The sequence below is a fragment of the Oncorhynchus tshawytscha genome, linkage group LG02 (assembly GCF_018296145.1).
Source record: "Oncorhynchus tshawytscha isolate Ot180627B linkage group LG02, Otsh_v2.0, whole genome shotgun sequence".
NCBI lineage: Eukaryota > Metazoa > Chordata > Actinopteri > Salmoniformes > Salmonidae > Oncorhynchus > Oncorhynchus tshawytscha.
This window is the reverse complement of record NC_056430.1, coordinates 34,991,792-35,063,880: the sequence shown is the minus strand read 5'-3', so window position 1 is coordinate 35,063,880 and position 72,089 is coordinate 34,991,792. Positions and strand designations below refer to the sequence as shown.

Below are 72,089 nucleotides of genomic sequence, written 5' to 3'. Positions count from 1 at the left end.
TTCAACTCATTAAAGGATTGATGATTAGTTGACAAGTTGAATCAAGTGTGCTTGTCCAGGGTTACAATAGAAATGTGTACTGTTGGGGGTACTCGAGGACCAGGGTTGGAAACACTGTCTTAGTCTATTCAATCCATCTACAGTATGGCTGATCAATCAGAATCTGTCAACAATCCAATGGCTTTTAGTTTGGTTGAAAAGAGAGAATAGAGTGTACTGTGTTTCTTATGTTCTCTCTGTTATTTCATTTTGCCTCCAAAGTCAGTGAAGTGAGAAACGTCTTTACCCCATGACGATGCCTCATACCAAATGTTGCCTGCTGGGATACGACTGCTGGGTGACTAACACTAACTGACATTGTGACCAACATCACTCCCATCCACTCAAAAATAAACATGACTGGAGTTGTTTTCCTGACCATGAGCTTCCTTGTGGTATGTTACCTCACTATTTAATTAATCAGACAAGTCAGTTAAGAACAAATTCTTATTTTCAATAACAGCCTAGGAACATTGGGTTAACTGCCTGTTCAGGGGCAGAACAACAGATTTGTACCTTGTCAGCTTGGGGATTTGAACTTGCAGCCTTACGGTTACTAGTCCAATGCTCTAACCACTAGGCTACCCTGCTGCCTATGTCACACAATGTCACTATGACATTGTGACTGATAGCAGAGGTGGTCTGACATAAACTACATCTGAAATGAGAGCCAGAAGCGCAACCCCGGCCCAGCAAAGATCAGGGCCTTGTAAGCCGTTCCTCTGGTGTGAAATATGAGAGCCCCAAATAACCCCCCCAGTACAAACACACTCCTAACCTCACACCACAGTCAATAGTGGATAGCCAACAGCCAACCGTCGACCAAGAACCAGCTGTATCGGAAGTAATGGTCAGGGAAATCACAATACTTCTGGGAAGGATGATTATCCTCCCATGCACACACACACACACACACACACACACACACACACACACACACACACACACACACACACACACACACACACACACACACACACACACACACACACACTTCTTCGTTAGGTCTGAATCCAATAACCGGTTTCTTGTCATCCTCTACATTACCTGAGAGGTGATGGAGAGCAATCTTACCTTGGTTACATGGACACTGCAGCATCACATTGGTCCCCATCTCAGTTCAGTTGAGGTGAGAGCAAGGAGATCAGTCAGCCAATCGGGAATCTCTAAATTAGTCCGAAAAATGTAAACAAAATTCAGTAATCATAATTCATTTTTGTTTTTCCACATCAATGAACAACACATAGCAATTATTGCTATGATGATTATGTTTTTGACTGGTTAATTTTCATAACCATTTATTTCTATTTAAGAAACCTTGATTTCCTATCATTAAACGTGAGTGAACGTGAAATCTCCATCAGTTGTTCCCAGTGCGTTTCTCTCTGTTGCCTGTCAGTTTGCTGTGAGTGTGACATTGACAACCCACTGGTGGTGAGTCAGACTCTGTATTCTGTGACTTTAGAAGGGTGTCCAGTCTTCCACTCTCCATCAGGACCACAGTGCCCTTGGCTCAGCCAGGAGTTTCCGGTCTCCCCAGCCCTCTCAGGCCCACTCTCTGTCCATTAGCCAGCATTACAGCCCTTCATTGCTCTGGCATCTCCCTCCCAGCTCCCAGCCTGTCCTTGCATCAGCTTTGGCTCCAAGGTCAACCCGCACTTCATTGATTTTCTATTTTTTATTGCACTGGATGGATTCTAAATTTTGAACGCAGCAGCGCATTTTCAGCAGTGCAGAAACAGGATCAGTCATCAGTTGTAACCTGGTTTCCACGGGACGGCTTGTCGGCTGGTTGACTTTCTAGGTGTAACTAGACAATAAAATGTCCCTCTCGTGCAGATCCATATTGTCTGGACAATGAAGCAGGATGTTTAAACAAGTGCTAGGAACAGGGGCTGAATCATGTGTGCTTTCATCTTATCTCTATAGGTCCTAGTCTTACACATGAGTAGTGTTTGGTTGATGGTAAGATTTAGGACAGGAGATGAGACCTTTATTGCAGGGGTCTGTTTAGGCTCAGTTCTAGATATTTTATACTGTAAGGATGCATTTTCAATCTCAAATATATATATTTTCTTCTTAAGAATAAAAGTATACATATTTTTTAAAGGGGCAGTCTGCAGTTGCTGCAGCCACTTTTGGACATTTAAGTGTTTGATATGTATCCATTCATTCTTGGAGAATATAACTTATAAATGTCTCATGGGCTGTGTTCAACTGTCATACCACATCAGAAACCAAAATATACACTTTTTTTAACAAAGTAAATGTAAACAAACAATGTATAGCGTAAAAACATGGTTTCAGCTATAATGTTGATATCATGGGATGGTCAGTCTTGCATCCATAGCTCTGTATGAATTTGAGAGTGGTTACTTTTCTCAAGCCCCATCCCTGAGCTTTTTACTGAAACAGTGGTGGGTACAGTCTGTGTTATTTTTTTCAACTGTGGATTGCCCCTTTAAATATAATATAACAAAGTTAGTAAAATACCTATAAAGAAGCTGAAGCACTGCTGCAAGAAGAAAGGGACTGGCCTACATGTACTGTTTCTTGTTGAATATTATTGAAACGAGAACAGGCATGCTTCTGTGTATTCTCTGGTCACACTAATGGGGGGCAGAAAAAAACAATCGTTAGATTTGTGAATTCAGTTTTTTTATTTATTCTGGTCTGACTTTGTCTCGACTTATAATGAAAAGTGGATGATAATAACACATCTTTAATCACTGTGTTTTAACTGCTTCCAATCTTTACTCTTCCTAAAAAATGGAGAAGCATGCATGACTCATCCACCTATTATGATAATGGTTTGTTTTCATCAAGAAGACAGACAAAAGGTGAATTACCAGTTGTTCAGTTAACACTGGATCCAACTACAGTACAGCAGCACTCTTTGTTGTATTGTGTTCTGAACAGGACATATCCTTTTGAATGAGAGACGGATATTGTTGGACATACTTTGTTTCATTTTCTTCTGAGGACTTACCAGGGTTGACCACCCTTGCCCAAGCCGTGACCCTCAGACTGGGCTAGCCCAAATAAACACCTCTGCCAGAGGCACCGCACAGACACTGTGGGAGGCCCAATCCTGCTATTGTTTAGGAGAGAGAGGGCTGGGGTCCTGACTTTACAAACAGACTGAGTCATGAGGAAGCTCTGGGAAAGGAGCCTGGTCAGAGTGGGATACTCTCTGAAAGGACCAGCTAAACCTCTGCAGGATGGGAGGTCAGGCAGGTCAGTAGCCACTAAGCCTTAGTTCTGCTATCCAGGTGTCTGGATGTTACATGTCCCAACAACCCGCCCTAGACACTTGTAATTTATAGCTCTTTGAGGCCTGGGTGGGATATGTCCCGGACTGATGTGACTGTTACTTCACTTCGCTTGCTAACCCACTCCTAAATCAGTGGGCTGGCAGACCTCTGACACCCACAGCCTTCATCAGAGAATCAACTGATACCAGCCCTTACTTTGAGCTAAATGGGCTGGTTGGTTTGTGCCCAAGGCCAAATGCATGTAGCTGCATAAATAATTGGGGAAACGGAAGGTGTCCCAGTGTGGTTCAAAAGGGTAGAGTCACAGTACACTCCCTGTTAGAGAGTGTAATCTGTGTCTAATGGCCATGTGCCTCATATTACCCCAGCTGCCTCCACTAGAACAGAGTGGAGGAGGAGAAGAGAATAGTCTGAGCCTCAGGGTGTGCTTATGCAACCGGTGATCCTTTTGTCTGTGATTTGTCATATACTTCGTAAACAACAGGTGTAGACTAACAGTGAAACCATTACTTATGGTTCGTTTTCAACAATGCAGAATTAAAGATAAACAATTAAATAATAATTGAAATACTGAGATGAGGAATAAATACACAGTGAATAATGAATAACAATAACAAAAACGAGTAAAATATAACATAACTATATACAGGGAGTGCCAGTACCAAGTCAATGTGCAGAGCTCCGAGGTAATTGAGATAGCTATGTACAGTGCATTTGGAAAGTATTCAGACGCCTTCACTTTTTCCATATTTTGTTATGTTACAGCCTTATTCTAAAATGTATTAAATTGTTTTTATCCCACATCAATCTACACACAATACCCCATAATGACAAAGAACAAACCGTTTTTTAGACATTTTTGCAAATGTATATAAAAAACAACAACTGAAATATCACATTTACATCAGCATTCAGACCATTTACTCAGTACTTTGTTGAAGCCCCTTTGGCAGCGATAACAGCCTTGAGTCTTCTTGGGTATGACGCTACAAGCTTGGCACACCTGTATTTGGAGAGTTTCTCCCAATCTTCTCTGCAGATCCACTCAAGCTCTGTCAGGTTGGATGGGGAGTGTTGCTGCACAGGTATTTTCAGGTCTCTCCAGAGATGTTCTATCTGGTTCAATCCCGGGCTCTGGCTGGGACACAAGGACATTAAGAGACGTGTCACGAGCCACTCCTGCGTTGTCTTGGCTGTGTAGTTAGGGTTGTTGTCCTGTTGGAAGGTGAACCTTCGCCCCAGTCTGATGTCCTGAGCTCTCTGGAGCAGGTTTTCAGCAAGGATGTCTCTGTACTTTTCTCCGTTCATTTTTCCCTCGATCCTGTAACTAGTCTCCCAGTCCCTGCCACTGAAAAACATCCCCACAGCATGATGCTGCCACCACCATGCTTCACCGTATGGATGGTGCCAGGTTTCCTTCAGACGTGACACTTGGCATTCAGGTCAAAGAGTTCAATCTTGGTTTCATCAGACCAGAGAATCTTGTTTCTCATGGTCTGAGAGTCCTTTAGGTGGCTTTTGGCAAACTCCAAGCGGGCTGTCATGTGCCTTTTACTGATGAGTGACTTTCGTCTGGCCACTCTACCATAAATGCGTGATTGGTGGAGTGCTGCAGAGATGGTTGTCCTATTGGAAAGTTCTCCCATCTCCACAGAGGAACTCTGGAGTGCTGTCAGAGTGACTATCGGGTTCTTGGTCACCACCCTGACCAAGGCCCTTCAACCCCTATTGCTCAGTTTGGCCAGGCGGCCAGCTCTAAGAAGAGTCTTGGTGGTTACAAACTTCTTACATTTAAGAATGATGGAGGCCACTGTGTTCTTGGGAACCTTCAATGCTGCCGAAATGTTTTGGTACCCTTCCTCAGATCTGTGCCTCGACACAATTCTGTCTCGGAGCTCTACGGACAATTCCTTTGACCTCATGGCTTGGTTTTTGCTCAGACATGCACTGTCACCTGTGGGACCTTATATAGCCAGGTATCTGCATTTCCAAATCATGTCCAATCAATTGATTTTACGCCAGTTGAACTCCAATCAAGTTGTAAAAACATTTCAAGGATGATCAATGGAAACAGAATGCATCTGAGCTCAATTTCGAGCCTCATAGCAAAGGGTCTGAATACTTATGTAAATAAGGTATTTCTGTTTTTTTATGTTTAATAAATTCGCAAAACATTCTAAAAATCTGTTTTTGCTTTGCCATTATGAGGTGTTGTGTAGAGAATCATGAGGAAAAAATGAATGTAATCCATTTCAGAATAAGGCTGTACCATAACAAAATATGGAAAAGGTGAAGTGGTCTGAATACTTTCCGAATGCACTGTACATATAGCCTATAGATACATATATCACTATCCTCATCATCAGGGCCAGTGGGAATTCCACAGCCCCTGGAATCTGTGGGAGAATGGAGAAGTGACTGGAGTGAGGATCAGCTTTGGATGGGTTAGGGGGATGTGGGATGTAGATGTTGGGAGTGATTTACAGTGCCTTCAGAAAGTAGTCCACATTTTGATGTGTTGCAAATTGGAATTAAAATGGATTTAATTGTAATTTTTTTGTCAGCGATTTACACAAAATACTCTGTTATGTCAAAGGAAAAGAAAAATGCTATTTTTTTTATTAATGGAAAAAACTATCATCTTGATTAGTTAATACATGTTAGAATCACCTTTGGCAGCGATGCGATTATAGCTGTGAGTCTTTCAGGGTAAGTCTCTAAAAGCTTTGCACACCTGGATTGTACAATATTTGCACATTATTCTTAAAAAATATATTAAATTGGTTGTTAATCATTGCTAGTCTTGTCATAGATTTTCAAGCAGATTTAATTCAATACTGTAACTAGGCAATCAGGAACATTCAATGTCTTCTTGGTAAGCAACTCCAGTGTTAAATTAGGCCTTGTGTTTTAGGTAATTCTCCTGCTGAAAGGTGCATTTATCTCCCACTGTCTGTTGAAAAGCAGACTGAAACACGTTTTCCTCTAGGATTTTGCCTGTGCTTAGCTCTATTCTGTTTCTGTTTATCCTAAAATCTCCCCAGTCCTTGCCGATGACAAGCATACCCATAACATGTGCACCCATCAACGTTCTTGAAAATATGAAGAGTGGTACTCAGTGACGTGCTGTGTTGGATTTACTTCGCAAACCATGTTTGTTTTTTACCCAACTACCAATAACTGCCCATCTTTGTGAACCATTGGAAAAACTCCCTGGTCTTTGTGGTTGAATCTGTGCTTGAAATGTATTGCTCGACTGAGGGACCTTACAGATAATTGTATGTGTGGGGTACAGAGGTGTGGTAGTAATTTAAAAATAGTGTTAAACACTATTATTACAGAGTGAGTCCATGCAAGTTATTATGTGACTTATTAAGCACATTTTTACTCCTGAACTTAATTAGGCTTGCCATAACAAAAGGGTTGAATACTTATCAACTCAAGACATTTCAGCTTTTCATTTTTTATGTATTCCACTTTGGCATTATAGGGTATTGTGTGTAAATCAGTGACACAAAATCTAAAATACATTTTAAATGCAGGTTGTAACACAAGAAAATGTGGAAAAAGGGAAGGGGTGTGAATACTTTCTGAAGGCACTGTATGTCACAGTCAAGTGTTCTTGAAGTCAACCTTCTGACGCCTGGAGACTCAATGAGGATTCTACAGTGGGGTGTGAGGTCTGGAGATCCAAGTAGAGGGTTTATGTAAGGTCCACCATAATTCATTACCACTATACTATTATTACTATAATAAACATTTGTACATTTACATTTTAGTCATTTAGCAGATGCTCTTATCCAGAGCTACTTACAGGAGCAATTAGGGTTAAGTGCCTTGCTCAAGGACACATTGACAGATTTGTGATTCGAACGAGCAACCTTTTGGTTACTGGTCCAACGCTCTAAACCGGTAGGTTAAGAATCTTAAAAAATGTGAGCTATATGTAGTTAATAAAAAAATGTATGTTTGAGGGGGTGGAAAACATGATTACTTTACAGAAAAATAATTGTTTTAAGAGTCAACTTAAATGTGGGAACTATTAAACTATTAATTGTCTATTTAGGAAAACAAGCCCTTGAACCTTTGACATGTTTCAAACTGACGTGAGTGACATAAAATGCAAAACTTGTTGTCTTTCAGAATTCAGACGTCAGTCCTCCAGTCCGGGTGACTCGGATTCAGACGGGCCCATTCCGTTGAGTGGCTGACCCTTCATGTACACTAGCACGAGGTGCCGCGCAGTGAAACACCGCTTCCCATTCATTTTCAATGGAAGGAAAGCGATGAGAACTGGAGTGGGCGGGAGAGCGTTGGGCGGTGCAAACGTGGCTTGGGAGGCGGTGAAAAAATTAAGCGTTTTCCAACTTTATACAAATCACCAGCGGCGACCGCTGGGCGATGACCAATCATATCGAGTGGTTCCCATGACGAATTTGACACTATCCTACCCAACGCTGGAGACATTCTTCAGCCAAGATGGTTGACAAAAATACTAGGATGGAAGCAAATGTAAGAAATGATAAAGTCAGAACGAATCATGCAAAACAAATGTACAGTTGAGAGGAATATGTTAGTTAATGTAGAGGCAAGCGATTATGCATAGTTTTGTCATCATGTACATTTACGAAAATTGCTATTTAGCAAGCTAGCTTTATGAGTGTTGTGACATGAGTATGAAATTGTAATGTGTGTTGTTTAATGTCGTCGTGTGAAATAGTGCATGTACAGAATCTAGCTAGCTAAAGCATTTACTGCAAAATTCATGTACAATTTTGTAAGCGTGCCTTGCTGATATTTGCCACGCAATGCAGCTGAAGTAATGTAGCTAGCTAACTATATTTTTGCTTATTGTGTAGTGGAGGATAAAAATACCTGTATGCCTATGGATGTTTACCTAGCTATGTAGCCAATATGTGTTTGGACCCTAAAACGTTTGATATAAATATTTTTTTATTAAGTCATTTTTTTAAGGGTTGGATCAGCTTTAATATTGCAGAAAGATTGTTTTTTTTCAATCAATGTAATTGCATAATTTCCAATCCCCCATATATTAAATATATATGTACATACATACATGCGCGAACATACCCATTTATATATATATGCATACATAAACATTCATACATATATATACATGTACATACTTTTTAGAATATACCTTTATTATTCCCCGCAAACCCTACCACCCTTCCCCCAATTGGAGTAAACTAATAAACAATAACACTTAGGCTTCTACCTTCAGTTTATACATATTATACACATTTTACAGACACAATCTATTTTACAATAGTTGTTTGTTTTTAGTCCTTCCTCTATCTCCGATGTGCATCCAGTTTGATTTAAATTTGTAACTGCTATTTCACAACATTTCTGAACCTATATACATTTTACAGACCCCGTATGTTTTACATTGGTTATCTTGGTATTAGTCCCACCCTTCAGCTCCATTCAACCACTCCCATCTATCTCTTAAAACCACCCATTTTGGATTTATATTTGCTATATATTTTTCAACTGTGCTGTGATGCTTCACAAAAGTACTGAACCTTTATATTCTCATAGCTTCTACAGATTGTAAATTAAAGATAAATATTTTTGCTAAAATAATTATATTACTGATTGATTATCACTTTTCAAATCACCCAGTTTTGCTGTCTGCAGCGTTAGTTCGAGGCAAATGTTGCAATTCTTCAGCCATTCCTGGACCTGTGACCAAAAACATTCAGAAGCTAGCTATGATTTTTTTATTCATATATTCAGAAACAGAATTTTTAAACAGTACACTACACTTCCTATGAATCACGTAAATACTCTAAAACCTGTTCATCTCAATATCTAACACAGATCTGAGGACCCAGGATACGTATAGTATTTCATCAAGTGAGAGACAATTTCAACCAGTAGAGAATGTGAAACACTTTATTGAAAAGTTTCATTATCCAAGTGTTATAAATACATAATACAATACATGCATTATATTATAATTCTAATATTATAAACACAAGTTCAATCTGTACTTCAATGCACATCTGGTATGCATTATAAAACACAGTGAGGAAGAAAGGTGTGAGAGTAAGGGAGAGAAACAGAAATAGGTAAGAGGAGCAGGAAAGACAGCTACTCTAATATTCTCTCAGTTCATCACAATTACATAATAGTGTATCTAGCGGTGTCTCCTAACCAGCCTTGGGCCCCCAGTTGGCCCGAAGGTTATCTTAAGAGCGGGTGAGGTGGCGATGACGGGACTGGACGTTGGCTTCCTCTCTCATCAAAACATACCTGCAGACGAGACACAGATGGATAGAAAGATAGAATTAAAAAAAACACAAGGCTTAATCATGCGAACACGGTCAGTCATCATAATCAGCATGTGAAATACAAAACTGACCTTGGATCATTAACTCTGGGACTACTACATCTCTATCTGTACTTCAATGTAAAGCATATCTTTAATAATACTTCCTGTTGACCCGACCAAGTCTCACCTCTGATCATGCTGTGCCCACTATGTAAACAGTTCAGATGCGGGAGGGGTTTACCGACACAGCTGATATAACCTAGAGGATTTAGGGAGAAGAAGTCTGTGAAGTGAAGGAGACTGATATTGAGAAAAGGTAATTAAAAAGACAGTGTTCAACAGGAATCTGTGTGTCCTGGTGTCCACACTATGTGGCAGCAGAGTTATTTATACTTAAAAACACGCAGACACATGAGGACAAACTATAACATAGAGTAGTTATATAAATAATGAAGTGTCTTACTATTCTCCATGGTTGGTCCTCTTTCCTATTCTTTGAAGATGGAAGGAGACAGAAAATATAAAAAACTAATCGGCCTATATCGAATCTTCCATTCCTCTCAAAATTTTTAGAAAAGGCTGTTGCGCAGCAACTCACTGCCTTCCTGAAGACAAACAATGTATACGAAATGCTTCAGTCTGGTTTTAGACCCCATCATAGCACTGAGACGGCACTTGTGAAGGTGGTAAATTACATTTTAATGGCATCGGACGGAGGCTCTGCATCTGTCCTCGTGCTCTTAGACCTTAGTGCTGCTTTTGATACCATCGATCACCACATTCTTTTGGAGAGATTGGAAACCCAAATTGGTCTACACGGACAAGTTCTGGCCTGGTTTAGATCTTATCTGTCGGAAAGATATCAGTTTGTCTCTGTGAATGGTTTGTCCTCTGACAAATCAACTGTAGATTTCGGTGTTCCTCAAGGTTCCGTTTTGGGACCACTATTGTTTTACCTATATATTTTACCTCTTGGGGATGTTATTCGAAAACATAATGTTAACTTTCACTGCTATGCGGATGACACACAGCTGTACATTTCAATGAAACATGGTGAAGCCCCAAAATTGCCCTTGCTAGAAGACATAAGGAAGTGGATGGCTGCAAACGTTCTATTTTTAAACTCGGACAAAACAGAGGTGCTTGTTCTAGGTCCCAAGAAACAAAGAGATCTTCTGTTGAATCTGACAATTAATCTTAATGGTTGTACAGTCTCAAATAAAACTGTGAAGGACCTCGGCGTTACTCTGGACCCTGATCTCTCTTTTGAAGAACATATCAAGACCATTTGAAGGACAGCTTTTTTCCATCTACGTAACATTGCAAAAACCAGAAACTTTCTGTCCAAAAATGATGCAGAAAAATTAATCCATGCTTTTGTCACTTCTAGGTTAGACTACTGCAATGCTCTACTTTCCGGCTACCCGGATAAAGCACTAAATAAACTTCAGTTAGTGCTAAATACGGCTGCTAGAATCTTGACTAGAACCAAAACATTTGATCATATTACTCCAGTGCTAGCCTCTCTACACTGGCTTCCTGTCAAAGCAAGGGCTGATTTCAAGGTTTTACTGCTAACCTACAAAGCATTACATGGGCTTGCTCCTACCCATCTCTCTGATTTGGTCCTGCCGTACATACCTACACGTACGCTACGGTCACAAGATGCAGGCCTCCTAATTGTCCCTAGAATTTCTAAGCAAACAGCTGGAGGCAGGGCTTTCTCCTATAGAGCTCCATTTTTATGGAACGGTCTGCCTACCCATGTCAGAGACGCAAACTCGGTCTCAACCTTTAAGTCTTTACTGAAGACTCATCTCTTCAGTGGGTCATATGATTGAGTGTAGTCTGGCCCAGGAGTGGGAAGGTGAACGGAAAGGCTCTGGAGCAACGAACCGCCCTTGCTGTCTCTGCCTGGCCGGTTTCCCTCTTTCCACTGGGATTCTCTGCCTCTAATCCTATTACAGGGGCTGAGTCACTGGCTTACTGGGGCTCTCTCATGCCGTCCCTGGAAGGGGTGCGTCACCTGAGTGGGTTGATTCACTGTTGTGGTCATCCTGTCTGGGTTGGCGCCCCCCCCTTGGGTTGTGCCATGGCGGAGAACTTTGTGGGCTATACTCAGCCTTGTCTCAGGATGGTAAGTTGGTGGTTGAAGATATCCCTCTAGTGGTGTGGGGGCTGTGCTTTGGCAAAGTGGGTGGGGTTATATCCTTCCTGTTTGGCCCTGTCCGGGGGTGTCCTCGGATGGGGCCACAGTGTCTCCTGACCCCTCCTGTCTCAGCCTCCAGTATTTATGCTGCAGTAGTTTATGTGTCGGGGGCTAGGGTCAGTTTGTTATATCTGGAGTACTTCTCCTGTCCTATTCGGTGTCCTGTGTGAATCTAAGTGTGCATTCTCTAATTCTCTCCTTCTCTCTTTCTTTCTCTCTCTCGGAGGACCTGAGCCCTAGGACCATGCCCCAGGACTACCTGACATGATGACTCCTTGCTGTCCCCAGTCCACCTGGCCGTGCTGCTGCTCCAGTTTCAACTGTTCTGCCTTATTATTATTCGACCATGCTGGTCATTTATGAACATTTGAACATCTAGGCCATGTTCTGTTATAATCTCCACCCGGCACAGCCAGAAGGGGACTGGCCACCCCACATATGCTCTCTCTAATTCTCTCTTTCTTTCTCTCTCTCTCTCGGAGGACCTGAGTCCTAGGACCATGCCCCAGGACTACCTGACATGATGACTCCTTGCTGTCCCCAGTCCACCTGGCCGTGCTGCTGCTCCAGTTTCAACTGTTCTGCCTTATTATTATTCGACCATGCTGGTCATTTATGAACATTTGAACATCTTGGCCATGTTGTTATAATCTCCACCCGGCACAGCCAGAAGAGGACTGGCCACCCCACATAGCCTGGTTCCTCTCTAGGTTTCTTCCTAGGTTTTGGCCTTTCTAGGGAGTTTTTCCTAGCCACCGTGCTTCTACACCTGCATTGCTTGCTGTTTGGGGTTTTAGGCTGGGTTTCTGTACAGCACTTTGAGATATCAGCTGATGTACGAGGGGCTATGTAAATAAATTTGATTTGAGCCACAGTTATACACCTGAGCCTGCTTGCTGCATAACACAATCCATAAATCAGATTGATACACGAGTGTGTAGGTGTGGGTTGTAGGGTGTCTAATTTTTTTTTTTTTTTAAATCAATGGGTGACTCTTAAAAGATCCTATTTTGATTTTGTACAGACAAACAGCCCTTACCTGAGAAGTAGAAATCAAAGGGAGATAAACTGGGAATTGAATAACTGCAGTAGACATAGCTAAGTAAATGGAAGAATACTCTTATATCAATGTGGATGGCTCTTAAAAGAGCCTTTGGTTGTGCATAGTGTAGTCTATGGTGTTGCCAGGGAACAGCACCCTCTTCAAAGAAGTAGGAGATGAAGATCTCCCCGCACATGGATTACCTCCCGTGATGCGTTGTTGGCCTCCATCCTTGAAACAATCTGCAGAGAGCAGACCTCTCCTCTGGCACACGGCGACGAGCTGCAGATCCCCTCCTGGTCCTCGTGTCCATCCTCATGAAGTTATGCAGGAAACAGGTAGCCTTCACATGCTAAATTCCCCTAGGAGGCAGTCCCAGATGGCCCTGGTCACCCAACCTTACATGGCAACTGTAGGGTAGTTATATACATTTGTTTTGAAGGAATCTTCAATTGCAAGGTATCTGTAGGAATATGGAAGATGGTATTTTTAGACACCAGGTAATTGTGGATTACTAAAGTATAATTAAGCAATAAGGCCTGAGGGGGTGTGGTATATGGCCAATATACTACGGCTAAGGGCTGTTCTTAGGCACAACGCAACATATGGTGTCTGGATATAGGCCTTTAGCTGTGGTATGTTGGCCATATACCACAAATCCCCAAGATGCTTTATTGCTATTATAAACTGGTTACCAACGTAATTAGAGCAGTAAAAACAAATGTTTTGTCATACCCGTGGTATACGGTCTGATAATCTATGGCTGTCAGCCAATCAGCATTGAGGGCTCGATCCACAGTTTATAATATCTCTAATAACAAATCATGATAACATAGATGCATATGCACAAACATGTGCACGTGTAGCATGTGACAACAGCAGGATCATAACATGGATAGCATCACAAATGAATACATAAATACCACTTGAAGCTTGATGACGAGTTGGTCATTTGAATCAGCTGTGTACAATACTGCCCTACCAAGCAAAAAGGCAGTAACTGCTAATTTGGTCTAAAATGTGTTAATGTCGTTTTTACTACATTAAATACATGCTTAATCATGTGGACAAGTATCCTGCCTCTATTGTATTGTGTTTTGGTGAAAATGGGGGTCATGTTAGCAGTAACTGCATAAAATTACTGTGAAACCAAGGTAAATAAAAACAGTTTCTCAGTTCCACAGTTACTGCCTTTTTGCTTGGTAGGGCAGAATAGTGCTAAGGATAAAACAAAAATGTGCACCCCTTTGAGTCCCCAGGACCAGGACTGAGAACCACTGCTCTTCATTGGGACCTCTTCATCTGCAGACAGGCCTTAGCAGCTCTCTGTATCTGAGGACAGAAAACATCACAAGAAACAGACTTCATTATACTCAAAATAGACAGCACTGAATGGTTAGACTTTAGGCCTTCATCTATTAGAGTGCGCACATGGACACCTAGTGGAAATAATGTGGAAATCAATTTCTCATGCATAATCTTGGCCAGGGATATACAAGTGGTATAAATATCATGATGCTGGCCAATCCGATCCCTACTAGTGAGGGAGGCTGGATGCTTCACTTTCAGGTCTCACTGCGTTTAGTTCCAGTACTCAATTTACAAGACGGTAAAGCAGATGCACATGTAAGTAGGCCTAGATTTACATTCGGAAAACCCATCATGCTATTACTTGTAGGCAATGTTAAAATATTATTTAGATGGCTGGAGACTATCCATAGACCATGTGCTGCTGAATTTTTAGTTAGTTTCAATAGTTTCTTAAATTATAGGTTGTGGTTCTGTTTATGTTTTTCATTCAAAGGGGCAATCTGCCGTTCAAACAATAAAAATTATCAGAAAAAATCTGGTTTTAACCGTTTTGAGACTATACAATGTTTACAATTACATTGTTTACAAACAATTGACTAAAATAAGCTTATCTTTTGGGTTCTGATGGGGTATGAGGCATTTACTGTAGAATGTATATTCTTCTAAAATCAATGGTTAGGTCTATATATAATTAATTTTAAATTAAATACAATTTAATCGCAGATTTCCCATTTAATGTAGTATTATATAATTTAATTGTTTTTAATTTAAACAAGACGTTGATGTGTTTTCTATATTTCCTGCTCACCAGTGTCTGGTCCTATTTGGCTATGAATAAGAAATAAAGCTTCAGCGCAACATTGGGATTCCGTTTTCCCATCGTGTGTAAATGGTAACAACCCAGCTCCACACACGGATGCTTTGTCTTGTCTTGACACCTGTTAGATGAAGAGCCAAAGAAGACGTTTAAAACAACTGTCCAATGTAGGGTGGCTGAACGTTGCTGCTATTGCATGATTTTTCGTCGCGGTTGGACTGAGAGAGAATACGGTCAACACAATGGAAAGTAGTACACTAAATGAGCAGAACTTTTGGCCATTTAACGAATCATTGGGGAACTCAACCCTTGGCAACGGGACCATCGGGGGAAATCAAACAAACCCCCTGAAACGGAATGAGGAGGTGGCTAAAGTGGAGGTGACTGTGCTCGCCCTGGTCCTGCTCCTGGCGCTGGCGGGGAATCTGTGCGTCCTGGTGGCCATTCACACCACCAAGCACACACAGTCCCGAATGTACTACTTCATGAAACACCTCAGCATCGCGGATCTCGTTGTGGCTATATTTCAGGTCTTGCCACAACTTATCTGGGACATTACTTTCCGTTTCTATGGACCCGATATCCTGTGCAGGTTGGTGAAATACTTCCAGATCGTCGGGATGTTCGCATCTACCTATATGCTTGTTTTGATGTCTATAGACAGGTGCTTGGCGATTTGTCAGCCGCTTCGGTCTCTGCACAAGCGAAAAGACCGTTTCTACGTGATTATCTCCTGGGTCCTCAGCCTAGTGTTCAGCAGCCCACAAATGTACATTTTTTCCCTGAAGGACGTTGGCTCTGGAGTGTATGATTGTTGGGGTGACTTCGTGGAGCCCTGGGGTGCCAAAGCGTATATAACTTGGATTAGCCTTACCATCTACATCATACCAGTGGCCATCCTGAGCCTATGCTATGGACTAATTAGCTTTAAGATCTGGCAAAACTTTAGAATGAAAACCAAGAGGGAGCAGTGTATAAGCCTCACCCCGAAGACTTCGAAAGGTCTTGCGCTCGCCCGGGTGAGCAGTGTAAAGCTCATCTCCAAAGCGAAGATAACTACAGTTAAAATGACATTTGTCATAGTTCTGGCGTATATCGTTTGCTGGACTCCTTTCTTCACCGTGCAGATGTGGACGGCTTGGGATCCAACGGCGCCTCGAGAAGGTAAGTTCAAACTCCATCTCGAAAATAACCATGCAAATGATTTCTTCAGTTTGAGATTCCGTGCGTAATATGAAATACTTTAACCAGGTGGCTTCGCAATTCTAGACTGTTGCCATTAATATATCCATCTTGAAATTAAATGTCCATGTTTACTTTAAAACGCTCGGAAGGTATTCTGCCTCGGGACTTATAATGCGGTGTGCGTAATGTTAGGTGCATTTTCACCAAATAGCCATGATAATACAAATATATTTCAACAGCCTTTATCATTGACAGTCAATTGAAATTCGCACAGGTTGGACATTGCACTTTTACGCATTACATTTTGGCCAACCTGAGGAACATCAAAGGATGTATACCATTGTACCGGAAAATTAGACGCATCATATAAAGTCATATCCTACCCACATGCAGTGGATGAAATGACAAAACAAACTTAAATAAATCCGCAGCCCTTCATAGGCTATGGTGTGCCTCCAGCCAACAAAAATACTATGATGCAAATGAAGCTCTGCCCACCTATAGAATGTTATGGTGACTTGTGGAAATACGGGTGGAGCGATCCGAACAAATATGTATGAAAAATATTATCTCGTTATATTCGTTTCATATAGGTCTATATAGGGCATACGCCGTCAAAATATCCTTAATTTTAGAAGTGGCCTGAATATTACAATGGTTGTCCAGAATTGTTACAGACTTTTTATGAATACTAAAAACACCACCTCCACCTCCATTTGACTCACTCGCCATAACGAACAGCAATAACATTGAGAGGGTCGTTTAATTGCAATACCCCTCCACTGAAGCGAAGCAAAGTAGGCATAGGCTACCGCCGCAAATGTCCATGCAACTAAAATTAGCTTAAGTCACTGAAAGCAGTCTTTCCGGACTGTAACCTCCATGGTTTGTGCACACCTCTGCATGGATGTGTTTTTGAGGCCCAACCATCTGAGCCTTCCTGCAGTGAATCATTAATCAGATTATGCGTGTGGGCTGCATGCTGAGCTCTTCTGTTGTTACCTGGGAGGCACGTCGGAGTGTAAGAGTGACAGGTAATATTGGGGCCACGCGTGTCATCTCCTCAGTCAAGCCCACGAGGGTACCACGTGCTTCAATGGAGCAGACAGCCCACCTGTGCAAATCATTTCTTAATGACCCGCTTTATGACCACACCCTATATAGTATGGCCAGGGTTCGATACCCAGTCAATCACACTTTACAGCCAGGCCTATTTAAATTAGGCTATATACTGGCTTGGACTGGAGGGGGATTGAGCAATCTATGCTAAACCAAATACAGTAGATGGCCTTCTGGTTGGGGTTGGCATTTTGTTTATGTTCTATCCTTTGAAGAAGATTCATATATTACTGAAGCTGTAAACAGATTAAATGAGAGTGGTAAATCAAAATGAGACTATCCATACATTTGAAAGACACCAGAGTTACACCACAGCACTATGTATCCTGAGTGGTGCAGTGGTCTATAAGGCACAGCATCTCAGTGCTAGAGGTAAGCACTACAGACCCTGGTTTGATCCCAGGCTGTATCACAACCGGCTGTGATTGGGAGTCCCATAGGGCAGCGCACAATTGGCCCAGCGTCGTCCAGGTTAGGGGAGGGTTTGGCCGGAGTAGGCCGTCATTGAATATAAGAATTTGTTCTTACCTAGTTAAACGCAACTGTTCTGTGCTGTCCCCTCCTGATCCCCACAGCAGCTCTATCACATATGAGTTATATTTCCCAACATCCCAAGACAAACACCAGGAAATTGAACAAGTTGGTAAACAGTCATTATATTCCCCAAACAATTTTGCATTACACGTGTATGGAAAAATATGGAAAATAATATTCTCAGCCAAAGTTCCCATGAAGTTTGCAGGATGATCCAAGATGAGTAACTATACTTATTAAGCAATAAGGCATGAGGAGGTGTGGTATATGGCTAATATACCATGGCTAAGGGCTGTTCTTACGTACGATGCAACGCGGAGTGCCTGGATACAGCACTTAGCCGTGGTATATTGGCCATATACCATGAACCCCCAAGGTGCCTTATTGCTATTATAAACTGGTTACCAACTAAATTAGAGCAGTAAAAATACATATTTTGTCATACCTGTGGTATACGGTCTGATATACCATGGCTGTCAGCCAATCAGCATTCAGGGCTCGAACCACGCAGTTTATAATGTAGGCTTTGTCCCTGTAAGCCTGTTGGGGTGTGCCAGGTTCAAGCAGGCAGGCTGTTGTTCCCTGCTAGAAAATTGTGTTTATTTACAGTGCTTTTATTATCATCCTTGAACAGACATACACAGCCTGTGATCTCCCAAAGACAACCTCTTAGGGGTGCAGCATCCACTGGAGACTTTTTAACCCTTCTGAGGACAACACACAATCAGTGGATTTGCCCAATTAAACAGCTTTTTTTTACTACATAGGTGTTGCTTTTGTCCAGGTGGGAAAGGCGGCCCATCTATAAACTGTGTCCATACCCTTGTCCATTCCTGAGTGCACTGCCTCCATTTTCCCTATGCTGACTCACCCTCTGCTCTGTGTGACGCTGACTGGCATTGACTATATTAATTGGCAGTCTGCCCAGTCCCCATGGAATCCTTTTGTCTATGGCCACTGTATGTTCTTCTCTGCATTTGACAGGATGTTTATTAAACAGACACCAAACCTCATTGTTGTTACAGTGATTTTAAAGTACAGCATTATACATAATGATAGATGCATCTTTTATTAAAACAGGGAAGCCCTTTTCAGCTGTGCCGACTCAAACAACACACGTGATCAGAGAGCTAAAAGAGAGCTATTGTACCAGCTTCCATTGAAATAATAGTATGGAGCATCTGATAGCCAGGTCAGTGGTTGGCTGAGAGCCAAAATAAAATGTGAGAGAAGCAAGGCCCTTCTCTTGTACAGTCTTCTTTAGGAATTCTACTACTCAGCTGCTTTGGCATAGTAAATCCTCTGAAATAGTGTTGATATTAAACTCAGATGATCGTGCCAGTCAGGCTGTGGTCATTAGTCAGTACAGAACCTGATAGTTGAGCAGATTTACCAATGAGGGGAAGCATTTTCTGCATTCAAATTTGTGAGTTTGTGTGATTTATCATCTCCTGTGAACGACACCATGAGCCAATTGTTATTTTGATCATAATTCCTTCCTTCAAATCACATATTGGCCCCATTCTCACCCACGCTCCTTCCTTTTACAAAGCCATAAGAATGTTTAATAGTCATGATATGTGATCTGGCTATGCTGTCTGAAGACATTTAGCATATGTATTGAATGCACCGTAGCCTACACAGAACATTAATTGACATTTTGACTTCCGTTTGATGGAACCATTATTTGCTGGTGAATAATATCCAAACAAGGAAGCTCTGCATGGCACTGCCTAACAGAGTTAGATCAAATACATTTTGTGTCAGTGTTAGTCTGTGTATGTCCGTTTGACTGCTGCTTAGTACCCCTTGTGGTTTGTTAAGATCTCACTAACCACCTTTCATGCCTCAGTGAAAAGATAAATGATCTAATGCCAATCTGCATTAATTCAAATTCCTCCCTCCCTCACAAGAGCAAGGTTATACATTTTACAGAGGAAACTTATTGAGTTATTCATTCATCTATCATACTGCCTTGTGATCCTTTGAGATTGAAGTTGTGTAACTTTGTGGCTGAATGTTATAAAGCAATGGTATTACAGTGTAACTACTTTATAGCTGCAGGACATCCATCATGACTTGTCATATGGTGGAGTTCACTCTTTTCTATGTTACATTTTCATTTGAGTTGTCTAGTAGATCAATTCCGCTTTACTTTTGCATCACTGCAAGCTCCCCCCCACATTAATTAGAGTTAGGAAACTGTGTAGGCCCTAGGCCTATCCCCAGTCCAGACTAAGCATGTGTCCTCCCTGCTCTGACAGCCTGTTGGGGTGTGCCAGGCTCTGTAAAAGCCAGACAATAGAATGATTTACATTGTTCACATCCGGACACTTGTGCACCTATAACTCACAGCCTTAATGACTGATGAATCAATTAGCTCCAAATTACTTGGCGCGGCTGCTGTAACATTCCGCCGATTGTTCCCAGTGATTTCAATTTGAGCAACCTTCATATCAGAGCTGGAGGGCCAGCCATTAAAGATGATGCAAGCGGAACACGGGGTGGAGAGAGACGAAGGGAGAGAGATTAGCAATCAGAATAGGTTAATTGAATACAGGACATGGGCCCATTCCATTAATCTCAAACTAATTTACCATATGTCAATTCGCCGGTGTACATACAGATGGAGGATCTTCATTTGATCACCCTGTTTCAGGAGAACTCTACTGCAATGCAGGAATTTAATTTACAGTGTGTTTGAGGCTTAAAAAGGCTTATGAAGTGTGTAATTTCCATTTTGAAATTTCAGATTTGATTTTCCCTTATGAAAAATGTATCAACCCCTACAAAAATGTCCATTAATTATAATCCACATAATAATCCACATTTCCTGTTGCTGCAGGATTATTTTCCTGCTGTAGCCAACTGGCTCAAATTAAGATCCTACACCTGTGGCATAAATGTCAACCTACGCATCACTGCTGTCTGTCTCCCCCGGTAGCTTTATTACCATTTCGGTTGTGAATGCTATCTGGGTGTGCCTATTGTGTTGGTGTGTAGGTGTTTGTGTGTGTGTGTATTTGTGTTTGTGTCAAGAACAATCCAATCAGGGATGTCATTAATGAGTAGTAGAGAGAACGGGGTAATTAATTAGGATGAAAGTGGTTTCCTCATGTTGGTCCTCAGAAGATCCATAGGATAAGAACATATTGAGACAGGCTGGCATTTCACCACAACCATGTTTATACGACTTTATACTATGTGAATGAGCTCAACAGAAATCAAACCATTCCATCAGATGTCATCTTAAAAAATTACCTTTATATCTTCAAACAAATGAATGTCTACCACAAAAAGGGTTGCAAACGGTGGGTACTGGAAACTTCGTAAGTTTACCAATAAACTACCAGAATTTTGGTAACTTTCAAGGATTTTATGTGGCCCTTTTGGGTACTTCAGATTATCACAGGTGTCTGTAATTATCTCTGGCCCTCTGTTTGGCATCACCACATGTAAAATATATAACAATCAAGATGATTTAGTAAAATAAATAGAATGACAAAGCTGTAAAACAATATCCTAAATATACAGTGCTTTCAGAAAGTATTCAGACCCGTGGACTTTTTCCACATCTTGTTATGTTAAAGCCTTATTCTAAAATTGATTAAATAAAAATCCTCATCAATCTACACACAATACTGTAACGGTTTTCTTTAGGTGAAGGAGAGGCAGACCAAAACACAGCGTGGTGGTTATTCATGTTTTTTAATAAAGACACTAGACATGAATAAACTAACAAAAACAATAAACGTGGAAAACCAAAAACAGCCCTATCTGGTGCAAAACACAGAGACAGGAACAATCACCCACAAACACAGTGAAACCCAGGCTACCTAAATATGGTTCCCAATCAGAGACAATTGACTAACACCTGCCTTTGATTGAGAACCATATCAGGCCAGACATAGAAATAGACAAACAAGACATCCAACATAGAATGCCCACTCAGATCACACCCTGACCAACCAAAGCATAGAAACATACAAAGCAAACTATGGTCAGGGTGTGACAGTACCCCCCCCCAAGGTGCGGACTCCGGACGCAAAACCTGAACCTATTGGGGAGGGTCTGGGTGGGCATCTGTCCGTGGTGGTGGCTCTGGTGCTGGACGTGGCCCCCACTTCACCGTAGTCTTAGTCCCCCATCTTGTCCGCTTCCGTGGCCTCCTAGCCACGGCGACCCTACTTAAATGACCCCACTGGACTGAGGGGCTCTGGCGCCTCTGGGCAGAGGGGCTCTGGCGCCTCTGGCAGCAGCGCCGGACAGGCGGGAGACTCCGGCAGCAGCGCCGGACAGGCGGGAGACTCCGGCAGCAGCGCCGGACAGGCGGGAGACTCCGGCAGCAGCGCCGGACAGGCGGGAGACTCCGGCAGCAGCGCCGGACAGGCGGGAGACTCCGGCAGCAGCGCCGGACAGGAGGGAGACTCCGGCAGCAGCGCCGGACAGGAGGGAGACTCCGGCAGCAGCGCCGGACAGGAGGGAGACTCCGGCAGCAGCGCCGGACAGGAGGGAGACTCCGGCAGCAGCGCCGGACAGGAGGGAGACTCCGGCAGCAGCGCCGGACAGGAGGGAGACTCCGACAGCAGCACCGGACAGGAGGAAGGCTCTGGCAGCGCTGGACAGGCGGGAGCCCCTGTAAGGATGAGCCGGAGAGACAGCCTGTTGCGGGGGGCTACCACCGGAGGGCTGGTGCGTGGAGGTGGTGACGGATAGACCGGACAGTGCAGGCGCACTGGAGCTCTTGAGCACCGAGCCTGCCCAACCTTACCCGGTTGAATGGTCCCGGTCGCCCTGCCAGTGCGGCGAGGTGGAATAGCCCTCACTGGGTTATGCAGGCGAACCGAGGACACCGTGCGCAAGGCTGGTGCCATGTAAGCCGGCCCAAGGAGACGCACTGGAGACCAGATGCGTAGAGCCGGCTTCATGGCACTTGGCTCGATGCCCACTCTAGCCCGGACGATACGCGGAGCTGGAATGTACCGCACTGAACTATGCACCCGCACTGGGGACACCGTGCGCTTCACAGCATAACACGGTGCCTGCCCAGTCTCTCCAGCCCCCGGTAAACACAGGAAGTTGGCGCAGGTCTCCTACCTGGCTTCGCCACAATTCCTGTGTGCCCCCCCCAAGACATTTTTGGGGCTGCCTCTCGGGCTTCCTTGCCAGCCGTGTTCCCTCATATCGCCGGCTCCTCTCTCCGGCTGCCTCTGCTCTCCTAGCTGCCTCCACCTGTTCCCATGGAAGGCGATCCTTTCCCGCCAGGATCTCCTCCCAGGTGTAGCAACCCTTGCCGTCCAATACATCGTCCCATGTCCATTCCTCTTTGCGCCGCTGTTGCTGTTGCCCGTTACCACGCCGCTTGGTCCTGTTGTGGTGGGTGATTCTGTAACGGTTTTCTTTAGGTGAAGGAGAGGCGGACCAAAACGCAGCGTGGTGGTTATTCATGTTTTTTTTAATAAAGACACTAGACATGAATAAACTAACAAAAACAATAAACATGGAAAACCAAAAACAGCCCTATCTGGTGCAAAACACAGAGAGAGGAACAATCACCCACAAACACACAGTGAAACCCAGGCTACCTAAATATGGTTCCCAATCAGAGACAATGACTAACACCTGCCTCTGATTGAGAACCATATCAGGCCAGACATAGAAATAGACAAACAAGACATCCAACATAGAATGCCCACTCAGATCACACCCTGACCAACCAAAACATAGAAACATACAAAGCAAACTATGGTCCGGGTGTGACAAATACCCCATAATGAAAAAGCAAAGTCAGGTTTTTAGGAATGTTTGCAAATGTATTCGAAATAAAAAACAGAAAAACCTTATTTACATAAGTATTCAGAACCTTGGTGTGACGATCGTCGTTGGTGGAATTAGACCAAGATGCAGCGTGGAGTAGGTTAATCATATTCTTTAATGATAACCCGCAAAACAAGAAAGAGAGAACCAACAGCCTTGTAGGGCTCAACAACAACAATACAAGGACAAGATCCCACAACATAAATCAAATCAAATCAAATCAAATTTTATTTGTCACATACACATGGTTAGCAGATGTTAATGCGAGTGTAGCGAAATGCTTGTGCTTCTAGTTCCGACAATGCAGTAATAACGAGCAAGTAATCTAACTAACAATTCCAAAAAAAACTACTGTCTTATACACAGTGTAAGGGGATAAAGAATATGTACATAAGGATATATGAATGAGTGATGGTACAGAGCAGCATAGGCAAGATACAGTAGATGATATCGAGTACAGTATATACATATGAGATAAGTATGTAAACCAAGTGGCATAGTTAAAGTGGCTAGTGATACATGTATTACATAAGGATGCAGTCGATGATATAGAGTACAGTATCAACGTATGCATATGAGATGAACAATGTAGGGTAAGTAACATTATATAAGGTAGCATTGTTTAAAGTGGCTAGTGATATATTTACATCATTTCCCATCAATTCCCATGATTAAAGTGGCTGGAGTAGAGTCAGTGTCATTGACAGTGTGTTGGCAGTAGCCACTCAATGTTAGTGGTGGCTGTTTAACAGTCTGATGGCCTTGAGATAGAAGCTGTTTTTCAGTCTCTCGGTCCCAGCTTTGATGCACCTGTACTGACCTCGCCTTCTGGATGACAGCGGGGTGAACAGGCAGTGGCTCGGGTGGTTGATGTCCTTGATGATCTTTATGGCCTTCCTGTAGCATCGGGTGGTGTAGGTGTCCTGGAGGGCAGGTAGTTTGCCCCCGGTGATGCGTTGTGCAGACCTCACTACCCTCTGGAGAGCCTTACGGTTGAGGGCGGTGCAGTTGCCATACCAGGCGGTGATACAGCCCGCCAGGATGCTCTCGATTGTGCATCTGTAGAAGTTTGTGAGTGCTTTTGGTGACAAGCCGAATTTCTTCAGCCTCCTGAGGTTGAAGAGGCGCTGCTGCGCCTTCCTCACGATGCTGTCTGTGTGAGTGGACCAATTCAGTTTGTCTGTGATGTGTATGCCGAGGAACTTAAAACTTGCTACCCTCTCCACTACTGTTCCATCGATGTGGATGGGGGTGTTCCCTCTGCTGTTTCCTGAAGTCCACAATCATCTCCTTAGTTTTGTTGACGTTGAGTGTGAGGTTATTTTCCTGACACCACACTCCGAGGGCCCTCACCTCCTCCCTGTAGGCCGTCTCGTCGTTGTTGGTAATCAAGCCTACCACTGTTGTGTCGTCCGCAAACTTGATGATTGAGTTGGAGGCGTGCATGGCCACGCAGTCGTGGGTGAACAGGGAGTACAGGAGAGGGCTCAGAACGCACCCTTGTGGGGCCCCAGTGTTGAGGATCAGCGGGGAGGAGATGTTGTTGCCTACCCTCACCACCTGGGGGCGGCCCGTCAGGAAGTCCAGTACCCAGTTGCACAGGGCGGGGTCGAGACCCAGGGTCTCGAGCTTGATGACGAGCTTGGAGGGTACTATGGTGTTGAATGCCGAGCTGTAGTCGATGAACAGCATTCTCACATAGGTATTCCTCTTGTCCAGATGGGTTAGGGCAGTGTGCAGTGTGGTTGAGATTGCATCGTCTGTGGACCTATTTGGGCGGTAAGCAAATTGGAGTGGGTCAAGGGTGTCAGGTAGGGTGGAGGTGATATGGTCCTTGACTAGTCTCTCAAAGCACTTCATGATGACGGATGTGAGTGCTACGGGCGGTAGTCGTTTAGCTCAGTTACCTTAGCTTTCTTGGGAACAGGAACAATGGTGGCCCTCTTGAAGCATGTGGGAACAGCAGACTGGTATAGGGATTGATTGAATATGTCCGTAAACACACCGGCCAGCTGGTCTGCGCATGCTCTGAGGGCGCGGCTGGGGATGCCGTCTGGGCCTGCAGCCTTGCGAGGGTTAACACGTTTAAATGTCTTACTCACTTCGGCTGCAGTGAAGGAGAGACCGCATGTTTCCGTTGCAGGCCGTGTCAGTGGCACTGTATTGTCCTCAAAGCGGGCAAAAAAGTTATTTAGTCTGCCTGGGAGCAAGACATCCTGGTCCGTGACTGGGCTGGGTTTCTTCCTGTAGTCCGTGATTGACTGTAGACGCTGCCACATACCTCTTGTGTCTGAGCCGTTGAATTGAGATACTACTTTGTCTCTGTACTGGCGCTTAGCTTGTTTGATAGCCTTGCGGAGGGAATAGCTGCACTGTTTGTATTCAGTCATGTTACCAGACACCTTGCCCTGATTAAAAGCAGTGGTTCGTGCCTTCAGTTTCACACGAATCATCAATCTACTTCAAGCCATCAATCCACGGTTTCTGGTTAGGGAATGTTTTAATCGTTGCTATGGGAACGACATCTTCAACGCACGTTCTAATGAACTCGCACACCGTATCAGCGTATTCGTCAATGTTGTTGTCTGATGCAATACGAAACATCTCCCAGTCCACGTGATGGAAGCAGTCTTGGAGTGTGGAGTCAGCTTGGTCGGACCAGCGTTGGACAGACCTCAGCGTGGGAGCTTCTTGTTTTAGTTTCTGTCTGTAGGCAGGGATCAACAAAATGGAGTCGTGGTCAGCTTTTCCGAAAGGGGGCGGGGCAGGGCCTTATATGCGTCGCGGAAGTTAGAGTAACAATGATCCAGGGTCTTTCCACCCCTGGTTGCGCAATCGATATGCTGATAAAATTTAGGGAGTCTTGTTTTCAGATTAGCCTTGTTAAAATCCCCAGCTACAATGAATGCAGCCTCCGGATAAATCGTTTCCAGTTTGCAGAGAGTTAAATAAAGTTCGTTCAGAGCCATCGATGTGTCTGCTTGGGGGGATATATACGGCTGTGATTATAATCGAAGAGAATTCTCTTGGTAGGTAATGCGGTCTACATTTGATTGTGAGGAATTCTAAATCAGGTGAACAGAAGGATTTGAGTTCCTGTATGTTTCTTTCATCACACCAAGTCACGTTGGCCATAAGGCATACGCCCCCGCCCGTCTTCTTACCAGAAAGATGTTTGTTTCTGTCGGCGCGATGCGTGGAGAAACCCGCTGGCTGCACCGCTTCGGATTGCGTCTCTCCAGTTAGCCATGTTTCCGTGAAGCAGAGAACGTTACAGTCTCTGATGGGTGGGAAAACAAAGAAATACAACACATAGAATGCCCACCCAAATCACACCCTGACCAAACCAAATAGAGACATAAAAAGGCTCTCTAAGCTCAGGACATGAAACTTGGCTATGAGACTCGAGCTCAGGTGCATCCTGTTTCAGTTCATCATCCTTGAGATATTTCTACAACTTGATTGGAGTCCACCCGTGGTAAATTCAGTTGACTGGACAGGATTTGGAAAGGCACACAACTGTCTATAAAAGGTCCCACAGGGGGACCAAAACATTTCTCCAGAATTGAAGTTCCCCAAGAACACATTGGCCTACATCATTCTTAAATGGAAGAAGTTTGGAACAACAAAGACTCTTCCTAGCGCTGGCCACGATCGAACATCTCTGGAGAGACCTTAAAATAGCTGTGCAGTGACACTCCCCATCCAATTTGACAGAGCTTGAGAGGATCTACAGAGATGAATGGGAGAAACTCCCCATATAGGTGTGCCAAGCTTATAGCGTCATACCCAAGAAGACTCAATGCTGTAATCGGTGCTTCAACAAAGTAATAAATGTGCAAAAAAACAACAACATTTAAACCTGTTTTTGCTTTGTCATTATGGGGTATTGTATGTCGATTGATGAGGGAAAAACACACTTTTAACCATTTTAGTATAAGGCTGTATTGTAACAAAATGTGAAAAAGTGAAACGGTTCTAAATACTTTCCAAATGCACTGTAACCCTGGATCCACAATATGGCAGAGGTTGAAAAGCACTGTAACCCTGGATCCACAATATGGCAGAGGTTGAAAAGCACTGTAACCCTGGATCCACAATATGGCAGAGGTTGAAAAGCACTGTAACCCTGGATCCACAATATGGCAGAGGTTGAAAAGCACTGTAACCCTGGATCCACAATATGGCAGAGGTTGAAAAGCACTATAACCCTGGATCCACAATATGGCAGAGGTTGAAAAGCACTATAACCCTGGATCCACAATATGGCAGAGGTTGAAAAGCACTGTAACCCTGGATCCACAATATGGCAGAGGTTGAAAAGCACTGTAACCCTGGATCCACAATATGGCAGAGGTTGAAAAGCACTATAACCCTGGATCCACAATATGGCAGAGGTTGAAAAGCACTGTAACCCTGGATCCACAATATGGCAGAGGTTGAAAAGCACTGTAACCCTGGATCCACAATATGGCAGAGGTTGAAAAGCACTGTAACCCTGGATCCACAATATGGCAGAGGTTGAAAAGCACTATAACCCTGGATCCACAATATGGCAGAGGTTGAAAAGCACTGTAACCCTGGATCCACAATATGGCAGAGGTTGAAAAGCACTGTAACCCTGGATCCACAATATGGCAGAGGTTGAAAAGCACTATAACCCTGGATCCACAATATGGCAGAGGTTGAAAAGCACTGTAACCCTGGATCCACAATATGGCAGAGGTTGAAAAGCACTGTAACCCTGGATCCACAATATGGCAGAGGTTGAAAAGCACTATAACCCTGGATCCACAATATGGCAGAGGTTGAAAAGCACTGTAACCCTGGATCCACAATATGGCAGAGGTTGAAAAGCACTGTAACCCTGGATCCACAATATGGCAGAGGTTGAAAAGCACTGTAACCCTGGATCCACAATATGGCAGAGGTTGAAAAGCCATAACACATACGTTTCCTTAACAGCAGGTTATGGTCAATAATGTCAACAGCTGCACTGAAATCCAGCAGTATAGCTCCCACAATCTTCTTATTATCAATTTCTCCAGACATTTGTGTCAGTGCAGTACATGTTGAGTGCCCTTATGTATAAGCATGCTGAAAGTCTGTTGTTAATTTGTTGACAGAGAAATAGCATTGTATTTGGGCTTTTTCCCAACAGTTTGCTAAGAGCTGGTAGCAAGCTGATAGGTCTGACACTTTACCACTCTTAGGTAGTGGAATTACTTTGGCTTCCCTCCAGGCCTGAGGACAAGGACTTTCCTCTTGGCTCAGATTAAATATACCATCCATCTTGTTATTGCCATGAGGTTTGTTATTATTCATCGATAACAATAACTTTACAGAATTCAAACTTGCAATGCTTTTCTTTCGCTATTAGTTTATTTTATGCATGAGTACGACGCTTCACTATTTTAGGCCCAGTTTTCGGAAACTTTGGCTTTCCTGGATATAGCCACAATATTGTGATCACTGCATCCAATGGGTTCAGATACAGCTTCAGAACAAAGTTCTACAGTAATAGTAAAAATGTGATCAATACATGTGGATGTTCTTGTTCCTGTAGTGTTTGTAAACACCCTGGTAGGTTGATTAATAACCTGAACCAGATTACAGGCACTGGTTACAGTGAGAAGCTTCCTCTTGAGTCGACAGCTTAATGAAAACCAGTTGACAATCAGATCCCCAAGAAAGTAGAACTCTCTGTTAACATCACATACACTATCAAGCATTTCACACATATTAGTTAGGTACTAACCATTAGCACTTGGTGGCCTATAGCAACACCCCAAAAGAAAAGGCTTTAGATGTGCAAAGTGAACACACAACCACAACACTTCAATAACACTTCAATAACCTTCAATAACCTTCAATAACCTTCAATAACCCTCAATAACTTCAATAGTCATCAAAGTAGTTGTCAGTGAATCTCAGAAATGGCTAATATATTAATATTATCTAATGATAGCAAGTTATTTATTTCATTAACCTTTTTTATCTTTTTTTCCTTTTTTATGTCTCTATTTTGGTTTGGTCAGGGGGTGGGCATTCTATGTTTTGTTCTGTGTGTTGTATTTCTATTGGTTTGGCCTGGTATGGTTCCCAATCAGAGGCAGCTGTCAATCATTGTCTTTGATTGAGAACCATACTTAGGTAGCCTGTTCCCACCTGGTGTTTGTGGGTAGTTATTTTCTGTTTAGTGTGTGTTGCACCTGACGGAGCTGTTTCGGTTGTTTCTTTGTTGTTTGCATTTTTAGTGTTCAGTTTCTAATAAACATGACGGACACGTACCATGCTGCGCTTTGGTCCTCACCTTCTTCCACCAACGGACGTTACACTACATAGATTCATATGGGCTATTTTCAGCCCTTTCCTGGATAGACTATCAGAGATAGACATAATATGGAAAACAAGCTAAATAAAACAATATATAGTACGTTCCTCTCAACCTCAGGCTCTTTCCAGAACAGCTACCTTGTCCTTGAACCTCAGGAACTTGACCTCAGTCTTCATGTGGTCCATCCTCAGTTTCTCCGAGATCATTTCCCTCAACATTGTATTCAGACTCCGTCCAGGTCTCATGTGGAGATTCTGTAGTTCCGTCCACAACCATGTTGTTCCGCCTTGATTGTCCCTCGATAATCTGATTTCAAACCAAATGTTATTTGTCGCATACACATATTTACCAGATGCTTTTGCAGGTGTAGCAAAATGCCTGTGTTCCTAGCTCCAACAGTGCAGTAGTATCTGACAATTCAAAACAATACACCCAAATCTAAATGTAAAATAATGGAATTAAGACAAGCAATGTCGGAGTGGTATTGACTACAATTGTCACGCCTTGTCACGCCTTGACCTTAGAGCCTTATGTCTCTATTTGGTTTGGTCAGAGTGTGATTTGGGTGGGCATTCTATGTTCTGATTTCTATGTTTTGTGTTTCTATGTTTTGGCCGGGTATGGTTCTCAATCAGGTACAGCTGTCTATCGTTGTCTTTGATTGGGAATCATACTGAGGCAGCCTTTTTTCCTTTGTATTTTGTGGGAAGTTGTCTTTGTTAGTGGCACTATAGCCCGCGTAAGCTTCACGGTCGTTTTGTTGTTTCTTGTTTTTGTTGGCGACATTATAAATAAAGAAATGTACGCTCACCACGCTGCGCTTTGGTCCACTTCTTCAGATGATCGTGACAACAATACAGTACAATATAGTATATATATATATATATATATATATATGAAATGAGTAAAACAGTATGTAAATATTTTTAAAGCGACCAGTGATCCATTATTAAAGTGACCAGTGATTCCATGTCTATGTACATAGGGCAGCAGCCTCTAAGGTCCAGTGTTGAGTAACCCGGGTGGTTGTTGGCTAGTGACAGTGACTAAGTTCAGGGACTGGGTGGAGGCCAGCTAGTGATCACTATTTAACAGTCTGATGGTCTTGAGATAGAAGATGTTTTTCAGTCTCTCGGTCCCAGCTTTGATGCACCTGTACTGATCTCAACTTCTGGAATAGAGTGGGGTGAACAGGCCGTGGCTCAGGTGGTTGTTGTCCTTGATGATCTTTTTGGCCTTCCTGGGACATCGGGTGTTGTAGATGTCCTGGAGGGCAGGCAGTGTGCCCCCAGTGATGCGTTGGGCAGACCGCAACACCCTCTGGAGAACCCTGCTTTTGCGGGCGATGCAGTTGCTGTTCCAGGCTGTGATCTCAATGGTGCATCTGTAAAAGTTTGTGAGGCTCTTAGATGCCAAACCAAATTTCTTCAGTCTCCTAAAGGTTGAACAGGTGCTGTTGCGCCTTCTTCACCACACTGTCTGTGTGGGTGGACCATTTCAGATTGTCAGTGATGTGTACGCCGAGGATCTTGACGTTTTTCACCTTCTTCACTGCGGTCCCGTTGATGTGGATTGGGGCTTGCTCCCTCTGCTGTCTCCTGAAGTACACGATCAGCTCCAGTTGACATTAAAGAAGAGGTTATTTTCCACCCCTCCACTATGGCCCTCAACTCCCCCCTGTATGCTGTCTCGTAATTATTGGTATTCAGGCCAACTTGATGATTGAGTTTATGATTGAGTTTAATGTAGGAAAACTTAAATCCGTTTTACCAAATGTATATTAGCATGTTAAATGTGCAACCAGAGGGAAAAAACTCTGGACAGCCTTTACTCCACACACAGAGACGCACACAAAGCTCTCCCTCGCCCTCCATTTGGCAAATCTGACCATAATTCTGTCCTCCTGATTCCTGCTTACAAACAAAAATGAAAGCAGGAAGCACCAGTGACTTGATCAATAAAACCTGGTCAAATGAAGCAGATACTAAGCTACAGGACTGTTTTGCTAGCACAGACTGGAATATGTTCCGTGATTCTTCCGATGGCATTGAGGAGTACACCACATCAGTCATTGGCTTCATCAATAAGTGCATTGATGACGTTGTCCCCACAGTGACCGTACATACATACCCCGACCAGAAGCCATGGATTACAGGCAACATCCACACTGAGCTAAAGGCTAGAGCTGCTGCTTTCAAAGAGTGGGACTCTAACCCAGAAGCTTATAATAAATTCCGCTATCGCCTTTCGACTAACCATCAAACAGGCAAAGTGTCAATACAGGACTAAGATCGAATCGCACTACACCGGCTCTGACGCGTCAGACTACAGACTACAAAGGGAAGCACAGCCGAGAGCTGCCCAGTGACACGAGACTATCAGATGAGCTAAACTACTTCTATGCTCGCTTCGAGGCAAATAACAGTGAAACATGCATAACCACCAGCGGTTCCGGGAAGACTGTGTGATAACGCTCTCCACAGCCAATGTGGGAAAGACCTTTAAACAGGTCAACATTCACAAGGCCGCTGGACCAGACAGATTACCAGGACGTGTACTGCGAGCATGCACTGACCAACTGGCAAGAGTCTTCACTGACATTTTCATTACCTCTCCCTGTCCGAGTCTGTAATACCAACATATTTTAAGCAGACCACCATAGTCCCTGTGCCCAAGAACACTAAGGTAACCTGTCTAAATTACTACCGACCCAAGGCACTAACGTATGTAGCCATGAAGTGCTTTGAAAGGCTGGTCATGGCTCACATCAACATCATTATCCCAGAAACCCGAGACCCACTCCAATATGCATACCGCCCGAACAGATCCACAGATTCCTGCCATCCAGGACCTCTATACCAGGCGGTGTCAGAGGAAGGCTCTAAAAATGGTCAAATACTCCAGCCACCCTAGTCATAGACTGTTCGCTCTGCTGCCACAGCGGTACCTGAGCAGTACCTGAGCGCCAAGTCTAGGTCCAAGAGGCTTCTAAACAGCTTCGACCCCCAAGCCATAAGTCTCCTGAACATCAAATCAAATGGCTTCCCAGACTATTTGCATTGACCCTCCCCCTTTTACATCGCTGCTACTCTCTGTTGTTGTCATCTATGCATAGTCACTTTAATAACTCTCCCTATATGTACATTTTACCTCAACTAACCGGTGCCACCGCACATTGACTCTGTACCGGCACCTCCCTGTATATAGTCTCGCTATTGTTATTTTACTGGTGCTCCTAAATGACTTGTTACTTTTATTTCTTATTGTTATCCATATCTTTTTAAACTGCATTGTTGGTTAGGGGCTTGTAAGTAAGCATTTCACTGTTCACCTGTTGTATTCGGCGCATGTGACTAATAAAACTTGATTTGATTTGATTTTGAAAGGTGTGCGTGGCCATACAGTTATGGGTCAACAGGCAGTACAGGAGGGGGCTGAGCACGCACACTTGTGGGGACCCTGTGTTGAGGATCAGCGTAGTTGAGGTGTTGTTTCTTACCTTCAGCATCTGGGGTGGCCTGTCAGGAAGTCCAGGACCCAGCTTCACAGGGCGGGGTTCAGACCCAGGGCCCCGAGCTTAATGATATTCTTGGAGGGTACTATCATATTGAACGCTGAGCTGTACTCAATGAACAGCATTCTTACATAAGTATTCCTTTTGTTCAGATGGGATAGGGCAGTGTGCAGTGCGATGGCGATTGCATCGTCTGTGGATCTATTGGGATGGTATGCAAATTGAAGTGGGTCTTGGCTGTCAGGTAGGGTGGAGGTGGTATGATCCTTAATTAGTGTCTCAAAGCACTTCATGATGACAAAAGTGAGTGCTACGATAGTAATTTAGTTCATTTACTTTTGCTTTCCTGGATAAAGGAAAAATGGTGGACATATTGAAGTAAGTGGGGACAGCAGACTGGGTTTAGGGAGAGATTGAGTACAGTTGAAGTCGGTAGTTTACATACACTTAGTTTGGAATCATTAAAACATGTTTTTCAACCACTCCACAAATTTCTTGTTAACAAACTACAGTTTTGGCAAGTCGGTTAGGACATCTACTTTGTGCATGTTCATACATTGGATTTTCCAGATCAGTCATCATTCAACTATTTTTTTGTTGAATGATTTGATTTAGTTTTGATTCTCCGTTTCTTTCAGGCAAGTGATGGAAAGGAACAGAGGCCAAAAGTCATTGAATGTTGTTTGGCTGTGTAACCCTCTGGTCACTAGCACAGGGTTCATGTTGTAATCCCAGCTTCATCTCTTCCCTTCATTCATAAAAGGCAAACGTGATCCTCTCTCTGTATCCTTACCGGTCGTTGACTCGTCCACCTCTACTCATCCATGCACTGATGAAAGCACAAGTGATACTGCAGGTCAGCAGGTGTTGATGCATACAGTTGAAGTCTGGAGTTTACAGACACTTAGATTGGAGTCATTAAAACTAGTTTTTCAACCAATCCACAAATTTCTTGCTAACAAACTATAGTTTTGGCAAGTCGGTTAGGACATCGACTTTGTGCATGAGACAAGTCATTTTCCAAACATTGTTTACAGTCAGGTTATTTCACTTATAATTCACTGTATCACAAATCCAGTGGGTCAGAAGTTTACATACACCATGTTGACTGTGCCTTTAACCAGCTTGGACAATTCCAGAAAATTATGTCATGGCTTTCTGACATCATTTGAGTCAATTGGAGGTGTACCTGTGGATGTATTTCAAGGCCTACCTTCAAACTCAGTGCCTCTTTCTTGTCATCATGGGAAAATCTTAATAAATCAGCCGACCTCAGAAAAAAAAAGTTATATCTCTACAAGTCTTTATTTGAATTCTTTTATTTCACCTTTATTTAACCAGGTAGGCTAGTTGAGAACAAGTTCTCATTTACAACTGAGATCTGGCCAAGATAAAGCATAGCAGTGTAAACAACACAGAGTTACACATGGAGTAAACAATAAACAAGTCAATAACACAGTAGAAAAAAATTGTCTATATACATTGTGTGCAAAAGGCATGAGGAGATAAATAGGCCATAGGAGCGAATAATTACAATTTAGCAGATTAACACTGGAGTGATAAATGATTAGATGATCATGTGCAAGTAGAGATACTGGTGTGCAAAAGAGCAGAAAAGTAAATAAATACAACAGTATGGGGATGAGGTAGGTAAATTGGGTGGGCTATTTACAGTTGGACTATGTACAGCTGCAGCGATCGGTTAAAAAAGTGCTCCATAATTCTCTAGTCCTTGTCACGTTCTGACCATAGTTCTTTTGTGTTTTCTTTGTTTTAGTGTTGGTCGGGACATGAGCTGAGTGGGCATTCTATGTTGTGTGTCTAGTTTTCCCATTTCTATGTTTGGCCTGATATGGTTCTCAATCAGAGGCAGGTGTTAGTCATTGTCTCTGATTGGGAACCATATTTAGGTAGCCTGTTTTGTGTTGGGTTTTGTGGGTGGTTGTCTTCTGTCTTTGTGTCTATGCACCAGATAGGACTGTTTTGGTTTTTTCACATTTGTTGTTTGGGTATTTTGTAGTGTTCATGTTTATGGTCTTTATTAAACATGTTGAACTCTAACCACGCTGCGCTTTGGTCCGATCCTTCGTCCACAGAAGAAAACTGTTACAGTCATCTCACATTTTAAAAATGTAGACTTAGAGCAAGCAACACCAGCTGATTGTGATAAAAAATATATGCACCTATAATTAACCCTAAATTATTCTATGGAATCAAAAATAGATATCATAATTGTTTGATGTTTAAAGTTGGAGAGGGAAATAAAAATCTCCAACTTCAGCGATTTTGGCAATTTGTTCCAGCAACAGGCAGCAGAGAACTGGAAGGAAAGGCGGCCAAATGAGGTGTTGGCTTTAGGGATGATCAGTGAGATACACCTGCTGGAGCGCGTGCTACGGGTGGGTGTTGCCATCGTGACCAGTGAACTGAGATAAGGCGGAGCTTTACCTAGCATGGACTTGTAGATGACCTGGAGCCAGTGGGTCTGGCGACAAATATGTAGCGAGGGCCAGCCGACTAGAGCATACAGGTCGCAGTGGTGGGTGGTATAAGGTGCTTTAGTAACAAAACGGATGGCACTGTGATAAACTGCATCTAGTTTGCTGAGTAGAGTATTGGAAGCTATTTTGTAGATGACATGGCCGAAGTCGAGGATCGGTAGGATAGTCAGTTTTACTAGGGTAAGTTTGGCGGCGTGAGTGAAGGAGGCTTTGTTGCGAAATAGAAAGCCGACTAGATTTGATTTTGGATTGGAGTGATATGAGTCTGGAAGGAGAGTTTACAGTCTAGCCAGACACCTAGGTACTTATAGATGTCCACATATTCTAGGTCGGAACCATCCAGGGTGGTGATGCTAGTCGGGTGCAGGCAGCGAACGGTTGAAAAGCATGCATTTGGTTTTACTAGCGTTTAAGAGCAGTTGGATGCCACAGAAGGAGTGTTGTATGGCATTGAAGCTCGTTTGGAGGTTAGATAGCACAGTGTCCAAGGAAGGGCCAGAAGTATACAGAATGGTGTCGTCTGTGTAGAGGTGGATCAGGGAATCGCACGCAGCAAGAGCAACATCGTTGATATATACAGAGAAAAGGGTCGACCTGAGAATTGAACCCTGTTGTACACCCATAGAGACTCACAGAGGACCGGACAACATGCCCTCAGAGTCCGGTTCATCCTTGGGAGCAATTTCTAAAAACCTGAATGTACCGCGTTCATCTGTACAAACAATAGTACGCAAGTATAAACACCATGAGACCACGCAGCCGTCATACCGCTCAGGAAGGAGACACGTTCTGTCTCCTAGAGATGAACATACTTTGGTGAGAAAAGTGCAAACCAATCCTAGAACAACAGCAAATGCCCTTGTGAAGATGCTGGAGGAAACAGGTACAAAAGTATCTATATCCACAGTAAAACAAGTCCTATATTGACATAACCTGAAAGGCCGCTCAGCATGGAAGAAGCCACTGCTCCAAAACCGCCATAAAAAAAACAGACTACGTGGGGACAAAGATCGTACTTTTGGGAGAAATGTCCTCTGGTCTGATGAAACAAAAATAGAACTGTTTGACCATAATGACCATCGTTATGTTTGGAGGAAATAGGGGGAGGCTTGCAAGCCGAAGAACACCATCTCAACCGTGAGGCACAGGGGTGACAGCATCATGTTGTGCGGGTGCTGTGCTGCAGGAGGGACTGGTACACTTCACAAAATAGATGGCATCATGAGGGAGGACAATTATGTGAATGTATTGAAGCAACATCTCAAGACATCAGTCAGGAAGTTAAAACTTCAAATGTTCTCAAATGGGTCTGGACAATGACCACAAGCATACTTCCAAAGTTGTGGCAAATTGTCTTAAGGACAACTAAGTCAAGGTATTGGAGTGGCCATCACAAAGCCCTGACCTCAATCCTATAGAACATTTGTGGGCAGAACTGAAAAAGTGTGTGCAAGCAAGGAGGCCTACAAACCTGACTCAGTTACACCAGCTCTGTCAGGAGGAATGGGTCAAAATTCACCCAATTTATTGTGGGAAGCTTGTGGATCGCTGCCCGAAACATTTGACCCAAGTTCAACAATTGAAAGGCAATTCTACCAAATACTAATTGAGTGTATATAAACTTCTGACCCACTGGGAATGTGATGAAAGAAATAAAAACTGAAATAAATCATTCTTTCTACTATTATTCTGACATTTCACAATCTTAAAATAAAGTGGTGATCCTAACTGGCCTAAGACAGGGAATTTTTACTAGGATTAGAGAGAGATGTTTGTTTCTGTCGGCGCGATGTGTGAAGAAACCAGGTCACTGTACCGACTCCGATAGCGTGTCTCGAGTGAGCCACGTTTTCGTGAAACAAAGAACTTTACAATCTCTGATGTCTCTCTGGAAGGCAACCCTTGCTTGGATTTTCTCTAGCTTGTTGTCAAGAGCTTGGACGTTGATGAGTTGTAAACTCGGGAGCGGTGTGCGATGTGCCCGTCTACGGAGCCTGACCAGAAGACCGCTTCTTCTGCCCCCTCTGCGGCGCCGTTGTTTTGGGTCGCCGGCTGGGATCCGATCCATTGTCCTGTGTGGTAGACCAAATAGAGGATCCGCTTCTAAAAAGTTGTATTCCTGGTCGTAATGTTTGTAAGTTGACGTTGCTCTTATATCCAATAGTTCCTCCCGGCTGTATGTAAGAAAACTTCAGATTTCCTGGGGTAACAATGTATGAATTAATACATAAAAAAACTAAATACTGCATAGATTCCTGAGAACGCGAAGCGATGCGGCCATCTCTGTTCTCTGTCGGCGCCGGAAGTTCAATGGGCCGATTCCTGCTGAGACTCAGGGCACTCGGCTGAGAGTCAGACTCAGCCGATGTCGTGTGCCCCGAATCTGTGCCGCCTTCGGCAGTATTACTAGGATGCGGGGATTGAGCTCGGGCCGATTCTGTTGTGAGTTATTTGGCCCAAATGTATTACTTGGGGCTTGGGCCGATTGTGGCTACTCTCTGGCAGATGATTACACGAGCTGCTTTATATAATTAAGGTTTCATTGTTATTTTTTTCCATATTTCTCATTGTTTTTCTGATCAAATAATGTCATTTACATTTTAATTAAATTCTTTAAGAGTCCTGTTTAAGTAGGATTTTAGTATTTTAATACTTTGTGCAAGGAAATTGATAAGCATTAAAAACTTTGTGGATGGGGCCTCCCGAGTGGCGCAGAGGTCTAAAGCACTGCATCGCTGCGCAAACTGCATTGTTACAGATGCTGGTTCGATACCCGTGCCGGCTGCGACTGGGAGACCCATAAGGTGACGCACAATTGGCCCAGCGTCGTCCTGGTTAGGGGAGGGTTTGGCCGGCCGGGATGTTCACTCCTGTGGCGGGCCAGGCGCATGCACGCTGACACGGTCACCCGGTGTATGGTGTTTCCTCCGACACATTGATGTGGCTGGCTTCCCGGGTTAAGCATGCATTATGTCAAGAAGCAGTGCGGCTTAGCGGGGTTGTGTTTCGGGTGACGCACAGCTCTCGACCTTCCCCTCTCCCGAGTCCGTACGGGAGTTGCAGAGACAAGACAATTGGATATGACGAAAAGGGGGTAAATAATAAAGAAAGAAAATTATTCTTAAAAATTGTGGATTATTTAACTAGGCAAGAACAAATTCTAATTTACAATGACGGCCTACACCGATCAAACCCGGACGACGCTGGGCCAATTGTGCACCTGGATTCGATCCAGGGTGTCTGTAGTGACGCCTCAAGCACTGAGATGCAGTGGCTTAGACCGCTGCGCCACTCGGGAGCCCATGGATGGGTATAATTTGTATGTATAAAATGTATAATAGTCAAATTTAAAATGACTAAAACAGGTAATTTTGGATACATTTATTTCAAATGTCATTGGGCCGCTTCTGGGGGGATTCTGGTAAGATGCTGGCAAAGTCGGCTGAATTCCAGTAGGGAATGATTCGGGCTGATTCTGGGCAGTCATTCATTTTGATTCCGGCCGAGTCCAACACCCGATTTCGGGCCGATTCAATCAGAGGGACGCTTTCGGGCCGATTCAATCAGTTCCTGGCACCCGGAAAAGAGGGACGCTTTTGGGCCGATTCCCTATTGCTAGCTGAGTACTAAGAAACTTTTCACTTTCCAAAACAACAAACCGAGCTCTCCCTCATTGAACAGGATTTCTGATTACCTCTAGTGCATTTTCTGATTAGATTAAATCCCCCCAGAGAGTGTGTGTCAGCTGTTGGTAGCCAAGCTCTGACTGTGTTTAGGCTCTGTGGAACAGGAGAGAGATGGTCAGACAAACTGAATTGGTTCACTCACACAGACAGCATCGTGAGGAAGGCGCAGCAGCGCCTCTTCAACCTCAGGAGGCTGAAGAAATTCGGCTTGTCACCAAAAGCACTCACAAACTTCTACAGATGCACAATCGAGAGCATCCTGGCGGGCTGTATCACCGCCTGGTATGGCAACTGCACCGCCCTCAACCGTAAGGCTCTCCAGAGGGTAGTGAGGTCTGCACAACGCATCACCGGGGGCAAACTACCTGCCCTCCAGGACACCTACACCACCCGATGCTACAGGAAGGCCATAAAGATCATCAAGGACATCAACCACCCGAGCCACTGCCTGTTCACCCCGCTGCCATCCAGAAGGCGAGGTCAGTACAGGTGCATCAAAGCTGGGACCGAGAGACTGAAAAACAGCTTCTATCTCAAGGCCATCAGACTGTTAAACAGCCACCACTAACATTGAGTGGCTACTGCCAACACACTGTCAATGACACTGACTCTACTCCAGCCACTTTAATCATGGGAATCGATGGGAAATGATGTAAATATATCACTAGCCACTTTAAACAATGCTACCTTATATAATGTTACTTACCCTACATTGTTCATCTCATATGCATACGTTGATACTGTACTCTATATCATCGACTGCATCCTTATGTAATACATGTATCACTAGCCACTTTAACTATGCCACTTGGTTTACATACTTATCTCATATGTATATACTGTACTCGATATCATCTACTGTATCTTGCCTATGCTGCTCTGTACCATCACTCATTCATATATCCTTATGTACATATTCTTTATCCCCTTACACTGTGTATGACAGTAGTTTTTTTTGGAATTGTTAGTTAGATTACTTGCTCGTTATTACTGCATTGTCGGAACTAGAAGCACAGGCATTTCGCTACACTCGCATTAACATCTGCTAACCATGTGTATGTGACAAATAAAATTTGATTTGATTTGATTTTTGATTTGATTTAGTTGTTGGGTTAGTAGTTGTGAAGGGGAAGGGAATACCTAGTCAGTTGCACAACTGAATGCTGTCAACTGAAATGTGTCTCCCGCATTTAAACCAACCCCTTTGCATCAGAGAGGTGCGGTGGTCTGCCTTAATCGACATCCACATCATCGGTGCAGTTGTTGTTGGGCGGTAACTGTCTTGCTCAAGGGCAGAACGACAGATTTTTTCCGGCTTGTGGATTTGTACCAGCAACCTTTCGTTACTGGCCCAACACTCTTAACTGCTAGGCTACCTGCCGCCCTGTGGTCAGCAGTTATATGGTTGTGGTCAGTAGTTGTGTGGTTCAGTATTTGTGTGGTCAGTAGTTGTGGTTGAGTGGTTGAGTATTTTTGTGGTCAATAGTTGTGGTCAGTCGTTTTGGTAAGTAGTTGAGAAGTAGACAAAGATTTCATAAGCTCTAACTTTTTGTGTACATTGTTAGCAAAGGGGTAGCTGATTTGTGTCAACTTCCATTGCTGCATTTACAGTGAATGGAATGTTGGAAGTGATGACGTCACAATGGGGCCTTTTATAATGTTGAGGAAATCCCATTAAAGTGGATGAAAATGGACAAAAAAATACTAAAAGCTTAATCATTTTTAAAGAATAAAAGATATCAAAAACTTGTATACAAGCACATCGATCTGCACGTTTTAAAGTTTGAATGACGTTTCTTGCTTAGAAGAAGAAGTATGACGAAGATTTAAAATGGGACGTTTGCTTTGCAAGTCCCACTAATTACCAAAGTTACCATAGATTGCCATAGATTACCAGTTAATTAACAAAATGACTGAAGATTTGGGTAACTTTGGTAAATTAGCTTTGTAATCCTAACTACAAAACACTAGAACACACTTCTAGCACCAGTTGTCAATTTGCAATCATGTGTGATTGATGTATCAGTAAAAATGTAATGTGTGTGTTTGTCTTGTTTCCCCAGCCATGCCCTTCATCATCTCCATGCTGCTGGCCAGTCTGAACAGCTGCTGTAACCCATGGATCTACATGTGCTTCGCAGGCCACTTGTTCTCAGACCTGAGGCAGAACTTCCTGTGCTGCTCGGCCCGCTATCTCAAGTCCTCCCAATGCCACTGCGAGCGTGACCATGACTCCAGCCGCAAGAGTAACTCCTCCACCTACGTCATCAAGAGCACCAGCAGCCAGAGGAGCATCACACAGACCTCCACCACATGAGACGCCCCGCAGGTCTCCCCCGCAGGTCCCCCCCCGCAGGTCAGAACTGTGAATCCCCCTTCCCAAACCTTCACCGCCGCCCCAAACCCAGACTTGTCCTTCCCCTTCTCTTGTCCCGCTCCAGGGGAGACTCATCTAATACTATTGCACTGCTTTTTTTTGTGTATCAGACAAAGTTGGTCAAGAATAGAATGAACAATTGATTGTTGTACAGATGAAGCAGATTTATTTGGTGACATTTTGTTGAATGTCTCCTCTCACAGCCAAATGTCCTGTCGCAGATCAGAGTGAGTCATCCATTGATTGTGTTTTCAGACTGATGGATTTACGTATTTGGTCTGCGGAGGAGGACAGTAGGTGGTGAATGGAAAATGAAGGACTGACTGTCTGTCACTCCAAACCAAGGAAAGGAGAGGAGAGAGCTGTGTTCTCCTCACCATGGACTTAAAGGCGATTAACATGCCTAAGACTCTGTGTCAAAAAGTTCTGTAATAGTGGTTTGGGTTGTGAATACTGACCAATCCAGAGGGACATTTTAACTTTGTCAACCTGAAGGTTAAGCTACTCTCCTGTTGCTTATGTCTTGCTGTTCACACACACACACACACACAGTACGTTTCAACTATCCAGTTTGTGAAATGTCCTGGCTTTATGACAATGGCGATATCTGTCAAGTTGTTAAAGCGGCAATCAGCAGTTGAAACAATGACAAAGAGTTCTGCCTGCCCCTGTTTCGGTAAAAAGCTGAAATGTAACCACTCTCAAATTCATAGACAGCTATGGAAACACGGACTGACCATCCATGATATCAAAAGTATAATTTGAGGCTATAAAGTGTTTGTTTACATTTACTTTGTTTCCAAACATTGGAGTGAAACAAGCTTATATTTTGGATTCTGATTGTGTACGACAGTTGATTTAAGCTTGAGTCATTTATAATTATATTCTTTAAGAATCAATGTGTACATATCATTCATTTATAAGTCCAAAAATGGATGTAGAAACTGCAGATTGCCCCTTTAAGGTTAACTTACTTATTCTTATAGAAAGCAACTCAACAAACTAGCCACCATTTCCCCTTAGGATGAACACACACGTCCAAATGTACTTCTATGAAAATTGTGGTGTATTTTGGCACGCATTTGTTTTTCTACATAATTACTCTGTCTGTACTTTTTGAGTGTTAGGCTGGTGTCTTCTATGTTGCTAAATATGATTGAGAAATGGATTGCACACACTCAGAACACTCCGAATTGGGGGAGAAACCTCATTGTATTCAATGTATTTTAGAAACTATTGCATAAAGAGGGTGACCTGCCTCAATATTGAATCTACCTGACACACCGTTCCTTGAAAACATAAAAAATGTCAGTATCAAAAGGCAGAAGTTGGCTTCTCCTTTTACTGTAAATGTTTTGGTTTTCAACTTATGGCTACTGAACATTAAGGCTACTGAACATTTTGTAGAAAACATAATTGTCTTATTTGTATTTAGAGTGTTGTATTTTGGAAAAGTATCTCTTATTTATTTGAAATAAATTGTATGTGTTCTATCAAGTGAGTCTGAATTTATTTTTTTGCATCAAATGGAGTTGAGGCTCATGTTGAGCCTCTGTAACTCTAATTTAACCATTCAAATTTGTTAGAGGCTGATTCATGCACATACATTTCTTAGAAAGAAGGAGACAAAGCAATTCTACTTTTCTTGGTATGGTTTTCAGTATTGTCAATCACAACCTGCCATGTCAGGATCCAGACTGGTGGTTCGCAATTGGCTTTTCTATCCCTACCTTCCAATGAGCAGAACTGTTCTTGGTTCCACCTGGTGACAAAACGAAGGAATGACAGGGCAATGGAGACCTGAACAGGGGTACGCACTTGGCTGAATTGTAGGACCTGCGACTAGAACATTCCACTTGTAATTTTAAAACCTGGGTCTCCTTTTTTCCAAATATTCTTACAGTTTGTACACCCACACAGTCAAGTTATTGGAAGCTTATGTGAAAGAAATGTGAAGCAAAATTGACAATTTAGGATGTGTTTAATCAAAATGATTCAGTAAAGAAACTGCATCTTATTCACTCTGTAAAACATGATATAATCTTGTTCAAGCACTACAATTATCTTTTCCATTGCACAACATCGACTAGTTTACCATTAGGAACAAAACATACACACACACACACACACACACACATACACACAGACATCTGACTGTTTAATATAGTATATAGTATATCAATTCAGAATTGGCCAATATAGTAGAGATTGTATATTGTCCTACGGGTGCTGCAATGCCGTTAGTGTCACTGGGGTGTTTATGTCATGTGACCGAGGAGCCACTTTCCTCCAGCATCGCAAAATACATTCACTCTGGGACACAAGTCCTGCCCATGCCATGGCTGCCAGCCCTATATTCCCTCAATGAACAGACAGCTCTCTGCCTTCCAACAGAGCCAGAGCTGTCACCCAACCATGCTGCAGCTGTCACAGAGCCTCTTGTGGCACTGGTCTCTCTGTGCATGTCAGGACTCAAAGGGCTGAGACGGGCGAGGCCCTGGGCTTTGGGCTGGGTAAGGGTAGCGGGGGGGTGTCTTGGGAAATATGAGGACACCAGGACTGGTCATCTGGTCTGGCGGATAAAAAGGGTGTAGCGTTTCATCCAAACATGTGTAAACACTGCGGTGGTGTGAGTGTCTAGACCTCTTTGCGCAGGGCCACTTTCACACTGCTGAAGATCTTGCCCAGGGCTTCAAAGAAGGGGTCACAGAAGGTCTGGATGCAGAGGGAGTAGATGCGACTGATGCACTGGGACTCGATCAAGCAGCTCTTGATACAGGGTACCACAGCCCAGATGTGACAGAATGAGATGCAGGCGAAGAGGAAGCCCCAGAGCAGAGCCATAGGGATGCCGAAGATGGCTGAGAGGATGCGATAGCACCAGTACTTGGACACGGTGAAGGTGGTGTAGCTGAGCTTCCACACCCCATCCAGACTGTGTGTGCCGTCGGGCTCTGCGATCACATCCTCAAACTCCACCTGCAGGGAGGGAATACCATGGACAACGTTAGTGGAACCTCACTGAGGAAAGAGTTGAGGGTTGTCTGAGGACCCAACACCAGAGCCAGGATTCAATCAACGGCACGTTGCCATTCAAGCCCGTTGCACTGCTGACAATATGCCTTTTTAAGGTAACTTTCGCAATGTTCACGAAGCAGTCACAGTAAATGCTGTGGATGTCGGCTCAAGTGTAAATTCCCTTTTAAAGTCAAGAGCAATGTGATTGGTGACAATGCACTTAAATCCCTTCACAGTTTTTTCACTAATCAATGTGATCGATGTGATATGTAAACATACATGTGTTATTGTGACTCAGCACCATGACTGTTATCATCACTAATGCCTGGGGTACATAGTAATGAAATAAACACAGTTTACTTAAAACTATGTCCCTCAGTTTTGCACACTTGATGAATACTTATCGTCCGAACTTATCTCAGATCACGATTTGGATCAAGTTTCCGGAAACTAACAGTTCCTTGTAAAATGCATGAGGCTTACGATGGCCCAGTTTGTAATTGCTTGTTGTATTCAGTATCCAATACCTGGTCCTTACAAAATCCTGGCTCACTGTTGCATAGACATCTGCAACTCAACCCTGAATGGTAATGAACTTGTCAGTGATCGTGACAGGGGGATGTTACATGCAACAGATTCCTAACAAAGCTAAACCAATTTTCATCATTTTAAATATTATAAGAAGTTCTACTTCTGAATCCCAGTCTATTCATTTTAACACACCTTTAAAATTGTAGACATGCTTTACATACTTAGTATTTTAATATAACATTTCTTAGTACGATTTAGATGAGCAGTTGAAATTGACAAAACAGAAAAAACAAGCTAAGTTTTAAATGAATGATTTGACAACAGGAAAATGTCATTCTGTACAGTTTTTTAAAACTGCAAGCTCATACTGTAACTTAAACTACTACGATTGTGTAGATAATACTGGATTATAGAACGTGTTCCATTCGATATAAATCCTATCATCTACTTAACATGTACAAAACTTTTCACAATATAATCTAGAGAAGTAGTGCTCTTGGCCCTCACATGTAAGAAACATGCTTAACATGGCTCACTCAAGTAAATGAAAGTTTTGCCATACGTCCTGTTTTATCTCCTTCCATGCTCTCCTGAGCTCTGGGGAAATATAGCACCGTGATTGCTGCTAATGTATGTAAACGTGAAAAACACAAGAAAAGCAGTGATGAAGCTCCAAAAAGAAACAGCCTTATAATTTCCCCTTCTGTCACACCCCTTCAGTCCCATTCCAGAAATAAACCCTGGGTGCCGTGCGGAGGCACAAGGCCTTGGGGCTATTTTGGGACCTTCCTGGCAGGAACACAGCAACATACTACAGTGTACTGTGTTGACTTTAAGTTTAGACTTTAGACTTACATTTTAAACTAAGGTTTAAAACTTGTCTTTCCTTACTTTAGGCAAAAAGGAGTTAAACCTGTAAATTCAGTGTGTGTGTGAGTGGATGGCGTCATCATGGTTCACCTACCTTGATCACATCCTCATTTATCAATTTGGGGTCTCTGTTGATCAGATCGATCTCCTTGGTGTGGCTGTCCTTCACAATCTTCTCCTCGTTGGTGTTGTACTGGTACTGGTCGGCCATGGTGGGGTCGTGGGACTAGACTTGGGCAGAGTCAGCGAGAGTAGTGAGGCGTAGAGGGCTGGGGTCAAGGACAGCGAGAGTAAACCCACAAAAGTGGACTGCAGGCAGCCCCCTCAGTCTCACTGATCCCCCCCCTCTCACTACTGTGATGACACGGCTGAAATGCCAGTGGACAGCTGCTGCAGACGTCCTGCTGAAAATGGGGACCTAACGCCACACGACACACCACACACACACTATAGCTCACACAGAGTAAAAGTGTGTCATAAAGGGGACCCCAGAGCCGTGTCAAATTTCACACTGGGCTGTGGGGTCAGCTGGGCAGGGTTCACATGGTGGCATGAATTTCCACCGCAGTGAGGACTCTCCTACTCCTGCTCCGACTAACACCAACAGTTCACTACTGTACGATCCACACTGACCCAAAACTTCCAGAAAGGAAGAATGTAGGTCTTTGTCATAAACAGTAATCCACTGAATATACTGTATGCGTAGTTAGCAAAGTAAAAATGTAGGAACTTCATTTGATCACCCCGTTGTTGCAGGAAAGTTCCTGCACGGAAAAACATTCAAACTTGCAGTGTACTCTAGATTTAAAAAGGCTTCTAAAGTTTGTCATTTCCACTTTAACATTTCAGAATTGATTTACCCTAATAAAACATTTATCAACCCCTACAAAAATGTCTATTGACTATTATCCACACAATAATTCCCTTTTCCTGTTGCAGCAGGATTATTTTCCTTTAATTAATATCCTACATCTGTATAAGTAAATGTCTACATTTTTTTCTAAATGAGTGACAACTGATAAAGGGATTAAGTAAAGGATGAGAAGCATCATACATGGAATTTTCCAGATCAGTCATCATTCAACTATTGTTTTGTTGAATGATTTGATTTTGTTTTGATTCTCCGTTTCTTTCAGGCAAGTGATGGAAAGGAACAGAGGCCAAAAGTCATTGAATGTTGTTTGGCTGTGTAACCCTCTGGTCACTAGCACAGGGTTCATGTTGTAATCCCAGCTTCATCTCTTCCCTTCATTCATAAAAGGCAAACGTGATCCTCTCTCTGTATCCTTACCGGTCGTTGACTCGTCCACCTCTACTCATCTATGCACTGATGAAAGCACAAGTGATACTGCAGGTCAGCAGGTGTTGATGCATACAGTTGAAGTTGGAAGTTTACATACACTTAGATTGGAGTCATTAAAACTAGTTCTTCAACCACTCCAAAAAGGTCTTGCTAAGTAATTTTCCAAAAATTGTTTACAGACAGATTATTTCACTTAAAATTCACAGCATCACAATTCCAGTGGGTCAGAAGTTTACATACACCATGTTGACTGTGCCTTTAAACAGCTTGGAAAATTCCAGAAAATTATGTCATGGCTTTAGTAGCTTCTGATAGGCTAATTGACATCATTTGAGTAAATTGGAGCTGTACCTGTAGATGTATTTCAAGGCCTACCTTCAAACTCAGTGCCTCTTTGCTTGACATCATGGGAAAATCAAAATAAATCCAAGACCTCAGAAAAAGAATTGTAGACCTCCACAAGTCTCGTTCATCCTTGGGAGCAATTTCCAAACGCCTGAAGATACCCCGTTCATCTGTACAAACAATAGTACACAAGTATAAACACCATGGGACCACGCAGCCATCATACCGCTCAGGAAGGAGACACGTTCTGTCTCCTACAGATTAATGTACTTTGTCGCGAAAAGTGCAAATCAATCCCAGAACAACAGCAAAGGACCTTGTGAAGAAGCTGGAGGAAACAGGTTCAAAAGTATCTATATCCACAGTAAAATTAGTTCTATGTCGACATAACCTGAAAGGCCGCTCAGCAAGGAAGAAGGCACTGCTCCAAAACTGCCACAAAAAAACAGACTATGGAAACGTCCTCCGGTCTGATGAAACAAAAATAGAACTGTTTGGCCGTTATGTTTGGAGGAAAAAGGGAACACCATCCCAACAGTGAAGCACGGGGGTGTCACGACTTCTACCGAAGGTAACTCCTCTCCCTGTTCGGGCGGCGCTCGGCATTCATAGTGAAGGTGGACGCATCCGAGGCTGGGGTTGGAGCCGTGCTCTCCCAGCGCTCGGGTACGCCACTGAAGCACCGCCCCTGTGTTTTCTTTTCTCGGAAGCTCAGCCCGGCGGAGCGAAACTATGACGTGGGGGATCGGGAGCTGCTGGCTGTTGGCAGAGCCCTGAAGGTGTTCAGACATTGGCTTGAGGGGGCCCAACACCCTTTTCTCATCTGGACTGACCACCGTAATCTAGAGTACATTCGGGCAGCGAGGAGACTGAACCCTCGTCAGGCAAGGTGGGCCATGTTTTTCACCCGATTTAGGTTTACCATCTCCTATAGACCAGGCTCCCAGAACACTAAGGCAGACGCACTGTCCCGACTATATGATACAGAGGAGCGGGCCATTGATCCTGCGCCCATCCTCCCGGCTTCTTGTCTAGTGGCACCTGTGAGGTGGGAGGTGGATGCAGACATTGAGCGAGCATCGCGTGTTGAGCCACAGTGTCCAGCGGGACGGGTGTATGTTCCACTGGAGGTTAGAGACAGGCTAATTTGGTGGGCTCACACGTCCCCCTCCTCTGGTCACCCGGGGATCGGTAGGACGGTGCGATGTCTTAGTGGGAAGTACTGGTGGTCCACTTTAGCCAAGGACGTGAGGGTTTATGTGTCCTCCTGCTCAGTGTGCACTCAGTGCAAGGCTCCTAGGCACCTGCCCAGAGGGAAGTTACAAGCCCTTCCCGTTCCACAGCGGTCTTGGTCACACCTGTCGGTTGACTTCTTGACCGATCTGCCACCATCACAGGGCAACACCACAATCCTGGTCGTTGTGGATCGGTTTTCTAAGTCCTGTCGTCTCCTCCCTTTGCCCAGTCTCCCTACAGCCCTACAGACGGCAGAGGCCCTGTTTACTCACGTCTTCCGGCACTACGGGGTGCCTGAGGATATTGTTTCTGATCGGGGTCCCCAGTTCACGTCCAGGGTGTGAAAGGCGTTCATGGAACGTTTGGGGGTCTCGGTCAGCCTAACCTCTGGGTTTCACCCCGAGAGTAATGGGCAGGTGGAAAGAGTGAACCAGGATGTGGGTAGGTTTCTGCGGTCGTATTGCCAGGAACGGCCAGGGGATTGGGCGAAGTACATCCCCTGGGCAGAGATGGCCCAGAACTCACTCCGCCACTCCTCTACGAACCTGTCGCCCTTCTAATGTGTGTTGGGCTATCAGCTGGTCCTGGTACCATGGCATCAGAGTCAGACCGAGGCTCCTGTGGTGGACGATTGGGTGAGACGCTCAAGGGAAACCTGGGAGGCCGCCCACGGGTACCTTAAACGGGCCGAAGGGTGGCAGAAGGCCAGTGCTGACCGCCACCACAGCGAGGACCGAGTCTGGCTCTCGACACGAAACCTGCCCCTCCACCTGCCCTGCAGGAAGCTGGGTCCACGGTTTGTGGGGCCATTCAAAGTCCTGAGGAGAATAAACAAGGTGTGTTATAGGTTACAGCTCCCCCTTATTACCGTGTTAACCCCTCGTTTCATGTGTCTCTCCTCAGGCCGGTGGTGGCTGAGGTGCGGGAGGTCCCTCCGCCCCTCCGATGTCGGGCGTATGCAGTTCGGTCCATACTGGACTCGAGGCGTTGGGTGGGGGGTCTTCAGTACCTCGTGGACTGGGAGGGGTACGGTCCGGAGGAGAGATGCTGGGTGCCAGTGGAGGACGTACTGGATCCACCTATGCTAAGGGAGTTTCACCGACTCCATCCGGACCGCCTTGCGCCTCGTCCTCCGGGTCGTCCTCGTGGCCGGCGTCGTCGCGCTGCGGGAGCCGCGCGTCAGGGGGGGGGTACTGTCACGACTTCTACCGAAGGTAACTCCTCTGCCTGTTTGGGCGGCGCTCGGTGCTCGTCACCGCCGGTTTACTAGCCGCTACCGATCCCTTTTTCCTTTTCTGGTTGTTTTGTGTGTATATAGGGCACCTGTTGCCTTCCTTAATTCGTACAGGATTAAGCTTGTGGGTATTTGCGTTCGGTTATCTATGCTGTTTATTGTTTTCGCTATTACGTACGTGTATGAAGTGTCGGAACTGTGGTTGTTCCTCCGTGTATTGACACGAGTTTCTGTTCCTTCGAGAGCGTAGTTTGGGATTTTCATCTATGCCAATTTTGTATTGGTGGACTATGTGTATATATATATATATATATATATATATATATATATATATATATATATATATATATATATATATATATATATATACATATATCTATATTAAACACGCTTCTCAGAAATCCCTGCTCTCCTGCGCCTGACTCCTACACCTCTCACTGAGACGCACCTTATCACAGGGGGTGGCAGCATCATGTTGTGGCCCTGCTTTGCTGTAGAAGGGACTGGTGCACTTCACAAAATAGATTATGTGGATATAACTGAAGCAAAATCTCAAGACATTTGTCAGGAAGTTAAAGCTTGGTCGCAAATCGGTCTACCAAACGGACAATGACCCCAAGCATACTTCCAAAGTTGTGGTAAAATGGCTTAAGGACAACAAAGTCAAGGTATTGGAGTGGCCATCACAAAGCCCTGACATCAATCCTATAGAACATTTGTGGGCAGAACTGAAAAAGCGTGTGCGAGCAAGGAGGACTACAAACCTGACTAAGTTACACCAGCTCTGTCAGGAGGAATGGGCCAAAATTCACCCAACTTATTGCGGGAAGCTTGTGGAAGGCTACCTGAAACATTTGACCCAAGTTCAGCCATTTAAAGGCAATGCTACCAAATATTGAGTGTATGTACATTTCTGACCCACTGGAAATGTGATGAAAGAAATAAAAACTGAAATAAATCATTCTCTCTACTGTTGTTCTGACATTTCACAATCTTAAAATGAAGTGGTGATCCTAACTGACCTAAGACAGGTAATTCTTACTAGGATTAAATGTCAGGAATTGTGAAAAACTGAGTTTAAATGTACTTGGTTGTACTGGTGTACTGTATGTAGGTGTACTGTATGTAAACTTTCGACATCAACTGTACATACGTTAACAATTAGGAAAATGCATTTCACATGTGCATATTTTGTAATGGAGTTTTGTCATGGAATTACTTGTAATAAGCAATGGACGATATGCCACACGATATACCACACGGAGGTGTGGTCTACAATAGGGGGGTTGTCAAGCTTTTGTGGAGCTTTGGGCAGGATTGTGTGTTTTTTAGGGAGGGCAGGGCAGTGCATTTTGTCCCTAGTTTACATTTGCTCTTCTGCTCATATTTTCCCTGTAAACAATGGTACGACTTCATTTTTGATATAACCCTAATAAAGTTTAGAAACATTTGTGAAGGATTGGAATAGTGTGGCTATTATTAAGCTTTAGCTACTGCAGGCCTATGATATGAAGGCAGTGCGCCCCGGCGACAGTTGAACTTGAGTTGAGAAAGACTGTTTCAGGCCTCCAACAATTACTCTTATAATCTAAAAACATAATGCTTATCTTTATACAAAATGTTCAGATTGAAAATGTACGAATTACCCTCTTTCTGTACGTGTCACGCCCCGCGGCACTCGAGGGCGCCAGGATGCCCAGCATTACGCACTCAAGCCACCATCAGTACACACACCCACCTTCCCCCCCGTCACGCGCATCAGCAATCATTGGACTCACGTGGACTCAATTACTTGTGTCATTACCTTCCCTGTATCTTTCTGTTCCCAAGCTCTGTTCCCAGCTTTGGGATTGTTAGTCATATGCCCTTGTTAACCCGTGTGCTGACGGTGTTCCTGTCGTGTTCTATGTCTATACCCTAATAAATGTCTGACTCCCCGTACCTGCTTCTCCTTTCCAGCATCAGGTCCTTACAGTACGTCTCTATGTAGTGGGTAGTAATATTTGACATTTTATGTACAGTATATTTGATATTATACCTCACATACGACTTCTAATATTAACATTTTTATCTGACTCTATAAAGATAATTAGCAATATGCAAGACACTACAGTTGAACCATGTGCAAGTATTATGTGTTTAGCTGGCTAACATCAAGGAATGGTCATGAGAAGCGAATATCAAAGTAAGTATTATTTAATACCTTTGTAAAATGAATTGATTCACATACAAAAGAAAACTTAGGTTAGAAGGCAATACAGAAATTAACAAAGCATTATTCTAGACAAATAGATTCCAAGGTTAACTTACAAGGCAAAGCATGAACAAAAATATGCATACTAGGCCAGAGGCCTCGAAACCTAGGAAATGAAGGCATGTAATTCCATTTGCAACATCTGAAGGTGTAACCTTTCAAGCCAAAACCAACCAACAAAATGATACCAAGTGTACAGTGTAAACTGACCACCAAAGCCCAATCTCCACAAGCAGTTGAAGCATCTAAGAACGTGTGTGGAGGATGAGACCAGTGTAAATGAGACAGAATTCCTGAAAGGACAATAAAACCTTATTGAGAGTAATTTAGAGTTCACCCTGTGAACCACAGAGAAAATACATCCATATAGACAGCACCAGACTTATCGTCAGCTACCAAACATGGATAGTAAATCATTATTCTATCATAGTCAGTCCTCTAGATGATCCGACCTCACCACGGTCGGTCGGATGGGCCAGCAGGCGGTCTTGTACGAGCATTAATACACTCCCAGAATCCAACAGAGCGTGGGTGTCGTGACCGTCGACCCCGGGTGCCACACTCAAAACACCTCCCTTGGTCTCCATCAACCTGGGGTCGTCAGCTGCAGGTCGACTCTCCCCGGCTGCAGTCCTTTAGCCCAGGTGACTGTCAGATAGGGGAGCATGGTGGTGGGGTTTTCCTTCCATCCCCTCCCACGGCTCTCAGACTTGGCATGCGTCTCCGTGAACAGTAGTATTCTGGTCCATCTCCTATGGCTCCCATGAGGTCCTCCAAGGTCTACCTCCAACCCTCCTGTGTGCTGCCCTGCTGGCTGGTGAGCAATCAGCCCCTTGATTACTCACCAACCTCAATTAGCCCCAATTAGGAGGACCCGTCGAGACCTGGCACATCCAGCAGAGGTAGCCATCACCGTGTGATGTAGATTCTGTCTGTCACCAGGCCTTCACGAGTTTCTCCCAGGTGGCTTGTGCGCCACAATATAAATATACATATATACAGTTGAAGTCGGAAGTTTACATACACCTTAACCAAAGACGTTTACATACACTCAATTACTATTTGGTAGCATTGCCTTTAAATTGTTTAACTTGGGTCAAACATTTCGGGTAGCCTTCCACAAGCTTCCAACAATAAGTTGGGTGAATTTTGGCCCATTCCTCCTGACAGAGCTGGTGTAACTGAGTCAGGTTTGTAGGCCTCCTTGCTTGCACACACTTTTTCAGTTCTGCCCACAAATGTTCTATATTCTCTAGGATTGAGGTCAGGGTTTTGTGATGGCCACTCCAATACCTTGACTTTGTTGTTCTTAAACCATTTTACCACAACTTTGGAAGTATGCTTGGAGTCATTGTCCATTTTGAAGACCCATTTGCGACCAAGCTTTAACTTCCTGAATGATGTCTTTAGATGTTGCTTCAATATATCCACATCATTTTCATCCCTCATGAGGCCATCTATTTTGTGAAGTGCACCAGTCCCTCCTGTAGCAAAGCAGGCCCACAACATGATGCTGTTCTTCGGCTTTACAAGCCTCCCACCTTTTTCCTACAAACATAACGATGGTCATTATTGCCAAACAGTTCTATTTTTGTTTCATCAGACCAGAGGACATTTATCCCAAAAGTATGATTTTTGTCCCCATGTGCAGTTGCAAACCGCAGTCTGACTTTTTTATGGCAGTTTTGGAGCAGTGGCTTCTTCCTTGCTGAGCGGCCTTTCAGGTTATGTCGATATAGGACTCTTTTTTACTGTGGATATAGATACTTTTGTACCTGTTTCCTCCAGCTTCTTTACAAGGTCCTTTGCTGTTGTTCTGGGATTGATTTGCACTTTTCGCACCAAAGTATGTAAATCTCTAGGAGACAGAACGTATCTCCTTCCTGAGCGGTATGACGTCTGCGTGGTCCCATGGTGTTTATACTTGCGTACTATTGTTTGTACAGATGAACATGGTACCTTCAGGTGTTTGGAAATTGCTCCTATGGATGAACCAGACTTGTGGAGGTCTACAATTGTTTTCTAAGGTCTTGGCTGATTTCTTTTGATCTTCCCATGATGTCAAGCAAAGACGGAGTTTGAAGGTAGGCCTTGAACACCTCCAATCGACTCAAATGATGTCAATTAGCCTATCAGCAGCTTCTAAAGCCATGACATAATTTTCTGGAATTTTCCAAGCTGTTTAAAGGCACAGTCAACTTAGTGTATGTAAACCTCTGACCCACTGGAATTGTGATGCAGTGAATTATAAGTGAAATAATCTGTCTGTAAACAATTGTTGGAAAAATTACTTGTGTCATGCACAAAGTAGATGTCCTAATCGACTAGCCAAAACCAGTTTGTTAAACAAGAAATTTGTGGAGTGGTTGAAAAACGAGTTTTAATGACTCCAACTTAAGTGTATGTAAACTTTTGACTTCAACTGTAAATCGTTGTTACTGAATCTTAACTTCCAGAATTCTGATGTAAGACCTTAATTTGAGCCAGTTTGTTACAGCAGGAACATTATCCTGGAGCAACAGGAAATGTTAATTATTATGTGGATTATAATTAATGGCCATTTTTTGTAGGGGTTGATACATGTTTTTTTTAGGGCTAATCAAGTCTGACATTTTAAAGTGGAACACAACAAGTTGCATTTCCTCAGCAAGAAAATAATGATCAAATTCAGATCCCACAACTGTACAATTCCATTGCAAAACCTGACAATCATTTTCAATTAAAAAAAAGACCACCCAAAATATAATTGAATCAAAGTATGATTATGTATTGAAAGGAATTACCTACATAAAGTATCTTAACAGGGTGTTGGACCACCACGAGCCACCATGAGCTTCAATGCCCCTTGGCATAGATTCTACAAGTGTCTGGAACTCTATTGGAGGGATGCGACATCATTCTTCCACCAAGAATTTACATCAGTTTGTGTTTTGTTGATGGTAGTGGAAAAAGCTGTCTCAGGCACCGCTCCCAAATCTCCAATAAGTGTTCAGTTGCTTTGAGATCTGTTGACTGAGACGGCCATGACATATGGTTTATATCGTTTTCATGTTCATCAAACCATTCAGTGACCATTCGTGCCCTGTGGATTCTATGGGGGCATAACCATGGTAGCCAAAATAATGGCCTGCCCAGCATTTTATACATGACCCTAACCATGATGGGATTTTAATTGCTTAATTAACTCAGGAACCACACCTGTGTGGAAGCACGTGCTTTCAAATATTCTTTGTATCCCTTGTTTAATCAAGTATTTACCCTGCTTTCAAAAATACAATTGAATCAATGTATCATTATGTATGTATCTGTAGCCATTGCGTCACCTTTCATTATATTGTCTCAAAGTACTCAACTTAAATCAAACTCAGAACAATTTTGTACAATACTAGAAAAAGAAAATCAGAGAGCAAAATCCCTTTTGCACTCTCTATTTGGACTCCTAGGAAAAGTCAGTCCATTGAAGTATGAATCTTGCAGAGAGTTTTGGCAGAGGTGACGATACTGGAACAGCTCATGTCATCAAAGCCTGCTTCACCTGTAGAGGAGAATGTCCTTGTGAGTTGAAGGGCAAGACAGAACAAAGGTACATCTGTTTACCCTTCACTGAAAGCGGCCAATGAAAATGACAGAATTGTCTATTTCTGTATTTAACCAGAGCTCCTCCACATCTATAAACCCCACGATGGAGTGTATTAACATTCAATTGTACTCCTGCTCACCCAACATCTACAGACCACACAGATCCTTATACTTGGGGTTCCAGAAAGGTTGTACGGTATATTTGTCCAGACGGTTGTGAGTTTGTGTTACTGACCATTGATTTTCAGCAGTGCCAATCAGTCCTCACTCTCTCCATTCATGTTACGCTGAGAACCTCTCATCCAGTTCTTCTGGGGAAATCCAGACTGTCAGGGAGAAAAGGGAAAAGTCAATGTCAGCATCTACTTGGTGGTTGCTAAATAGCGTTTCAATCGGTGACGTCACTTGCTCTGAGACCTTGAAGTAGTAGTTCCCCTTGCTCTGCAAGGGCCGCGGCTTTTGTGGAGCGATGGGTAACGATGCTTCGTAGGTGACTGTTGTTGATGTGTGCAGAGGGTCCCTGGTTCGCGCCCGGGTATGGGCAAGGGGACGGTCTAAAGTTATACTGTTACATAAGGTCCTTGACTAATAAAAATAAATATTAAATTAGAGTACTCCAGGAATAAGGAATAACTGTTGTCGAAAAGGTAGCAAGTTCACCAGTAACGGTTGGGTCGAGAAAACCCTGGAGGACATGGGTTCTGATTGGGCCATGGTGGGGGCCTTCTGGCAAATCTCTCCACTGGTGCAGCTAATCCCAGATACCCTGGTGGAGACCTCCCTGAGAAGAAGACAGATATTTCACATCCCTGCAAGCTGTATGTTGCATGAATAATTACCACAATAACAAATTAAACCAAACAACAAAATCTTGAGAGTAAATACTCTATGTGTTTGGAAAGAAAATGTGATTGAGTTCAAGCATGGCTGTCACTCACCAGTCATCTCGGTCCCCAGGTTGGTGAGGAGGACACAGAAAAGAACAGACACAGTCATGACTCCCATGATGACCTGGACAATGGTGGTGCTCTGGTGGTCTCACTGTAGTTATTTTCATGTACAGAGTTATACCAACAGTGTGTACTCAGAAACTAAATAACTATGTATAAATCAGTCCATACAAAAGATATGCATTATTATTTCACTTCTACATCATTTTAATGAGTGACAAGTACAAATCAAGTTTATCTGGCATTCATAGCTTTGTTATGAGTAAAACACCAAAATCATAAATATCCTTACCAAAGTCAGAGAGAAGATGACCTCTGCCTTCCTCAAAAAGTATTCAGAAAGTTCAGGTGTCTTCTCAGTCCAAATGTAGGGCCTTATAAACAGAGATGTTGAGAAGTTCTGCTTGAGATATCATCTGCAAGTCATGTCAGGTCATGTTTGTGTTCATTTCCATCAGATTCTGCAACACTGATCAGTCATTGGGATCTGTAATGTCACTGTGTACAATGTGACTTTAATGTTTAGAATGCAATGTGTTACTTGACTGAACAAAGCATGTTGTATCTATACTGCCTGCACAAATAATCTCTGCTTCTTATGAAAATGATCATGTTTAATGGGTATTATATAGTGGGTATTAAGGCCCAAGATGTTTGACAATATAACATATTTTGTTCTTGTTCTCGTTGTGAAAACTGAGCCCATAAACTCAATGGAATCAATAATCGATAATCATTCAATAATTAGCTAGGTTCACAGATTTCAAATAGTAAGCACCCATCAGTTTTCTGTTCTTACATTGTTCCTCCCATTGCTTCGCATGTTCACCTGCATTTGTACTGTAGCACCTTTCCAGACTTGCATGGACAGTTATGTAATATTACACAGAATGAACAGTAGCCTAAGAGACCAAATATGACCACTAGTGTCCCCGAAAACTTCTTCAAAGTTAAAACCTTAGTTTTACCTGCCTTAATGAACAAATGTAGGATGATACATTGAATAATGTTCAAAGATGATAAAAAAAATTATACAGATACTGTATAGTAATGCTGTTCGAAACACAAGCAACTAAAGTCGTAGCAACCAATATCCTTAACTGACCTGTGATCAGGTGCAGAGAAGGTTCTGAAGTTAAGCAACCCTGTAATGTTGACATGCACACTGTGACTATTGGAAATGTACAGTAAAACCCCTGGCACAATTCTTACATTTTGTTGCTTTTTATGGAATTTAACCTTTTTCCACTGATCTACTACAAAACCTAGCCTCCACTGATCTACTACAAAACCTAGCCTCCACTGATCTACTACAAAACCTAGCCTCCACTGATGTACTACAAAACCTAGCCTCCACTGATCTACTACAAAACCTAGCCTCCACAGATCTACTACAAAACCTAGCCTCCACAGATCATACTACAAAACCTAGCCTCCACAGATCATACTACAAAACCTAGCCTCCACAGATCATACTACAAAACCTAGCCTCCACAGATCATACTACAAAACCTAGCCTCCACAGATCATACTACAAAACCTAGCCTCCACAGATCATACTACAAAACCTAGCCTCCACAGATCATACTACAAAACCTAGCCTCCACAGATCATACTACAAAACCTAGCCTCCACTGATCTACTACAAAACCTAGCCTCCACTGATCATACTACAAAACCTAGCCTCCACTGATCATACTACAAAACCTAGCCTCCACTGATCATACTACAAAACCTAGCCTCCACTGATCATACTACAAAACCTAGCCTCCACTGATCATACTACAAAACTTAGCCTCCACTGATCATACTACAAAACCTAGCCTCCACTGATCATACTACAAAACCTAGCCTCCACTGATCATACTTCCCAATTTCAAGGTGAAGAATAGAATATGAATATGTAGAAATACATTTTTACTAACTAGTTAAAAATGAAAAATGGAAAAGTATTTAATTGACTAGCTACCACGAGTAAGCAGATTTGACACTGAACAAAAATATAAACGCAAAGTGATATAAAAAATCCCAGAAATGTTCCATACACACAAAAAACGTATTTATCTCAAATTGTATGCACAAATGTGTTCATATCCCTGTTAGTGAGCATTTTTCCTAAACCAAGATAATCCATCCACCTGACAGGTGTGGCATATCAAGAAGCTGATTAAACAGCATGATCATTACACAGTTGCACCTTGTGCTGGGGACAAAGAAAGGCCACTCTAAAATGTGCAGCTCTGTCACACAACACAATACCACAGATATAAGTTTTAAGAGAGTGTGCAATTGCAATGCTGACTGCAGGAATGTCCATCAGAGCTGTTGACAGAGAACTGAATGTTAATTTCTCCACCAGAATCCGCCTCCAACGTCGTTTTAGAGAATTTGGCAGTACGTCCAACAGGGACGCTCAAAAAGTATTATATATATATATACTTCCGGCGCCGACAGAGATGGCCGCCTCGCTTCGCGTTCCTAGGAAACTATGCAGTTTTTTGTTTTTTTACGTGTTATTTCTTACACTAGTACCCCAGGTCATCTTAGGTTTCATGACATACAGCCGAGAAGAACTACTGAATATAAGATCAGCGTCAACTCACCATCAGTACGACCAAGAATATGTTTTTCGCGATGCGGATCCTGTGTTCTGCCTTACAACCAGTGTAACCGAGTGGATCACATGCAGCGACCAAAAAAAAAAAACGACTCAGAAAAAGAGGGAAACGAAGCGGTCTTCTGGTCAGACTCCGGAGACGGGCACACCGTGCACCACTCCCTAGCATTCTTCTTGCCAATGTCCAGTCTCTTGACAACAAGGTTGATGAAATCCGAGCAAGGGTAGCATTCCAGAGGGACATCAGAGACTGTAACGTTCTCTGCTTCACGGAAACATGGCTAACTGGAGAGACGCAATCCGAGCGGTGCAGCCAGCAGGTTTCTCCACGCATCGCGCCGACAGAAACAAACATCTTTCTGGTAAGAAGAGGGGCGGGGGCGTATGCCTTATGGCCAACGTGACATGGTGTGATGAAAGAAACATACAGGAACTCAAATCCTTCTGTTCACCTGATTTAGAATTCCTCACAATCAAATGTAGACCGCATTATCTACCAAGAGAATTCTCTTCGATTATAATCACAGCCGTATATATCCCCCCAAGCAGACACATCGATGGCTCTGAACGAACTTTATTTAACTCTCTGCAAACTGGAAACGATTTATCCGGAGGCTGCATTCATTGTAGCTGGGGATTTTAACAAGGCTAATCTGAAAACAAGACTCCCTAAATTTTATCAGCATATCGATTGCGCAACCAGGGGTGGAAAGACCCTGGATCATTGTTACTCTAACTTCCGCGACGCATATAAGGCCCTGCCCCGCCCCCTTTCGGAAAAGCTGACCACGACTCCATTTTGTTGATCCCTGCCTACAGACAGAAACTAAAACAAGAAGCTCCCACGCTGAGGTCTGTCCAACGCTGGTCTGACCAAGCTGACTCCACACTCCAAGACTGCTTCCATCACGTGGACTGGGAGATGTTTCGTATTGCGTCAGACAACAACATTGACGAATACGCTGATACGGTGTGCGAGTTCATTAGAACGTGCGTTGAAGATGTCGTTCCCATAGCAACGATTAAAACATTCCCTAACCAGAAACCGTGGATTGATGGCAGCATTCGTGTGAAACTGAAGGCACGAACCACTGCTTTTAATCAGGGCAAGGTGTCTGGTAACATGACTGAATACAAACAGTGCAGCTATTCCCTCCGCAAGGCTATCAAACAAGCTAAGTGCCAGTACAGAGACAAAGTAGAATCTCAATTCAACGGCTCAGACACAAGAGGCATGTGGCAGGGTCTACAGTCAATCACGGACTACAGGAAGAAACCCAGCCCAGTCACGGACCAGGATGTCTTGCTCCCAGGCAGACTAAATAACTTTTTGCCCGCTTTGAGGACAATACAGTGCCACTGACACGGCCTGCAACGGAAACATGCGGTCTCTCCTTCACTGCAGCCGAAGTGAGTAAGACATTTAAACGTGTTAACCCTCGCAAGGCTGCAGGCCCAGACGGCATCCCCAGCCGCGCCCTCAGAGCATGCGCAGACCAGCTGGCCGGTGTGTTTACGGACATATTCAATCAATCCCTATACCAGTCTGCTGTTCCCACATGCTTCAAGAGGGCCACCATTGTACCTGTTCCCAAGAAAGCTAAGGTAACTGAGCTAAACGACTACCGCCCCGTAGCACTCACATCCGTCATCATGAAGTGCTTTGAGAGACTAGTCAAGGACAATATCACCTCCACCCTACCTGACACCCTTGACCCACTCCAATTTGCTTACCGCCCAAATAGGTCCACAGACGATGCAATCTCAACCACACTGCACACTGCCCTAACCCATCTGGACAAGAGGAATACCTATGTGAGAATGCTGTTCATCGACTACAGCTCGGCATTCAACACCATAGTACCCTCCAAGCTCGTCATCAAGCTCGAGACCCTGGGTCTCGACCCCGCCCTGTGCAACTGGGTACTGGACTTCCTGACGGGCCGCCCCCAGGTGGTGAGGGTAGGCAACAACATCTCCTCCCCGCTGATCCTCAACACTGGGGCCCCACAAGGGTGCGTTCTGAGCCCTCTCCTGTACTCCCTGTTCACCCACGACTGCGTGGCCACGCACGCCTCCAACTCAATCATCAAGTTTGCGGACGACACAACAGTGGTAGGCTTGATTACCAACAACGACGAGACGGCCTACAGGGAGGAGGTGAGGGCCCTCGGAGTGTGGTGTCAGGAAAATAACCTCACATTCAACGTCAACAAAACTAAGGAGATGATTGTGGACTTCAGGAAACAGCAGAGGGAACACCCCCATCCACATCGATGGAACAGTAGTGGAGAGGGTAGCAAGTTTTAAGTTCCTCGGCATACACATCACAGACAAACTGAATTGGTCCACTCACACAGACAGCATCGTGAGGAAGGCGCAGCAGCGTCTCTTCAACCTCAGGAGGCTGAAGAAATTCGGCTTGTCACCAAAAGCACTCACAAACTTCTACAGATGCACAATCGAGAGCATCCTGGCGGGCTGTATCACCGCCTGGTATGGCAACTGCACCGCCCTCAACCGTAAGGCTCTCCAGAGGGTAGTGAGGTCTGCACAACGCATCACCAGGGGGCAAACTACCTGCCCTCCAGGACACCTACACCACCCGATGCTACAGGAAGGCCATAAAGATCATCAAGGACACCAACCACCGAGCCACTGCCTGTTCACCCCGCTGTCATCCAGAAGGCGAGGTCAGTACAGGTGCATCAAAGCTGGGACCGAGAGACTGAAAAACAGCTTCTATCTCAAGGCCATCAGACTGTTAAACAGCCACCACTAACATTGAGTGGCTACTGCCAACACACTGTCAATGACACTGACTCTACTCCAGCCACTTTAATCATGGGAATTGATGGGAAATGATGTAAATATATCACTAGCCACTTTAAACAATGCTACCTTATATAATGTTACTTACCCTACATTGTTCATCTCATATGCATACGTTGATACTGTACTCTATATCATCGACTGCATCCTTATGTAATACATGTATCACTAGCCACTTTAACTATGCCACTTGGTTTACATACTTATCTCATATGTATATACTGTACTCGATATCATCTACTGTATCTTGCCTATGCTGCTCTGTACCATCACTCATTCATATATCCTTATGTACATATTCTTTATCCCCTTACACTGTGTATAAGACAGTAGTTTTTTTGGAATTGTTAGATTACTTGCTCGTTATTACTGCATTGTCGGAACTAGAATCACAAGCATTTCGCTACACTCGCATTAACATCTGCTAACCATGTGTATGTGACAAATAAAATTTGATTTGATTTGATTTGATATGTTATGTTTGGTATGTATGTATTAATTTGTGGATGTACATCATACATTTTGTATCATATGAGAATTACAATTTGTATGATCTGTTACGAATTACAATTCATGTTATATGTTACGAATTACAATTTGTACAATATGTAACGCATTTACAATAGGTATGATATGTTACGAATTCCAATTTGTTGTGGCTAACTTTAGCTGGATGGCTAGGTGGCTAATGCTAACGTTAACTAGATGGCTGACATTAGCTGGGCTAGAGGTTAAGGTTAGGGTTTAGATTAAGGGTAGAGTTAGGAGTTAGGTTAAAGGGTTCAAGTTAAGGGGAGGGGAGGGTTAGCTAACTTTCTAAGTAGTTAAAAAGTAGTAAGTAGTTGCAAAATTGCTAAAACGCTAAAGTTGTCCATGATGAGATTCAAACACGCAACAAATGAGTACCTAGGTGAATGCTATCATTAAAATGTAACTCTACAACATTACAACACATATATCATCAGAACTTACATTGATGGCCTAATTTGACCCTACCGCAGTGGTTTTAGGAAACTCCTGCTTTACAGTCCACATCAGGCCTGCAAGTCACATTATACTGGCTTGCAAAGTGAAGTGTAATTCCTATTGGAATCCGGCCAAGGTTAGGACATCCAATAGTTTGAATTTTTATTCACCTGCAACCTGTATTTGAAATGACTGTCAGGGTTAGGAAAGTTGATAAGGAGACTACCTAAACCATTTAAACTGGAACAACCATTTCAGTAACAGGTGCAATAAATCAAACTAACTGATTGGATTTGTTTAGAAAAATGTATGCTATTTATCTGTGTGTAGCATAAGATTAATCAATCAATCAATGTACATGCAAGAACACAGATATTAAAAACAATCATAACACTTTATAATAATGTTAACAAATATGATCAATAAAATATGACTAGATAGTGGACATACTATTTATGTAAGTGCTGCTGGTTGAGATGACCCTACTGATTGATGTTGTTTATTTTACAGTGATATAAGTTGATCATGCTGAGACAGGGTGATGCTGAATGTTTTTATTCAAAAAGATATGCCAGGAAGCAAGGAGGGATGTACATGGCACAACAATTTCACAAATTCAATAGATATTCCAGATATAATGGATATAGACTATTTCCACTGTTAGCGTAAGTATTGAGAATAACTATGTTTTCATAATTATATAATTCATCTTGAAATGGGATTGTAAGGGAATCAAACCTTTTTGTATGTACCCACATGTTTGGTACAGTATCTTAAAGATAGCTTCCAGAATACTACAGTGACAATTCCATTGCAAAACCAGACTATTAATTTCAGTAGAAAAAAGGCCACGTGAAATACAATTGAATCAATGTATCATTATGTATGAATCTGTAGCTATTACATCACTTTTCATGATATTGTCTCTGAGTATTAGACTTAAAGTCAATTCAGAACAATTTGGTGCGATAGTAGAAAAAGAAAATCAGAGAGTATTGGCAAAATCCACTCTCTGTTTGGCCTTCTTACACGAAGAATTAAGACGTTTCTATCTCGCAGAGAGCGAACGCGGTGTTGTCCACTCTGGAACAGCTGATATCATCAAAACCTGTTTTTTCTGTAAAGGAGAATGTCCTTGTGAGTTTCAGGGCAAGGCAGAACAGAAGAACAATGACCATGGACAACAGGTACGTACGGCTGTTGACCCTTCACTGAATGGGACTGATGAAAATGACAGAACTTTCTCATTCTGTATTTAACCAGAGCAGCTCCTCTACCACTATAAAAACCCACTATGGAGTGAATCGACATTGCACTCCTGCTCACCGTATCGTGGAACGTATCGCAGAACATCCGAGTTAAAATGTAAAGGTAATTTCTGATTGAGATGACATATGCAGCATTTACCATGAATGCATTCTCTGCGAACAAGGGAACATTGAATTTAAATTTAAATGGAGTTTTAACGCAGAAGTTCCTCTGCACGTTTGCGATACGGATTGAATCCAGCCCTTAGATCATTCTACTTGGGGTTCCACGAAGTGGGGTTCCAGAGCACATTTGTCTAGACAGTTGTGGCACAACTATATGAACACAGTTAATCTGTGGTCCCTATAGAAGTAATTTTACCAGACCCCTATTGTTTACTGTTACCAAAACAAGAATAAGTTTGTGATACTGACCACCAAATTTCACCAATGCCAAGCAGCCCTCATGCTTTCCATTCTGGTCACGCACAGAGCCTTTCAACCAGTTCTTCTGGGGAAATCCAGACTGCCAGGGAGAAAAGGGAAAAGTTAACATCCGTATTTAATTGGTAGCCAGTATTAACCAAAATAAATATTAAATTAGAGTGCTTTGGGGACTAGGAATAGGGTATTTTACCTCATGGCTCCCCTTAACCCAGATATATCCATCTTCTACCAGGGAAAGAGCATACTCGTACACCTTACTGTTAGTGATAGAAGCAAGGGATCCACCTCTTTGACGGCATGCATTCTGTACGAGGAAGCAAGAGCATGACATTGACTTCTCATATTCATTCATTGTCTTTATTTGTATCATCCATAAAGCTGAATTGATATAGGCGTTCCATCTCATTCATATTCATATATTGAGGATGAACAATACAACAAACTATCTTCCACCTCACGTATCATCACTCTAAATGGGATGCATGTCAGTAAACATCAGTCATGAAACTTACATTTGCTGCCGACATTGACTTCAAACTGCTGTCGAAACGGTAGCAAGTGCTCCAGAAATGGTTGGGTCGAGAAAACCCAGATGGACACTGGTACAGATCTGTAATTGGTTCAGATCTTCTTGCAAATCTCTCCATTGGTTGGGGTAAATTGGGATACCATGGGGGAGACCTCCCTGAGAAGACACATATTTCAGATCCCTGCAAGCTGTATGTTCCATGCAAAATTACCACAATAACAGATTGAACCAAACTAAAAAATCCTGAGAGTAAATTATGGAAAAACGTTTCTATGTACACTGTATCTGGAGTGGAGATGGGATTGAGCTCAAGCATGGCTGTCACTCACCAGTCACCTCGGTCCCCAGGAAGGTGAGGAGGACACAGAAAAGAACAGACACAGTCATGACTCCCATGATGACCTGGACAATGGTGGTGCTCTGGTAGTCTCACTGCAGTTCTTTTCATGTACAGAGTTATACCAACACAGTGTGTTACTCAGAATATACAGTATATCACAGATTTATGCACAATAAAATAAGTCCATATAAAATATATGCATTATTATTTCACTTCTACAATGTTTTGAGAGCAACGGGTACAAATCTATTTGATCTATTTGTGGCATACATATCTTTGTTATGAGTAAAACACCAAAATCATAAATATCCTTACCAAAGTCAGCAGAGAGAAGATGACCTCTGCCTTCCTCAAAAAGTATTCAGAAAGTTCAGGTGTCTTCTCAGTCCAAATGTAGGGCCTTATAAACAGAGATGTTGAGAAGTTCTGCTTGAGATATCATCTGCAAGTCATGTCAGGTCATGGTTGTGTTCATTTCCATCAGATTTTGCAACACTGATCAGTCATTGGGATCTGTAATGTCACTGTGTGCAATGTGAGATTACTGTTGAGAACGCAACGTGTTACTTGAGTGAACCCAGCATTTTGTATCTATACTGTACTATAATCCTGCACAAATTATCTCTGCTTTCCTAGGACAATTATGGGTGTTAATGGGTGCATATGAAAGATGCTACAGTACAGTTAATGTCATTATATTATGTAAACTGAATGAAAATACCAACGCAACCTACAATAATTTCAAAGATTTTACTGGTTACAGTTCATATAAAGAAATCCGTCAATTGAAATAAATTAATTAATTAATTATGCCCTAATTATGCCCTAATCAGGGATCTGTTGGTCACAGATCCCTGAATAAAATTGATCAGAAAACCCGTTAGTATCAGCTGTAACCACCATTTGCCACATGCAGCATGACACATCTCCTTCGCATAGTGTTGATCAGGCTGTTGATTGTGGCCAGTGGATTGCAAAACTTGAAATATCTGTGGCATTGTGTTGTGTGACAAAACTGCACATGTCAGAATGGCCTTTTATTGTCCCCGGCGTAAGGTGCACCTGTGTGATGATCATGCTGTTTAATCAGCTTGTTAATCGGCCACACCTGTCAGGTGGATGGATTATCTTGGCCAAGGAAAAATGATACCTAACAGGGATGTAAATCAAATTTGTTCACAAAATGTCAGATAAATAAGCTTTTTGTGCATATGGAACATTTCTGGGATCTTTTATTTCAGCTCATGAAACATGGGACCATGAATTTACATGTTGCGTTTATATTTTTGTTTCGTGCATATTACATACAGTACCAGTCAAAGGTTTGGACACACCTACTCATTACAGGGTTTTACATTGTAGAATAGTGGTGAAAACATCAAAATTATGAAATAACACATATGGAATCATGTAAACAAATCAAAATATATTTCGTATTTGAGATTCTTCAAAGTAGCCACCCTTTGCCTTGATGACAGCTTTGCACACGCTTGGCATTCTCTCAAACAGCTTCATGTGGTAGTCATCTGGAATGCATTTCAATTAACAGGTGTGCCTTGTTAAAAGTACATTTATGAAATCTTTCCTTCTTAATGCATTTGAGACAATCAGTTGTGTTGTGACAAGGTATGTGTGGTATACAGAAGATAGCCATACTTGGTAAAAGGCCAAGTCCATATTATGTCAAGAACAGCTCAAATTAGCAAAGAGAAATTACAGTCTATCATTACTTTAAGACATGAAGGTCAGTCAATAAGGAAAATGTCAAGAACTTTGAAAGTTTCTTCAAGTGCAGTCGCAAAAACCATCAAGCGCTATGAGGAAACTGGCTCTCATGAGGACTGTCACCGGAAAGGAAGACCCAGAGTTACCTCTGCTGCAGAGGATAAGTCAATTAGAGTTACCAGCCTCAGAAATTGCAGCCCAAATAAATGCTTCACAGAGTTCAAGTAACAGACACATCTCAACATCAACTGTTCAGGAGACTGCGTGAATCAGGCCTTCATGGCTGAATTGATGCAAAGAAACCACTACTAAAGGACACCAATAATAAGAAGAGACTTGCTTGGGCCAAGAAACACGAGCAATGGACATTAGACCGGTGGAAATCTGTCCACATTTGAGATTTTTGGTTCCAACCGCCTTGTCTTTGTGAGACGCTGAGTAGGTGAACGGATGATCTCTGCATGTGTGGTTCCCACCTTGAAGCATGGAGGAGGAGGTGTGATGGTGTGGTGGTGCTTTGCTCGTGACACTGTTGGTGATTTATTTACAGTTCAAGGGACACTTAACCAGCATGGCTACCACAGCATTCTGCAGCGATTTGAGCTTAGTGGGACTATCATTTGTTTTTCAACAGGACAATGACCCAACACGCCTCCGGGCGATGTAAGGGCTATTTGACCAAAAAAGAGAGTGATGGAGTGCTGCATCAGATGACCTGGCCTCCACAATCACCTGACCTCAACCCAATTGAGATGGTTTGGGATGAGTTGGACAGCAGAGTGAATGAAAAGCATTCCAGGTGAAGCTGGTTGAGATAATGCCAAGAGTTTGCCAAGCTGTCATCAAGGCAAAGGGTGGCAACTTTGAAGAATATACAATCTAAAATATATTTTCATTTGTTTAGCGCTTTTTTGGTTACTACATGATTCCGTATGTGTGATTTCATAGTTTTGATGTCTTCACTATTATTATACAATATAGCTAATAGTAAACATAAAGAAAAACCCTTGAATGAGAATCTGTGTCCAGACTTTTCACTGGTGTGTATTATGGCCTCAAGATGTTTGAGAATATGGCATATTTTGTTGTTGTAGTTGTTGTGAAAAGTGGGCCCATAAACTTAACCGGACCAAGAATTTTAATGATCAATCAATGATTGGCAATGGTTACGAAATCAAATAGTAACCAATTGGATGTTAATCTGATGTCTGCCCGATGAGGTGTTACAATAACTATTTATTGACCCTTGTGTGGTGTTCGGGTCTGTGGGACCCATTTTCAATGTATATTAGAAGAAAATGATACAATTAATACTTCTTTCAACCTGAGACTCATTGGCCTTGGCTCATTTTCTGTGAAGAACATGTAAAATAACATATTTTCATTGAGTGCACAGTGTGCCCCCCCTACATATTTATATTACATAGGTGGTGTTCAAGTCCACTGAATCCGAGGGTAATAAAATTGTGGAAAAGTGTGTGTAGGTGTAAACAAGTTAAAATGTAACAAAAAGTTTTGCTGTGTGCCTTCACTCTGTCTTCCTCCTCCCTGGGCCTGCTGTTTCAACATAGCACCAAGAACCTGCCTGTCTCCTGCTTTTCTCACACTCTTTACCCTTTGTAGTGTGTGAAACTACGCAATGTCTTGCAGGAACCTGCACAATGTTATTACAATACATTATTTTGATACATTATTTCAATACATTTTTAAAAATGCAGTATTCACCAGCCCAGCCAGGAACAAATTGAGGGAGGGACACAACAAATAAACAGCTTTGCATGTGTGGCTCCTTACCAATAAATAAATTAGCATGGCAAAAAGAATCTCTGCTCAGAGAGCCTTAGAATTTTTTTTGCAGAGAGAGAAGCTAGTGTGGAAGGAATGTCTTCCACTTTGGAAAATGAAGAATTTTCCAAATATGAGGATCATGTCTGTCAATTCAGAGACTGACAGTGAGGTGGAAGAAGAGGAGGAGATTGACCCTCAGCCAGCCCCAGGACCAGCCCGTCAGAACCAGCTAATCAGCAGCCTGCAGGAGAAATATGGATGTCGAAACATTGTGAAATTTAATGGTCTTCTTGCCCAAGGAATTAGCCACCCTGCATTGCTGCTAATATGATAAGGATGCAACCAGGGCCGAAGCGGATGGCTGTTACTCATGTTACTCATGTTACTCATGTGCCGGACATAAAGTCTTCTTTTATCCCAGACACCATCCAGAAAATCATTCTGGACTGCACTAATATGGAGGGAAGGTGTGTTTTTGGAAAGAGATGGAAGGAGATGGACCAAACTCATTTACATGCATACTTTGGGGTCCTTATCCTTGCTGGTGTTTTCAGATCCAAAGGGGAATCCACAGAATCCCTGTGGGATGCAGAAACTGGCAGATAACTTTTCCATGCAACAATGTATCTGGAAAACTTTCACATTATTTCCAGGATTATCCGCTTCGCCTGTTTTACAACCCTGGGCCCAACGTTACTGTTGATGAGCAGCTTGCCATTTAGGGGCCGCTGCCCCTTCAGACAGTACATACCGTCTAAATCCACAAAATTTGGAATATAGATCTGGACTGCCTGTGATGCTGCTTCATCATATGCGTGGAACTTGCAAGTGTATATGGGGAAGCCAGATTGCAGAGCCCCAGACAAGAATCAAGGGACGCGGGTTGTCCTGAACATGACACAGGGACCCAGTGGCCACAACATCACGTGCGCTAACTTTTTTACTTCTCACAAGCTGGGACAGGAGCTCCTCAAGAGGAAGCTGACGATGGTTGGAACAGTACGAAAAAACAAGCCAGAGCTCCAACCTCAGCTGTTGTCTTCTTGCTTTCTTCCTCCCATTGCTTCTCTTATTCACCTGCATTTGTACTGCAGCACTTTACCAGACTTACATGGATAGTTACGTAATATTATACAGAATGACCAGTAGGCTAAGAGACCAAATATGACAACTAGTGTCCCAGAAAACATGCTGGTTACTCTCCTCACTACAAACGTTTTGTATAGTCACTTCTTCAAAGTTAAAACCTCAGTTTTACCTTAATCAACAAATGTAGGAAGATACATTGAATAACTTTCAAAGATGATAAATAACTAATAAAGATACAGTAATGTTGTTCGAAAAACAAGCAACTAATGTCATAGCAACCACCGTCCTTAACTGACCCGTGATAAGGTTCTGAAGTGAAACAACCCTGTGATGTTGACATGCACACTGTGACTATTGGAAATGTACAGTACAACCCCTGGCACAAGTCTCACATTTTGCTGCCTTATATGGAATTTAAATGCATGACTACGTTTTTTTTCACTGATCTACTATAAAACCTAGCCTACATCACAATTGTAACTACTTCCCAATTTCAAGGTGAAGAAAATAATATGTTGAAATAAATACAAATGTTTTGATTAACTAGTTCAAGATGACCATGAGTAAGCAGATTTGACCCCATAAAATTAACAATAAGCTTATTTATATTAACTGGTTGGTTCAAGCCCTGAATGCTGATTGGCTGAAAGTATACCACCGGTATGACATTTACATTGGTAATCAGTTTATAATAGCAATAAGGTATCTCTGGGGTTTGTGGTATAAGGACAATATACCACGGCTAAGAGCTGTATCCCTGCACTCCGAATTGCATTGTGCATAAGAACAGCCCTTAGCCATGGTTTATTGGCCATATACCACACCCCCCCGGGCCTTATGACCCACAGTGGACCCCAAAAAATAGTGGTCACTCTCACATGCACATTATTTGAAATTATGACATCATTACACAAGAAAGAATTTCAAGTGGCATCTATCATCATTTACTGAGTCAGATGTGTCCAACTGTCTACATTCCCCTATAAAAGTCAATACTCTCTCAAAATAAATGGATTATCTGATTTACTGTAGGATTCCTTGTTACAGTTGTCCCAATCAGTCATTACATTCTATATTTGCTTGTTGCATAAACAAGACCATAGATACATTATGATGATATGGAAA

General features: G+C 43.1%; 2 protein-coding genes and 3 long non-coding RNA genes across 9 annotated transcripts; 2 read left to right on the top strand and 3 right to left on the bottom strand.

The window, feature by feature from the left end:
* The first annotated feature begins 7,743 nt into the window (after positions 1–7,743).
* LOC121840749 lies at positions 7,744–12,110 on the top strand. The gene is made up of 3 exons (XR_006079884.1): positions 7,744–7,826; positions 9,835–9,931; positions 12,051–12,110. It is a non-coding gene; the product is annotated as an uncharacterized LOC121840749 (long non-coding RNA).
* Positions 12,111–14,410: 2,300 nt separating this feature from the next.
* LOC112217064 (isotocin receptor) lies at positions 14,411–43,561 on the top strand. 4 transcript variants are annotated; one of them, XM_024377318.2, is made up of 3 exons: positions 14,411–14,492; positions 14,989–16,158; positions 41,751–43,561. In XM_024377318.2, exons 2-3 carry the CDS (start codon positions 15,237–15,239, stop codon positions 42,002–42,004), a joined length of 1,176 nt encoding a protein of 391 aa, XP_024233086.1. In that variant the 5' UTR covers positions 14,411–14,492; positions 14,989–15,236; the 3' UTR covers positions 42,005–43,561. The 4 variants fall into 4 exon arrangements, with proteins under 4 accessions (XP_024233086.1, XP_042153240.1, XP_042153238.1 ...); XM_042297306.1 differs by lacking the exon at positions 14,411–14,492 and having other exon boundaries at positions 14,508–16,158; positions 41,751–42,043; positions 42,320–43,561; XM_042297304.1 differs by lacking the exon at positions 14,411–14,492 and having other exon boundaries at positions 14,508–16,158; positions 41,751–42,043; positions 42,268–43,561.
* Positions 43,562–44,026: 465 nt separating this feature from the next.
* On the bottom strand, positions 44,027–46,920 carry cav3 (caveolin 3). The gene is made up of 2 exons (XM_024377359.2): positions 46,578–46,920; positions 44,027–45,043 (listed from the first exon to the last, which is right to left on the bottom strand). The coding sequence occupies exons 1-2, from the start codon at positions 46,692–46,694 to the stop codon at positions 44,702–44,704; spliced, it is 459 nt and encodes a 152-aa protein (XP_024233127.1). The 5' UTR covers positions 46,695–46,920; the 3' UTR covers positions 44,027–44,701.
* Positions 46,921–56,078: 9,158 nt separating this feature from the next.
* Positions 56,079–56,893, bottom strand: LOC112262136. The gene is made up of 3 exons (XR_002955295.1): positions 56,852–56,893; positions 56,670–56,760; positions 56,079–56,390 (listed from the first exon to the last, which is right to left on the bottom strand). It is a non-coding gene; the product is annotated as an uncharacterized LOC112262136 (long non-coding RNA).
* A 20-nt stretch (positions 56,894–56,913) lies between these two features.
* On the bottom strand, positions 56,914–59,551 carry LOC112262141. Of its 2 annotated transcripts, none has more exons than XR_002955297.2 (3): positions 57,373–59,551; positions 57,095–57,215; positions 56,914–56,954 (listed from the first exon to the last, which is right to left on the bottom strand). It is a non-coding gene; the product is annotated as an uncharacterized LOC112262141 (long non-coding RNA). The 2 variants fall into 2 exon arrangements; XR_002955299.2 differs by lacking the exon at positions 56,914–56,954 and having other exon boundaries at positions 56,966–57,215; positions 57,373–57,475; positions 57,677–59,551.
* Between the last annotated feature and the right edge of the window lie 12,538 nt (positions 59,552–72,089).

What these genes read in the sequence shown, in the direction of transcription:
- LOC112217064 (XM_024377318.2), top strand. Translation starts at nt 15,237, where the DNA reads ATGGAAAGTAGTACACTAAATGAGCAGAACTTTTGGCCATTTAACGAA. An exon ending in TCCAACGGCGCCTCGAGAAG is followed by an intron (nt 16,159 to 41,750) that starts GTAAGTTCAAAC and finishes TTGTTTCCCCAG; the next exon opens with CCATGCCCTTCATCATCTCC.
- cav3 (XM_024377359.2), bottom strand. Translation starts at nt 46,694, where the DNA reads ATGGCCGACCAGTACCAGTACAACACCAACGAGGAGAAGATTGTGAAG. An exon ending in TAAATGAGGATGTGATCAAG is followed by an intron (nt 45,044 to 46,577) that starts GTAGGTGAACCA and finishes CCCTCCCTGCAG; the next exon opens with GTGGAGTTTGAGGATGTGAT.